At 44.6% G+C, this 63,466-nt stretch overlaps 2 protein-coding genes across 3 annotated transcripts; both read left to right on the top strand.

Annotated features, from left to right (window-relative positions):
• The first annotated feature begins 24,261 nt into the window (after positions 1-24,261).
• On the top strand, positions 24,262-40,391 carry LOC134513150 (transmembrane 4 L6 family member 1-like). 2 transcript variants are annotated; one of them, XM_063329352.1, is made up of 6 exons: positions 24,262-24,447; positions 27,477-27,659; positions 31,140-31,205; positions 36,717-36,862; positions 37,632-37,818; positions 38,335-40,391. In XM_063329352.1, the coding sequence occupies exons 2-6, from the start codon at positions 27,489-27,491 to the stop codon at positions 38,353-38,355; spliced, it is 591 nt and encodes a 196-aa protein (XP_063185422.1). In that variant the 5' UTR covers positions 24,262-24,447; positions 27,477-27,488; the 3' UTR covers positions 38,356-40,391. The 2 variants fall into 2 exon arrangements, with proteins under 2 accessions (XP_063185422.1, XP_063185433.1); XM_063329363.1 differs by having other exon boundaries at positions 24,309-24,447; positions 27,480-27,659.
• Positions 40,392-43,621: 3,230 nt separating this feature from the next.
• Positions 43,622-53,532, top strand: LOC134513139 (high affinity choline transporter 1-like). The gene is made up of 8 exons (XM_063329314.1): positions 43,622-46,057; positions 47,088-47,201; positions 48,734-48,889; positions 49,374-49,522; positions 50,027-50,170; positions 51,171-51,324; positions 52,214-52,431; positions 52,867-53,532. Exons 1-8 carry the CDS (start codon positions 45,880-45,882, stop codon positions 53,386-53,388), a joined length of 1,635 nt encoding a protein of 544 aa, XP_063185384.1. The 5' UTR covers positions 43,622-45,879; the 3' UTR covers positions 53,389-53,532.
• The last annotated feature ends 9,934 nt before the right edge of the window (positions 53,533-63,466 follow it).

The raw sequence follows: 63,466 nt of genomic DNA, 5'->3' as shown, positions 1-63,466 counted from the left end.
CTTCTTCTGGACAAACAAAGTACACTGACATGCTTTATGCCACAAATCTTTCCCAAAGCTCTTTTTCTGAAAGCCTTCCAATATTTCTCTATCTCTTTTGAAGTCTGAACACAAGAACTTCACACAATACGCAAGTAATAGTCCAGCTAAAGCCAGAGGTGCTCCCAGTCAATATTTCTTACACAACTGGGAATTAGTTTTGCCCTAATAACTATAACATCATACTGGAATACCACGTTCAGCACGTCTTGTTATGATATTAAAGTTTTTATTTCTCTCCAGGTTACAGCTGACAAGTGCGATACACATTCCTCATCCCTAAATATCCCACATGGTGTAGAAATGACCCTCCTTTGCCACACAACCAGCAGTGGACTGTATGACCCATTTCACCATAGTTGACTGCTTCAGGAGTTTTTGCATCCCCCTGAAGAGTGTTTGAACTTTCATGCTTCCTAACAAACTCATAAAAAAGCTGAGCTAAGTTTTCCAGAAGCATCACTGGCAGAAATACAGGAACTCCATATTTATAATGAGGTTTTGTGACTGGCCAGTCCACCTGCGAACCCATTTTGTTTCGGTGCCGTTGTGCAGTGCCAGCAACCTCCGTGTTGGACGTCACATGAGTTGAAAGGTATGATTTGCTATGATTTCTTCACCATAAGATCCACTGCTCCCCCTTTTCAAGCCATCTCTGCGTGACACCGCAATTCACAACATCTCCCATCTGTGGCACCTCCGCAGCCACTGTCTAAACCAGATCCCTGAAGTGATCTGGATATAAAAACCTCCAAAAAGAATGCTTTTTCATTTGAAAAATGTGCTTTATAACAAACCAGGAGCTATTTTGGCACAAATGGAAACATAGGCAATGATACTGCTGTGGCAAAAAGTGTTGGCTAGGATGGAGGAGAAAGGACAGAAGCTTCTCAGTCTGCTTCTTCACAGAACGACGTATGTCAGATAAATACAGCCCAAAAGCATGGTTAAGAAACGAGTTGTCAAGAAGTCTGGATTTTCAGTGAATTAGTGGGTCTGTGGTAACTGTCTCTGTGTGCACGGCAAGACCTGGCAAGTCATGCCACGTTCACCAAGGAGAAGATACCTTCCACTGCCTGGGGGGAAGAGCTGCTACAAGAGACCTTACCACAGAGCAGCAGGTGGTGTCGGTAGTAGTGCAGTGTAAATGCACATGCTTCCTTACCTCATGGCAATGTATTCATGTGGCTATGCCCTAATTTGAATTATAACTTGATTTTTCAAATGGTTTTTAAGACATTTTCTCCAGAAAAAATCAAATAGATTTTTTTTTTTCAGAAGTACTTATTTTAAGCAGATTTTTTTCCACTGAATTTTTTCCCACTGAATTTTTTCCAGTTTCATTAGCCACCAAATATTTTAAATGAAGTGCTGCAGTGGCACTGTGCTTTCCCCATGATGACAGTGCCCTTATGCCCCTGGCTTTGTGGCCAGAACACATCACACCCTCTCCCGTAACTTCACTCCCCTGGGATACACTATCTCTCCTGCAGGAGGAGAACTGTGCCCCAGATAAATGCACACTTTTTGACCAGGATTTGTCAAATGCTTCACATCAGTCTAACTCCTGTAAATGTGTAGAACAGGGATCCTAAAACCCAGTTAGGTCTGGAGGTTCAAGAAGTCACCCTGAGAAAACCCTCAGATTAAGGCACCAGAGACTGAGTGCCTAAAGCCATGCTGTGGCATCTCTGTTGGCTAGATCTGTGTCTGACTTCTACTTAAAGCCATTGAGGAGCCAGGAAAAAAAGTCTTTTTGTGCCAGTTTTCTGAAAGGATCCCTATTCAAATCATGCATTCAGAGCTGCAGATCCCACTGCCTGCGCAATGGGTATCATCTGCAGCTAGTCACAACGCAGGTGATGTCCTTCTACGCAGGGCATCAAGCAATGCAAGAGTCATGTATCCAGAAAGGGATCACAGCATGAAAGGAGCAACCTGGCCTCTTGGCACTGATTATTTATGGGGATTTTTAATCATTGTCTGAAAGAAAACAACCAATCAGCTCTGGGAGACAAATTCCTACTCAGCCTACAAGCCTACAACAGCCTTGCTGTTGTGTTACAGACGCAGGCTCTTTCATAGCTTTCTTTCCTTCTAGACCCACACTCTCCAAAGGGCAGAAGAGTTTTCTACCCAAAATGCCCTGATGTTCCTTGGAGTGCAGACACTTCAGCCTCACTCCTTCTGCTGTCTGGGAGCTTTTCTACCTATACAGAGTCATGTATTTTCAGCATGTCCTTTTGGTAACCATCAGCACCCAAGAAAAGAGCACACTGGTTGTTGTGAGTCGCACTCTAGGTGGCGTCCAGGTGTCTAGCTGTCCATTTCATTCAGGAGAATTTTTGTGTGCCCACCTCAGCCTTGCCAGTAGTTGGTAGCTCTGTGCCTCTTTACAAATGTTGCTGTGCTACACATTACAGTGCTTAAAGTCCTTTGCAGAAAGACTGTCCACACTGGAGTCAATGGTATTGGCCATAAGAAGCTCGTAGAAAGGATGCAGGGGTGTGAGTGTCCTCTCCTCTTCACCCCCAGATGCCTGGATCACAGACACGTGGCCACACGCTGAGGCTGGTACCTCTCCACAGTGCCACAGTGCAGCCAGTGGATGTGTCAGAGGAGCTGGCACAGGCTCAGTGCCATGGCCCCTGCTGCTCCATCTGTGGGACACAGAGGTTTCACCCCATCCCTCTTCTGTCTTTCGGTGAGAGCATCTTCTCAGTGCTCCATGAAGTCTCTGCTGCCAGTGACATTCGTACCAGCACATCTCCCACCCCATGGTTCCTCAATACCCATCTCCAGAGTCCCTTTGAGATTTTCTCAGCTTCAGGATACTGTCCTGCTGACCTTTCATCTCCTGTCTTTGACAACAGTTCTCAAATGCCATTCCCTGTCTTCTCTCGATGATGTCTACTTCCTTGGGAAACACTTCACATTTTCAGTCACTGAGTTAAACATCCCCTTCTACTGCAACTCCTGTTTTATTCTTTCCCACACAATGACTTTCCAATATGTTATTGCATCAGTGGCTTCTCCCGTATGGTTAACCATGTCCAATTCTTTGAATCTGCCTTTGCCTCTTTCTTCCAGTGGTCATAATATGCCTGTTTTACTGGGCACTCTCTGCCAAAATGTCTCCTATCTCTCATTCCTGTCTTGTCACAAGAAGACAAACCTTCTCCTTGCTACTGCATGCTCCCCTGCTCTCTTCAAACCACTTCATCCTCCTGCTGGCTTTGTGGTATCGCTGCCTGAACCTCTTCCATCCTTCTGGTCTTGTGTGGATGTAAGAGCTGCTCTTCTAAATCTTGGAGATCTCCCTCCAACTCAGTTGTCAGCCTGCAGTTCATGTGCAGAAAGCTGTGATGATCCGCCAGTCCCACTTCTTGTAGGGAATGGAAACTCTCTCTCTTCTGGACCCATGCAAACTTTCTAAATACTCTTGGAAATTCTTCAGCCTCACTAAGTTCTTCCTTCACCTATTCCAGTCGCAACACTCTTGAGGTTACATATAGAAGTAAGCAGGCTTGTGAATTAGGGCATAAAAAGTCTTGTTCATACTAGGAAAACCTTGCAAATCCTTCCTTTATTGCTGTGTCTGATTTCAGTTTGCTAGTTGACCTTTCCCAGCAGTTCTTAAGCTCAAAGAAATGTTGGTGATGCACATGAGTGGGACAGGGAGTTATTAATAGGGAATGAACTCTAATTCCTTAAAATTAGTATTAACATAATTACAGTCATCCATCCCTCTGCAAGGATGAGCACTACAACTCTTCCAAATGAGAGAAAGAGTAAAACAAGAGTGTCATGTAGACTCTACTTCAAATCAAGACTAGACATGCAGATAATCTGCCATCTGAGGGTAGGACCATGAGTTCGGGTAGGACCATGAGTTAAGTGTAATTTCTACACCTATTTCTTTTATCACACAGAACAAGTATTTTGACAAGATTTTTACTGTGTTTATGTTACCTTTGATCATGAGAAAGAGAGCTAAACCTAACAGAGGTCAGGTTTTTTAAAGTGGTGCTTACACGAGTACTGTGTTACAGTGCGAAGTAAGAAATGGAGAGTGAGCTACATGTTGTGCATGGCCAAAATGCTCCCCAGTAGACTGGAGCCAGATCCCTCGCTCATACAGTTTTGAAACCTGCTGAGCTTCTTTGCCACTGTAACCATCAATGAAAAACTAGCACTTCAAATAACCACCAGATGTGGAGTCCCAGCTTTTCTCCAGAGGTTAACATGCTCAATAGCCACTGTACACTCCTGACTGCAACTGTAGGTAGACGCAAACTTTCTTTTATTACTATTGTTCCACTAAAATCCCATAGATTTTACACTGACAACCATTTTAACAACTATCTTTATGGGCTTGTTCCCCAAAATCTGTTGATGGTGAAACCTTCCTTATTTTCTACCCTTTTTCCATACTCTATGCCTCGGTTTATAATGTTTTCTTTTCCCCCACATTCCCCATTGTTCCTGTGGCTGGAGTAAGCCAGGACAGTGCCCACAGCTCCAGGATGCCCCTGGGTCATGTAACCTGTTCAAGGTAACCCTCTGCCAAACCATGTCTGCTGTGTTAAGGCCAGTGCAAGGTCTGTGCTAGAGGGATGTCCAGGAGAGGGGCACCAGTAGTGCCAACTCACATTTGTAGATGGTACCCTGACCACACAGCATCAAACAACAAGGTGAATTGTGTGTCCTCAAAAGAGAGACACATAATGTCCTCAAAGGATGTTTTAGGCCTCTCATGACCCACACAGGCAACTGAAGAGGTCAGTCAAACCCATACAGTCTTAGACAAAGCTCTGAAGTGTGGCAATAATGGCTCCTCTCCTAGGATAAACTTCTGCTTCCTCTGAAGTCAATAACAAAATTCTTCTCAGGCTCCATTAGAGCCAGGATTTCACCTCAAATGCCCTTTTGATGTTGCCCCTTCCCACAATGAGCATCTCCACTGATGCAATTGGGTCATTTGGCCACATGATGACTCAGCCATTAGTTTAGCATCTGTGACGACAGTTTTGCTGTCATTTATCTGGGTGGGATCTCCTCATTGCACAAGTTGTGTTTGATGCTGTGGTAACAAAAAACACCCGTTAGTGTTGGTGGGTGCAAGACTTGGCCCAGATATATGTAGGATTGGTGGCCCAAAGAGAAGGGAAGAGCTATTACATCAGGCAAAACTTAATAACATCTACCACCAGAACAGCAAGATTTAAGTGTCCATCACATAAACCAGCACCAAATTAATTTAAAGGGATTATCAACCAAACTATAATCCTGAGGGCTGAGCCACAGCAGGGAGGGAAAGATGGGTGTATGTCAAGCCACAACACCTAGGTGTATTTTTCTTTTGAAAGGCCATTGCCTATGTGGCCGTTAAAGGGACCAGGCAATGCCTGAGCTCACCCTCCTACTGCAGCAATATTCATGCCCTAACCCACAAAATCTCCCTGGGATCTGCAGCACGTCCAGCAGCACTGACAGCACCTTGCACCCTGTGTGTCCAGTCCACCACGGTTTAATGATGTCAGCTCTTTCACCAGTTATATCAGGTGGGAGGGGATGCTGAACACCTTCTCAGCTCACCTATACTCAGTGGCCATAATTTGTGTCTGCAATTTCCAAAGTCCTGCGTGCTTCAGAAAATGTCAGCTTAATTTTTGAAGCGAGAACCGAGAGTGAAATGTCTTGGTTTCATTCATAACACTCCAAATTATGAGAATTAGTGGAACCGCTTGCGGCTTCCAGTAGACAAGACAAATGGCAGAAGTGAACAGCCTCGTTACTCTCTTTACATAAGAAACACTGATGCACAGCAAGATACTCGCACTGCTCAAGCGGCAGGCTGGCCCTTGAGCACTGCAGCAACACAAGGCGTAATAAAAATCAGCATCCAAGCAGAATAGTTATGCCAACACAGGGCTGCGTTTGGGTTAATCAGCTGTGAGGAGAGGCAGCCTTTTCAGCTCACACCCAGGGAGGTGCTGATGCAGCTCCAGGGCTCCTGGCCGGGGAAGCAGCTCACTCAGCACCAGCACAGCCGGAGCTGAGCCGGAGCTGAGCCGTGCCTGCTGCCAGAACCAGCTCACCTGACTTCCAGACCCATGTCTTGGCTACCAAAGTCTCCTTTCTCCTCGTTACTGCTAAAAACTAAAGGCTGAGGAAGGTATTATTGACTTTGGCACAGCAACATTGAAAATCATCCCTTAAATCTCACTATCTGATCCAGCTAATGTAACACTTTCCATTACACGCTTGCTAATTCAGCATTTTTATTAAGTAGTGAAGAATAAGTGGTTTTGATCATATCTCTGTGGGCTAGCTGGAATCAAAGGGAGCATTCCTTTATGTGTATGCACCAACTCTTTTAAAGATAATCAGTTTGTCTGCAACTTCTTTATCTTCACTTCCCTATCAATAAAACTGGGATAGTGCCCCATCAGATGGGTGCTGTGAGGATGCATCACAAGGTGAGAAGTGCTTGGCTCAGCGAGCCCCAGCGTTCCTGCTTGCAGAACACAGCTGGCTCAAAACGCATTCCTGTCCCTACCTAGGAATTGATCTTTAAATTTTGTTGGCGGAACTATGTTTTTGACAATATCCAAAGGAACCGATTAATTAGCTGAAAAGCAAACCATTAGTTTACTGGTTTAAATTTACATATTTACATTTACATGTAAATTTACATTTAAATTTAGTTCCTATAGAACTAAATAGTCAAAATAGCTATTACTGGTTCACTATTTAGTCCACATGGTTATGCAGACACATTATTATTCCAGAATATAGCACTTTATTCTGGCTCAACTCAATAGTTTGGAAATAGAGTCAACTTATTACACGAATCGCTCTATTCTGCACGTAGAGAGGTCATCACAAACAGCTCCCCAGCTTTGAATGCATAGTATACCTTAAAATCCTCTGTGGTAAACCCTTTGGAATTAATATTCTGTAATTATTACATTACAGCGATGACTGAAGACAGAAGCTATCATTCCTCCCTGTCGTGCCATGTTAAAGGCATCACTTTTATGTCACAGACTTTAAAGTAAACGTGCCACTTGATGTTCAGGGAACACAAAGTGCAGACAGCCTTAAAAGTAAAATTTACAGAACAGATTCCAAATCTCTCTATGGCATTGGGGTGGATTTACAGGTGGTTGCCCTTCACTTAAAGCTGAACTATTTTTAGTGAGAGGTTTTCCAGTTTAGAGAGTGGAGGAAGTTATCCTCTGCTAAAAAGAATAGTGAAATTAGAAATTCAGGTGTTTAACACAACTGAAGAATAACCTTCCCAGCAAAGCTTGTTTTCATGGGCTGGGACAAACTATTATCCTGAATTCTAGCTATGAAGGTAACACCTAGTGTCATCTCCAGTTGTTAAGAGCGTAAGCATAAGTTTGTGTTGAAAAATGAAACTCTTTCTTGCCTCCTCCTTGTGGCAAAATAATTTCATTTATGAAATACAGCTGAGAGTGATTTCAAAATTATCAGCCGCTAGAGAAAAGTCCAGAATTGCTTGGGATTTCCTGAAAAATTGGAAAGGACTTTTCCATTTCTGACTCTTCAGACACAACATCAAGCTCCCAGTATGCCTCCAGAGCTGGTATGGTCACCGGGACCTCCTCGCTCACTCACAGCTCCCATCCCAACCCCAAGCCTAGACTCAGAGGAAGGACCTCCAAACTATCTCTAGAGTTTCAACAATACCAATGAAATCTTAAAAATATTCCCACATGTGTTTGAAGCCCACACTGTAGAGAGGCACCAAGGGTCTGTGCCATCCCCGTCTGATGTCCAGCAGACAACCACAGCAGTGTGGGCATGAGAATGGATGCCTGTTTCACTCTGTCCAAGACACAATTCATCACAGTGCTTACCTACATGCTCCAGTTTCATCACAGGTGGTCTCCGGGACTTCAGTGTGACCATTCACTGTTGTATGCTTAAGCACCTATCTAAATAGATTTCTCAAATGGAGCTCTCCACAGCTGCCTACATTGCAGGGTTACATGCACCATCTACTCATATCTCGTTTGTAGGTACTATACACATCGGAATTTTACGATGTCACACCGAGCCCCCACACAGGGAGAACTCACAAGCTTTTGCCAGTTAAAGAGACTTCTGTGTCTTATCACAGAATCATAGGGTTGGAAGGGACCTCCTGAGATCATCTAGTCCAACCCCCCTGCCAGAGCAGGGTCACCCAGAGCAGGTTTCACAGGAACACGTCCAGGTGGGTTTGGAATGTCTCCAGAGAAGGAGATTCCACCATCTCTCTGGGCAGCCTGTTCCAGTGCTCTGCCACCCTCAAAGGAAGAGATGTGCTGGATTATGGCAAAGTTGCAATTTGCCTTTGAACAACAAGTCCCAGAAATACCTGCATCTCCATGAAACATACATGGGGGATTCTGAGCCCACTATATGACATTTTTTTGACAAATATCAGATCCTTAATGTCACCTTCAAATACACACTGACTATCGCCTTGCTTAACAAACCACGATGGAAGAGAAGTCAACCAAAGTCCACTCTTGCCTTGAAGCTGAAATCCTGCCTATGACAACATCATCAGAAGAAAAACAAGAAAAAGGTCATCTTAAGACATTTACAGACACATTCACCACGTTAGTCGATTTTCTTTGGAGCTGTCGATACGTCTCCCGTTTATCAGAGACCCCAGTTACTTACTTGTCCTCTAGCAGATTTTGTCCTGTGATCAGATTTTTCCCAGACGGTGCATAGTCCCAGTTCTCTTCCACAATCCCAAGGTAATAGGTTCTGGTCTTTGCTTCCACCGCCGCCAACAGCCAGAGGAACCCAAGAGCGTGAAGGCAGCCACCACGCTGCGTGGGAGGCATTTGTAGTTGTGCTTGCGAGGCTGGCAGCGGGCAGGCAGCGGCAGGATGCACCACAGAGAGCTCACCCCTCCCTCCCAGCTCTCAACAAGTTATAAATAAGGAATGGACAGAGCAAAGCTCCTCCTTTTCCGCAGGTAGGACTGGGATAGGTAGAGAGCCCGGCTATGCAGAGCAGGGCTAGGGAGGAGGCTGCTGCCATGGCAGGACCTTTGCCAATCCTTTGGTGAATACATAAATTGCTCATTTACCTGCCCAGGCTAGAGACAGTTGGTGTTTTCTGGAATTTTGGATGCTTTTTTGTCCTCTTTTTTTCCAGGCTAGGTGGTACGGCATATTGGAGCATCTTTTTGTTGGTCTTTTTGCCATCCCTATAAAACCTTTTATTCTTAGTTTTAATTTAACTCCTTTAGCATGTCTGAGATTCCTAAAACTAGCATCTTGCTGCCTGTGTTGGGTTTTTTCAGTGGCATAACACTAGTTTACAATCCAGCATTATTAAAGAGAGAGAGAATTCTCCAGTAGCTCTCCAATTTTAGGATTTTCTAACCCATTTATTAGGATGGCAAGTGATCTGAGTGCATTCAGTTTCAGAGTGCCCAAAATGAGGCCCCTTTTTACAAACATTTCTGGAAATTAGAGCCCTTGTGAAGTCTTTCCATTTGGACACCTAAGAATTGCAGCAAACAAAGATCACCCTTTTATTAAACTTGGTAATTAACATGCCCACATAGCTCTCTAGAAAATCAGCCCCTCCCTTTATAGCTTAACTTCCTCTAAGGGTACATCTCTATTACCATCTCGGCAAAGCAAAGTGTAAACCTATATAAATATGAATTCATAGAGTGTTCTAAACCATGTAGGCAACATCCCCTAGGCGGCAAGACACTCTGCAAAATCATACTGCTCTCTTACTCATTTTTTAACTGACTGAAGGTGTTGAAAAGCTGCAATTCTGGAAAATAGCATTACACTTGAGACTCACTGCCAGGTTTAACAGTTGTGAAACTCCCCTTTCAGCTCCAGAACCATCTGACCTCTTCCCGTAAGAAGCTAATGGTTACTCATGGCTAGGGGTGTAAGAGGCTTCTCGAATGAATTTGCTAGCCACAGGTTTAACTTCATCAGTCAAAACCTAGCTCAGTGATGTGAATGGTTTTATGCGGCAGTCGCGTGAGGTTCCCCCTCTGGCATGCAGCAGCGACAGCTACACGTACGGTCAGCTGTGCCGAGCACCTCTCTCCATCACTGGTGTGCAGGTGGCTCTGAAGTCACACACAGAATTCAAAAAGCAGGTGGGGTTCACACCACCCCAGCCTCCGGCCACCTGGACCACGGTGAGTCTCATCTAAATTCAGCCACAAGGCACACAGACACACCGAGTATCTTATTAAAGAAGCTTTCGGTTTCTTTAGGCTCTGCATTGCATCTCTTTAGCTGCGAGGACTGAAAGCGCTGTATACGTGGGTACGGATGCAGTCAGACAATTGCAATATAGCCGTATAAGCAAGAGTCCCTCAGCTGTAAGCTGCTCTGATGCTTGCTGATGTTCATTTTCCCAAGTCAGTTAGTTGACGAACAATGAGAAGGAGGAGAAGTGACAGGACAATGCAGATGTTGTACACAGATCCCGATGCTCAGAAGCAGCACCCACAGACTTCCTGATAACTTTGGAGACCTTGCTCATCTCTCCATCCTTCTGCTGCAAACCACATGCTGGCCAGCCTCTCGGCATCTCACGTCAATCTACGTCTTCTCTTCCAAAATACCAAGAGTTAAAAATCATCTTCCTTTTACACTGCTTTGTTGTGTCACTCAGTTACTCAAACAATGCCAACTAATGGTACTGTGATTCTAAAAGGCATAATTAGAAAGCAAAAGAAATGACAATGACTGCAGGACAGGCAGAGGCTTTGCCAGCCAGTGGCACAGCTATCAAACATGCAACTGTGGTGAGACCGATGGGCCAGCTGGTGGGCTATGAAGCTGTGAAAAGGCCAAGGTGGTTATTTAACAGGTTAGCAAGATTTGCACTGTGATCTTTGCACAGGGCCTGGGACCCTGCAGCCCCCCGTAGCGGATACTTCCCTCGCCCAGAGTCGCTGCCCTGAGCCAAGGCAAACTAGAGCTTCACCTCCTGTCACTCAAGCACCTGAGTTTACAGAACTGGGTGCCTGTTGTGCAAATGTTCATTGTTATAACATATGCACATTTGCATTTGAATAGGAAATATGTTTATTTAGAGGGTAACGTGCACTTTGAATGAGATTGTGTAGAGCTCAATTGCTCAAATCAGGCATTTGCATGGTATTAGAGATATTTAAAGACCAGGTATGGGGCCAGTTTCATCCAGACAGTTTTGCTATGGCCTGTTTGTTTGCTTTTTTGCAACTGAAGAATTCTGTTATGTGTTTAGCATAAATCTCTATATATGTGGACTCATATAACTCAAGTGCATCGAGCTAATAGGGAATAGGAAGGGGCAGTGTCCAATTTGGAGATGGCACCCAACTGCACTGGAGGCATTTAAATAATAATAGTGCTATGTCCTAGTTTTTCTATTGCTTCTCATGTGCCCAGGACTAGGTCCTGCTTGCTTTCTTGATAGAACAACTATTCAAAATTCAAATACAAAGTTAATTTCTTTGTCTATTACCGTAAAAATTATTTGTGTAACAGGAAAAATGTGTGGGCATTAGCACCCTATATCAGCAATGTGTTGTAAATCTGGTAAACGCCTTGGCTTGGCTTAAGCATTTACTAGATCTGGCAACTTGTATACCCTTTGCATCCACACATTAACACTTAATTACCTTGTCACATCATTAAACCCAGGCACATTTACATGTGCTGGGAAGGTGCTGCGAGCATGACTCAGAAAAAGATGAAAGAACAGCTGTTTTGCCCTTGCATCAGGAAAATCTCTGGGATGCTGCCCTCCGGCAGTGGGGTAATGGGATTAAGTTTGTCCCTTTGTTCAGGATCCTTTCAGCAAAAGGGTTGGATTCTGGTGCTTCTGAGATTTTCTGTCCCTCTGAAGGCTGAAATTAGTGCATGGCTGGGTTTCAAAGTTTTATAACAAGGAGCAATGTTCATAGGTCTGAAGGGTGAATATCTTGAGTACCAGATTGTGAATGAGCCCTGAAACATCACCAGTGGAGCTTTCTTTATAAATACACCAGGAGTGATTGCAATAATTAGCTTAAGTTAATTCACTAAAGACCAGACATATGCCAACTAATGTTAGTGAATTAACTAGAATGCCTAAATTAACCTGGTGATGGCCATAAGGTCAGTGAAGAGAGATGTTGGATGTGCTGATCTTCTGCATTGACTATACCTCAGTTCCTTGAAATTAGGCAACATGAGTTCAGAGATGAGCACTTTATTCAGACTGCCTCCTACTGAAACCCAGCTTGCATTCTCCGTTGAGCAGATGATGGGCTGATGTTCAAGCAGATTGACTACCTTGCTCCCTCTGCTTCTTCTTGACAGCAGCAGAGTTCCCATTCATACACACTTGTTCCCAGTCCCTCTTCTATGTTGGTTTGTTTCTGCATGGCAGTCCAGGTTGTTTCCAGCATAGGACTACCCTCAGCTGGTATTGCCACCAAACCTGGAGCTGTGCCAACAGTGACCATCCCAAGGTGACAAAGAGTGTCTGTGGTAAAGCTGGGAACTGAGTTACACCCTCACAAGTTTCACAGCACTCTTTTAATCAAACCACCCTTCCCCTTCCTCGTTTTTCCCCACACTCTCCAGTCACAAACACATATTAAATACAAAAGCCTCATAGTACACCTGTGAAAACCAATTTCATTTGCACTTTCTAATAATTTCCTGTGTTGCAGCAGTAGTGAACAGAAGATAAACCTCGTGTTATGGTCTTAGGTAGTCACACCAGGTGTATCTGAATTAGTGGGATCTTTTGAGTTGACACTGGTAAGTTGGAAATCTCAAAAACTGTCTGCCCTGAAGGCTCCCACCACTTCCATTTGCCATTCTGGGTAGGACCTTGGTGAGAAAGGATTCCTTGTCGTGTACAGCACTTCCCAGGAGCACTACAAGTCTGAGCACTGAAACAGTTGGAGACAGAAGGACAAAAGAAGCTGCTGAAACTCCAAGAGTAGTTACAAGGATCTGTGATCAGTGAGAATATTAGAAAGGCAGCTGCAGCCCGTATTACAGGTGGCCCAGTGTGGACCTGACTCGTGTCTGCCCAGAAGTCATTGTGTCAGGACGGAGACTGAACCCAGCCCTGCAGATTCCCACGTCAGAGTCCGCACAGCTCCCCAGCATTACCCTCCGGTCATTTGGGCTCAGTCCATGCACCCAGCTCAGGGTCACACTTGGCATTTACCGCAATGGTTGTCTGGACATCGTTAGAGCAGAATAATTTTCTCTGTACATCTCTGTGCGGGCGTTCTTCTTGCAGAACAGATGCTTTGGTACATTACCAGCTGTGGACAAATCTTGGCCCAAGGTGTGAAATGGAAAAGAGGGCTCCTGTTATAGCAGAACCAGCCCATAGAACCTTTCTTTTCCAGCATGGGATTGACCCAAATCCTTTATCTGCCACATGGATGACAAAGGATGATACCTTAGTTGAATTTAGACTTTAGAGAAATTAACTATACATCAGAATAAAAGATACTTAAATTCAAAGATTGTAAAGGGATGCAACAATAAGAAAGAAGGGTTTAACAGTGTACTGAAAAGAGCTGCAAGTTTGAAGAGATTATAATAAATTGCCAAAGAGTCTGGGCAAGTGTAATATGTTCAACCTCAAAAGCCATTACAGCAAGGCTAAAAAAAGGAAGTTTTGATCCTAATTAAGAGAAGCTTCTTGTGTGTGGTAACTCATGTAATATCTGCACTGTTAAAACAAGGCTAATACCTCGACAGAACTTCAAGGTACATTATTTATGGGTTTCTATAGTGCTGCCCATTGTAGTACCTAACAAACATGAAAGAGCTTAACTTTACGTCATCACTGTGGGGCAGAGCGTGTTTATTAACCCTATTATACAAATGAGGAAAGAGGAAGGCTAGGTAACTTCCAGGCAGGAAGGCAGCCAGGTCCCTGGGCTTCCCATTCAGTGGTGGTGGCAAGGTGACAGCCCTCCTGTTGCACCACCTTCGCTCTGTGTGTGAGGGCGGTGGAGACTGGGGTCTCCTTGGACTTTCGGCCTTTATGGGAGTGATGCTGTGACCTGGTTGCATGGTGAAACCTTTTCCAACCCACCTTTGCTGCCTTCTAGCAGGAGTGCCAGTGCCAACTGCCACCTCTGCTCTCCCCTAAGCAGCTCCACTGCCTGCCCAGCCTCCTCCAGCCATCCCATGGGCATTGTGGGATCCTCTTCCATTGTGTCTGGCAGCATTGACCTACTTACTTACTCTAGAGGAAATGTGGCCCTTTTGTTTTCCTCCTATGAGATCATTGCCCCATTTTCTCTCTGGGTAAATACGGGTGTTGTGGTAAGAAACCCCAGCACTGTAAAACTAACCAGGGCTATTTAAAGGAGGTAGCAGAAAGGAAGATACCGAGCATTGCGGGAAGAAGAGAAAGAAGTGATGTGATTGCACCTGCAGAAGTGGCTTCCAAGCTGTTGCAAACTCACCTCTGCCAGGCAAGCCATCCCCAAGAGTGCTATAAAACTGCAAATTCCCAGCAGGCTTTGCTTGGTGTCTGCTGACTAAATGGGAGGGTGTTGTGCGCGGTGAAGTTACCTGCTGTCCAGACAACCTCTTCTGTCCAGCTTCTCTGCCTGAAAAGGAGAAAGTAGGGAAAATGCCATGACCTTGTGGAAGACGGGATGATTGCCCACGGTGAAATGATGCGATTTATGGGATCTGCAGATGGCTGCCATCACTTTTAGTGTCTTTCATCTGTATCTGTGAAGCTTTGCAATAAAGATCAGCCCTACCACTCTTCAGTGATTCTGTTGCTTCCTATTTGAAGAAGCCTATGTTACAGCCCAAGTGCCATTCCTGGAATGGAAGCCTTTCAGGCCTGGTATTAAAAAGGACAATCTTGCTGTGGTCTTCCAAAACGTCATTTGCCTTTGTTCTATCATTCCAAGTTAGTACTGAATCTTATATAGTCCCTACTGAGGATTTCTTTCCTCCTCTGCCTAGCTCTTGACAAGTCCCTCCTTTCCCCTACTGGGTACAATCCTGGGAGGTGCAGAACACCTTGATTTAACAGAGACATGCAGGAGACAAGATAAGTGTGGTTTCAGACACTAGAGTTGGGCTCTTGGCATCTTTCTTTGCAAGTAAGAGCTTGTGAACACGACAGCAGGGATGCAGCCTGGTAAGCCCAGACCATGTATACAAGACTGAGCAAATTGGCCAAGTCGGATGCAGATCCCTCTTCAAAAGGGTTAAGAAGTGAAAGGCAGCATGATGCAAATGTGGCTGCACCACCCCTGGGTCCGAGCTGGAGTCTTTCTGTGCCGGAGTCCACTTACATTTCCGAAAACAGGACTAACTCAGAGTCACCCTGGCTTTGCCTGCTCACAGTGATGCCAACATGGTACCAGCAGAGCTTCCTCCTTTCCCAGGCCAGGCTAGTAGTTCGAATGAGAAATTTAATGAATCACAATGCCTGAAATGCTTCCTCCAGCTCCCGCAGGTGTTGGGGCAGATCACACAGGTCCACAGTCTGTAAGTCTTGGAATTAGAAAGTAGACATCAAAACCCACCTTTGGGCACCTGAGAAAAAAGCCTGAGCCTCAAGAAGTGCTGAGCAACCTCCCCCAATGCAGGAAACATGGCATCAGCTGACTAACTGTAAGCACTCAGTTAGCCTTCGCTTCTCCTCATGTGTGCTCATCTGCAAAGTGGGGATCATTATATCTGACTCCCTCTTCAGGTATTTGGAAGCTAATTTAGTTAATGCTTGTCAAGCACTTTAAGGTCTTCAGATGAAAGGAGCCGCAGATAGGCAAAGCATTGCTATTACTATTAATTATTTCTATTGTGCAAGTAGACATGAAAGCAGCAAGGGTGATGATTACTTGCTTCCTTCACAAGTGGCAAGACACAGTGCAAATACACAGACAGGGACCCTCCCTGCCCTGCGGTGCTCCTAATCTTACCAGCCAGATAAACCAGACAAAGAGTGAGGAAAGGAGCACAAACCCAGAGAAAAGCAATGCATGTAGTGACTTACCACACACAGGGGTTTTTTTGCAACAGCTGTTCTTTAAAAGTGCCTTCTTGGCCAAAAAAAAAGCACAATATCACTATTTTGGGGTATTTAAAAATCACAAGTCAGGCTTTCAAAAAGGAAACATTTTTACAAAAGACAGTAAATGCTAATTCTCCTTATTTGGACTCTGATTTTTGAGCAGTTTTGAAGTTTTTCTCTGAAGCCATGAGGACAAAAAATATCACACTCACTTAAAAAAAAAAAAAAGGTCAAAATTGTTAAAAAACAAGTTGAAGTATTTGGATATGTAAGACAAATACCTGGCAGTAACAGGTTGCTGTCAATCAGCTGCTCAGCAGGAAGGAGATGAGCATGGGCCTGGTGGCAGCTCATCCCTCTTCCCTCCCAGGCGCCTGGTGAGTCTCTCACAATTAGTTTTCATTCTCCCCAAAGTGCCAGGGGCTGGGTGCACACCACGGAGGAGTTTACATGCAGTGATGAGATGCTCCGCAGTAATTTGTTCCTTTATCTAATGCCTGACTAGACAGGCAGACGGATAGAGGAGTAAAAAAACCAAGTGGCTCCCAGCCAGATGCCAAAACCTCTCACGCGTGGCTGCAGAAGGGCTGGCGCTGGCTCAGAGGAGGGGGTGGGAAGCATAACCAAGGCCAGCAGTGTAGCAAGACTGGGATGCTCTGGGGCGAGATGTGCCAATCTGAGCCATTTCACCTTTCCTTCAGAGCATGAAGGGTCATGGAGGCAGACCCTGGCCATGGAATACCAGGTTAGCCCAGCAGTTGGACATCTGCATCCCTCACCTCCTCCAGGGACTGTTTCAGCACATCTGTGGAAGGAGGTTGTGGCTGTGTCCCAGGTGAATCCAGCAGCCACTGAACCTTCCTCTGACTGCTGTATGAATCCAAATGGTTTTCTTGTTTGCTTTTTCTCGAGTAAAAGCATCCAGTTCATTGAATATCCGCTGGTGAACAGACTTAGGACAACATCAACTGTGTTTTTGTTGAGCTTATGGTGAGATGAGGATGCCAAGTGCAAGCTGTTATAAAACTACTAAACTACTCTTAAAAAAATCCCAGCCCTCTTTCAAAAAGCAATTCTTGCACAGAAGAGGCAGCAGTGTTTCTGGCAGGCCATAGGGAAGTGCATCCTTATCTCATAATAGCCATATACAATATTACAAGTACGGTAAGGATGTCAAAAATAGGTATAAAATGCTGAACCAGGTGTCCTCCATGCACTGCTTCAGCTTTCCAGGTCTGCATGTCATCCTTGGGCTCTCACCAAGCTCCCTCTAATGGCCACAGACAGCGTGTTTCATTGCCTCCCTGTGCCGCTGGCTGGGCAAGACACAGGCAGGATGCCCCGGCGTTGCACAGGGTGAGATGTGCCTACCGGAGGAAGCCCTCCAGGTTTTTATTTTTTTAATGTGTGTGGGTTCATCTCTCACCTAGTTCTTTTACGATCCTGTCTCCACCCGGTATCTTCCCTCTTAACACTTCCCTGGATTCTTGCCTTTCTCCCCAGCCTCTGGAGACCTGCCATCATCGCAGAGTTAATGCACGTCCTGCCCTTAGCTCAATTTAGGCCCACACCCTAATATAAAGAATGGATTACACCACCGAGGAATGACAACAGCACATGCCAGATGGTTTGTTCGTCTTTTTAAGTCCAGCTTTTTGATGTGTTCTACATGCCGGCTGCAGAGGAGCTGCGGACCCAAGCTAGCTCTGCTACAGGGACCAGGGACCAAACCCCGTGGCAGCACAATGCCACTGCTGCCAACACGGCCATGGTGCTCGGCAAAGGGCAGTGCAGCTGCCCCCGCGACACACCAGCCCAGTGCTGTTATCCCTCTCTGATATATCACAGTCCTTCATAGAGCCACACTATCACAGAGCAGCTGAGGTTGGAAGGGACCTCTGGAGGTCATCTGGTCCAACCCCAATCCTCAAGCAAGGCTGCCTGGAGAAGGCTGCCCAGGACCACAGCCAGAAGGCTTTTGAATATTTCCAAGGATGGAAATGATGTATCTCCAAGGATGGAGAGGAGGATGAGGAGAGACAGATAGGTCACACGTTTTCAGAGAGGATCTTTAATTATGACTCCTTTTGGTATGTAATTTTAGACAACAAACAAAGATGTCTACTGTCCACCTTCCTCAACGTCCCCTCACATTCAAAAAAAGCCTTGAAGCTGCCTTTCAGTGAACACAGGGGCAGAAAAGTATAAATAGTTTGAAGATGGAGATTGCTTCATTTCTGGGAAAATTCTGTGATGCGGTTACCTGTGCAAGCAGAGAATCACCTTCAGAAACCCAGGCAGTGTTAAGAAATGTTCAAAGGCACTTCCCGTTTTGGGAAATATTGCCCTAATTGCCTTGGGCTTTGCTGCTGTGTAAGATATGTGGAGATCTAAAATACTACCCCGTCCCACAGTGGGCCCAAACTGACCACTTCAGGGTCAGCAAGGGAACAGATTGTCCTTTCTTCAACCTGCCAGCCCCAGCTGGAAAAAAACAGACAGCCCTCAGGATCTGAATACCAGTTGTATTTCCAAAGGCTTGTCCAATTTTTCAACATGTATCAGTTTCTCCGATACAGGCAAAGTAAGTAGTAAGTAATTTTACCAACAAGCAGGAATTCTGGCTACAAACGTGTCCATGTTTGAAACATGACAGCTTCACACACACAACTAGAGTATTGATTTTCTAACGAGAGGACGGTCCCGCTTGCAATAACAAAACACTTACCGATCGCTCCTAACCTCCCAGCTGTTGCCCTCCGCTTTCATGCTGGTCAGAGCCGCTGCTCCAGGTGCCTCAGCCTCGCGTGGGAGTTTTCAGTCTCTCACAGGTTACCCGGCCAAGCCACAAGTCTTTCAGTCTGACCAGAAACACCACCCTGGACTGCACAAACCTTCCTTCCTGACAATGTCAAACAGCTCAAAAAAATTCAGTGAGTGCTTTTAACAAAACCCACATTTCTTCAGTGTATTCCAAATATTTACTCTTCGTTACTGAAGGCTTCCTGGGGGAAACAGGGCAGTTCAGAGCAAGTTAGGAAGGGAGGAGAAGGATCAACAGAAGGGGTAACATTTCTCCCATTTGGTCAGGTAAACAGGGGCATTTTCCAGTGGGAACTGCTTTTAGTTCCGAATTCACCTGCACATACTTGGACAAACCCCAGTGGCAAAACACAGGGATGAGAAATGCCTTTCAGCCAAAACCAGAAAGAAGTGTTGCACAAAACCAGCAAAATGAAAGCACAAACATCTAATTATTTTAATATTGGATAGTGACAGTGTTGTTCTGCGTTAGGAGCACAAACAACCCTTGGCCACAGGTCACGGTTCATTACCATTTTAGAAAACAGTGGAGCTGGCACAGTGCTGTCCATGGACAAAACACTCATGCAATTAAATAAAACGAGGCTTTCGATAAATCAGATGAACATGCACACACACAAGCAAGCAGCGGGTAATGCTTTGCTGGATGGGCAGAGCTTGCTGGGTGTTGTTTCGGCACCGTTCCCCCTCATCCCAGAAGGTGCTTCTGCAGAGCGTTGGCTGTGCAAACCTGGGGTGCCCCAGGCTCACAGAGTCTCTGATAACCACAGGGTTTACCCCTAAAGGACTGTCTCTTTCTGGTGGCACTAGTGTCCCCAGAGACAATGAAGTGCGTGCCATCATCACAGGGGGATAACTGCTCAGCGAAGACTCTGGATGTCATCTCAGGGGGAGCAGAGAGCCTAAGTATGTAGGAGAGGGAGTAGTGCATATAAACGAGATACAAGGGAAGAGAAAGAAGGGAAAAAATATCAGAAAAATAAGTAAAATAGAAGAGAAGATCCATCTGTGTGATGCTTAAGCTGTTGTCCCCGCAAAGTGTACATCCAGAACAAGCTGTGTTAGGACCACGCATGTGTGGTGGTACTGTGCAGTGAACATACTCCCAAAGAGTGGGGAGAGCCTATTGCAAACTTGTAACAGAACAACTTCCATTTCACCTCTTCAGACTCATTTATATTAATGTAAGCACCGTCACGTGCACCACTCAATTACTCGGTGTTATTTGTTGCCGCAACCTCTGAGCTCATTCAAGACTTCAGCCTTTTTACATTGAGCCGCCCCTCATCTTGCTCCGTGCTCTCGCCACGCGATCAGCTCTGTATTAGCTGGGTTTATGTGGGTCTGACATATTCTGGATAAAGGAAAACCTGAATAATATTGCTTCTGCCATTTCCACCTTGCTGTTTCTACCTTAACAGGGCGTCCGCAGGCTCCTGGATGCAGGCAGGCACGTTAACTTGGGTACCTGCTGCAAGAGCAGGGAGAGCCCAGCTGGGGCTGCGGGGCAGCTTGTCTGCAATGCCCAAGCTCACGGACCTTCTCAGAGACAGCTTATCTCAGAAAAAGCCTCTTAACAGCAGCTTTCTTCCTGATGCTTCTTTGGGAAAGTCAACCTCCTTTTCCCTCAGTTGAAGAGAATATTAACAACGAAGTGTCACGGGAAACAGCAGCAAGAGATAATTTGTGTCATGGTGCCGAAGTGGAATAAATTAAATTGAGTGGAGTATCGCTGTGTACCTGGAGTAAAGCTTTGATTTTAGAGGAACCACTTAAGATTTGTACTAGAATAAATGAGAGCGGAGCCGCCTGGCTCCTTTTTACATAGAGCATCTACAGCAAAAAGGGCATTTTCTCGTTAGCACACTGCAGCTGCCCGCCTAATGGGATAGATCTATTAATAGAGTAAGTGGGCAGTCAGATATGCCCTTCAAAAACCTGCACGGGGCTGTAATTCTTCAGTTTCTAGCTCAGACGTTGCACCACCCAGGGAAATTGTAGGGCTGGAATGGTTTTCCTTTCTAGCGTGATGAACAGGATTTTTCGTGTATTTACATTTCCTCTCTCGGTACCCGTGCTACTACACATAACTGGAAAATTAATAAAGAGTTTACAGCTAAAAGGACAGAAATAAAAGGAGGACCAGAGCTGATGTACAGGAAGTCAATATAATCAGGAGGAATTGATCGGTGGAACACAAAATGCTTTCATTGCCTTCAAAGTCAATATTGCAGAGGGGAAAATAGATGTACACAATTGTATACGCTCAGCTTAGCCACTAAACGCTTCACGGGCAAAACTCAGTTTTTCTAAGTGTTTTAGAGCATTTCTTTGGGATGAGTCTGTCACTTCAGAAAAACAGGCAGGGGTCAGACTCTCTGGTGTTAATACAGACATTTATTGTGCTCTTCTGTTTGGCATGCCTTCGGTACCTGACAATAAGCAGTATTTCATTCAGATCTCACCAAAGACTGAATATAAATCCTACACAGTAATGAATAAATCTAAGGATATTCTTGAAGCAGTAAGAGAATTGTGTTCAATATTCAGTATTTTGGTTTTTCTGTAATGGCTAGAAGTGCTAGTCTTAGGTTAAGCCCTGGAGTGAAAAGTGTTGAGCAAACAGAGGTGAAAACATTGAACCTGTCCCAAGCAGTTTAAAATGTCTGGAGGGGTCTGGAGCACAAGTCTTATGAGGAGGGGTCTGGAGCACAAGTCTTATGAGGGAGCTGGGGCTGTTCAGCCTGGAGAAAAGGAGGCTGAGGGGAGACCTTATCACTCTCTACAACTGCCTGAAAGGAGGGTGTAGAGAGGAGGGGGTCAGGCTCTTCTCCCAAGTGACAGGCCATGGGACAAGAGGAAACGGCCTCAAGTTGTGCCAGGGGAGGTTTAGATTAGATATTAGGAAAAAATTCTTTGCCAAAAGGGTTGTCAAGCATTGGAACAGGCTGCCCATGGAAGTGGTTGAGTCACCATCCCTGGAGGTATTTAAAAGATGGGTAGATGTGTAGATGTGGTGCTGAGGGACATGGTTTAGTGGTAACTTGGCAGTGCTAGGTTAACAGTTGGACTTGACGATCTTAAAGGTCTCTTCCAGCCAAAATGATTCTATGATTCTGTGAAAATCTGTGTAATAGAACAAAAGACAAGAGATTGAAGTAGGCAAATGGAAAAGCACGAAAATAATACAATATCGGTTCTGTTCATCGTGCACTTGCTTGGAAAACTATTAAGCCTTCAGTAGACAATGGCACAGAGAAGTATTTGGAATTAAGAAACATGATCAAGTCTAGCTATCAAGTCTAGACACTAAATGATAAATGGTAGATGAAGTATGGTAGGATGGGATAAACTTTGAAAGGTGAAGAGGTGAAGGTCAGTAAAGGGTTGTATAGTGCTGGGGACACAGTACAGATGAGAAACTACAGAGGTGAGCCTTGCACATCACCCTGGAGGGCTATGAGCCAGGCAAAATCAGAGAAAACCAGGCAAAATCAAGAATGCTGATTCCATATGTGAGGATGGGAAAGGTCGTATTTTATAGATATTATGTAGTAAGAGTCTATAAAAACTCCAAGAAACCAGGGTATGAGATTTAGGGTTCATCTTAAATATCATTATGAAGTTTCCTTATTCGCTTCTTAACTTTCTAAATAAGCTGGCAGCTCCCCCCCAGGTGCCCCAGGTGTCAATGCAAATTGCTGATGGTCTTCAAGTTGTTCTAAATTTAATTTTTTAAATGCTTTAAATGCCATTAGACCTTGTGCTTTTGCTCTGCCTGAAGATTGTTGGAGACTTATTTTGTTCCTTTTCCTTGGAGTTGAAGCGCCACCACATAAAACATGGTGAAATGATGTTACCACTGATGTCAGTTGAAGTGTGGGGCATTGGGTTCAGTGGGTTCCGCTCAGTTTCCCTTCTTTTTTGCCATTTGTACTGTAATTAAGTTTATTTGCCTGACTCACTTTATGGGCTTTTTTAAGATTTTCACTAGCTGTGAATCGTTGATGAAGACAACCTCCCCTGCATCCTCTGACGCTGGTGGTATTAAATATGCAACCTGGGGACTGAAGTCACAGGCTTTGCCCCTGTGCTTTTGCAGCCAACCTGATAGTCCTCATGTGTGGTGTTCATCTGACCACAAATGCCAACGTTTAAGTCCCCACAGGTGTTGAGATCTTTCACTATTAATGGCTTATTGTAACCCTACAGTAGCTCCTAAACTAAATCGGTGATTTTTTCCTTAAAAGTGTCTGTTCCTCTCACTAGGAATAAAGTCAGTCTAGGGTGACACCTACCTCATGGACATCTAAAGTCATGTGAGATGAATTCCACTCTACATAACCAGTCTTTCATAGTGAGAAATTTTCTCCAAAGATGAGAGTGAAGATGAGAGGCAGCAAGGTGGAGGGTGAAATATTTTGCATCTTTGCTTTCACTCACATGCCCCTTTCATTGATGTTTTTGTGATCAAGTCACCCTTCTATCTGCATGTTAAGAGCAAGGCGACGGCAGGTGCCTGCCGGGGGGACATGTTTTCAGTTGAAGAGAGAGCTGAGCATATTCCCAGCATGATTGGGACCAAACCTGACCTACTGAGTAACATATATATTTATATGTTTTAGTGTTTGGACATATTTTAAAAGTTATTACTACCACATTTTCTACAAAAGAAAATATCTACATCCCTCTTTCCTCAGTATGAGTCTTCTCCTAGTTTAGTTTTAACATTTCTAGATACCATTTGCTGTGTTTTTTATTTCTTTGCCCAACCCTAGTGTCTCTTCTGCCTTTCTTTTCTCCTTTGCCAAAGTGAATCTTCAGTTTCCCTTCCACATTCCCACTCTCTGCTCCTTGGAACTGTGGTTTTATTTCCTTGCTTCCTCACTTGATCACACCTCTCCCTTCTCTCCACCCTTCTCCCTCTTCCTTTCCCCATCTTATTGAGAATTTTCTTTCCTTCCCTTCCCATCCCCACTCTCCCAACAGCAGGCTTTGGAGCAAAGCTGGTGCCAAACTTTAACAACCGCAAGCCCATTGTGCAGAAGATGACTTTAGACCAACGGCCAGACTTTGCTGGGCCACCACCTTGTGCTTTAACCACATTTTCTGCCACTCACCCCTTGTTCCTCTTGGCGCACTTGCACCCCTGCCATCTCCTGCCTTTCCTTTTGTGCCAAACTGCGCAGGGCTGAAACAGTTGCAGCAGTAAAAAGGTCTCTGCTGTTCCAATCTGCGTGTCCCGGAGGGCCAAGGCATTGACCACTGGAACACTGCCTTAAAATAATCAATAACTCTGTGTGACATGCCGACCTCGCACTGGCCAACCAGGGATAACTTGGGGTATTTCCTCATTCTCCAAAGAGAAACAGCTATTTGTTTAATAGAGGCTGTTGCCCAAAAAACGTCGCTGTGCTTCCCTCAGATCGCCACGCTCCAGGAGAGAGGAGCTGGAAAGCCAGAAGCTGGCTGTGGGGAGCTCTGGAGCCTGGAGGCCATCTTAGGCCCGTGTAGAAGGTAAGCAAAGGTATTTCCATGCTTCCCTCAGCATTAAAAAGCAAAACTTTCTAAAACCCTAGTTAAAAATTAGAAGCTTGCTCTAGCCACCTTGCTTAACGAAGCTGTAGAAAGTGCTTTTGTTTGCTGAATTAATAAAGTGTTTTGAGTGCTTCTGGCAATCCAGAGTGTTTTCCTAAGCTGTAATAACAGACGTCAGATCCTCTGATGTACACAGGTAGCAAAGCGGCATTGATTTTGGCGGTAGAGACTCTCACTAGGTCTGGTGATGGATGTTTAGGTAAGTTCTCCTTGCAGTTTGAAGTGGTATTAAGATAGGTCAGAGAGAATGGGCTGCCAACCCCTGTTCTTCCAGCCAAAGCAGCGTCGTGTTGCTTCGCACCAGGCGAGAATTGGGCCCTCCGGCTATGTACGGAAGATGCAGAAGGGAATTTATAACTCGCCTACAAGACTTAGCTTTTACAGAAGGAGGCCAAGCTGTGCCTGTGCTTGTTTGCTTCTCTCTGGGGAGGGGAAGTAAGTGAGGCTGGGCAGACACATGGAAAAGCAAAAGCTGGAATGAGACAGGAAAGCAGACAGGCAAAAGTCAGTGTAAAAAGAAATAGCAAATGCATTGGGTGTTTGAGAGAAAGACGGGTGAAATATCCAATATTCTTTCCGTTTCCCTCCGCTCCCTCTCTGCTTCATTTTTCATTTGCAAATCTTCCTTCTGCTTAGATTTTTATCTCTTTGAGCTGGGGCTTTTTTTCAAGAGGCTTGCAAAATGCCCTGCCCAATTTTGAGCACTATATAAACAATAGGTAATGACAGTAAACCAAGAAGTATCTTTGTTAAAAACATTCCCTTCTGGAATAGTTTAATGCCCGTCAACTTGTTTTAAAGCTGGATTAAAAGGCATAAAGTGATTATAAAGTGCTCAGAAGAAAAAGCATATAAGCACAGTGCTCTTGTTAAACGTGTAGCAGCAGAGAACAATGCAAATTTTTTGCTATAGAAATGCAAACTCAGAAGAAGTCTCAGCCACCTCACAGCAATATACAGCATCCCATAAAGTCTTTCTGTTTTCCCTCTCAGTTACAGAGGTTTGAGGACGCTAGTCTGTCTTCATGGCTTACCTCATCTCTCCGCTGTCTTTGTTCTGCCAATGAAGCCAATTTCAGCCCGTCTCTGGTTTTCTCAAATATCTTCATACTGTCTTTCACCTGGGCTTTTTTGCTTGGGAACCCAACCTTGATTGATTCCGGTACTTCCAGCCTGCTTAATACCTTCTCAATACCAACTTCTGTCACAAAACTTCCAGGATTAGCCAACGCACATGACTAAATTGAGGGACATTTCACTGTTTATTGCCTCGGTTATTACAAAAGCTATTTGCACGTAGCAAGCGTAGGCATGCACGCGTGCATGGCTGTGTGTGTGCGTGTGTAGGACAGGGGGTGTATTGAAATGGTGTGTGTCCAGATCATCTTCCTCCTCTTACATTTTGTAACTTTCTCATGGCACATCTTTGTCATAAACTGTCTGTCAGCTTTCTCTGAGGACAGAAATACACAGATTGATATTTTGTACTTTTATGTGTTTGAAAGCCTTGAGCTGGAGTGAAGCTATGATAAAACATCATGAAGAAGGTGGGATCAGTTTGTGCCATAAAGTTAATGGCAGTGTGATGGTTCAGTCTCTGACCCAGTAGTCTGAGATTTCCAACCTGACATGGAGAAATAACTGTGGGTCCACGTTTGTACTGATCAGCCTTTTCTCTTCGGCTACAGATCACAGCGTGGATGCAGTACGAGCTGAGGTGGTTCACTTTGGTGAAGAGGGATCTAATAGCAGCTTACAACAAAGTGGGAAGGGAGCGGCAGAGGTGATGGAGTGGTGGGAGAGGATATAATGGGGAGTAACAGGCATGTTTGCAGCTTGGGAGATTCAGGTTGGACATGAGGAAAGACTTTTTCACCAAGAGGCTGGGGCAGCCCTGCAAGAGGTCACCCAGAGAGTTGGTGGTAGCTCCATCCTTGGGGGTTTTCAAAGCTCAGCTACACAGAGCCGTGGCTGACACAACAACCTAGTGTTGGTGGTAGTCCTGCTTCCAGTAGGATGTCGGACTGGAGACCTGCAGAGATCCCTTTCAAACATTGTGCTTCATTTGTGTTGATTCTTTGATTTTTAAAAGATGATTCTTTGATTTTAAAAGAACCTGACCACTGTGAAATATTAAGCTGCTGGTTTACACATTATGGCAGACCTCTGAAAGTGAGGTGGGATGGTTTTGTGACCTGCCCTTAGAAAATAGCCACAAGATTAGACATGCTTCCAGTTTCTTGGATATTTTAGGGTGGGTGCCAAACAGCCCCGTAACCCACGGTCTTATCTGCCCTTATCTGCAGGATAAGCAGGTCACAGGAAACATTAACCAAAGCTTCTCCATTTCTTGCTGGCAATGTTTTTTTGACCAAAATAGAGAAGATGCAGCTGGTAGGGGCCCTGGTGAGGCTCCCCCAGCTGCCCCAGCACCAAGGCAAGGATGAACATTTCTATGGCATTCCTGGCAGTTATTTCATGCTCTTCTAGACCTTTAGTGCATGGAATTTCAAATCAGCTTCCCAAGACAGTGGTCCCAGACAACCCAGTAAATCCACCTCCCCTTCCACGCAAGGCCTTAGCCCCACCATGAAGTCTGACAACCCAGGTATCAGTTTGTGCAGCCACGGTTGTGTTACTGATGTTCCCAATGGACAGACCATGGTCCATTAACAACTAAAATTAAACTCTCGGTTCATTTCATACCAACACATGTTCAGTCCTGGCAATTTTAAATAAATTCAATTAAACATTCCAGTTTTTAATAATTCCATTTTAAATAGAGCCTCTGAAGGGAACAGTCTCTGTAGAACAGGATTATCCGTGTAAGCCTTAACTGGAACATTTCTTGCTTCGAAACTGATTCTTCTGTCATTAAACAAAAGAACTGCTGACATCCCGTGCTCCCTTCACTGCAATAACCACAACCTCTCCATGTCTTTCCTCAGCAGAGAGCTACCATGTGCACAGGGAAGTGTTCAAAGTGCATTGGGATCACCCTGTTCCCACTGGCAGCATGTGCCATAGTCTCCAACATCCTCCTGTACTTCCCCAACGGACGAGTTCTGCAGCTCAGCGAGATAACCGATCTGGTCTGGTTTTTCCACGGCATTCTAGGAGCTGGGATACTGGTAAGAGAAAAGTGTTACTACTGTTTCCTATGGGTTTTGTTTTGTTATAAGTTCGGGGCTAAGAAAATCTCTGGTAACAAAAAAAAGTCATAGAAAAGTGCTTTGCATAAATATGTGAGCAGCTTAACTGGGAAGCTGGGTATGGGGCGGAGAAAGTGCATTCAAGTCTGAAAAAAGTCCCTAATCACAGGAATACAAGGTATTCCTGAGACAAATATCAGTTCTGCAAGTCAAGAGGAAGCAATAGGACTGACTTCTCACTGTGGAGAAGGGTGTCGTGGGTGTTCATCCGCTATGAGTCAAAGCAAAGCTGAGGTCCTAAACTCAGCTGGAGGTGGTGAGTTTTCAGTATTGTCTACACCCCCTCGCTACTCCTCTCACTGATTTTATGCTCACATAATTCACAAAAGACATTGAGGGCAAAACTGAAACATGTTTCAGTAGGTGTTCGTTAGAGACCCAGCCATCACTCAACGAATGTGGAGCTGCAAATGGCTGAAATCCCAAACTCCCCCTACGTTCCCACACAACCACCCAACACCCTTTGGGTTTGACCTGGTTGGCATGTGCTCTTCTATAACCAGTTCTCTATTCCAACACTCAGGAAATATCGCTTTTATGTGAATATCCATAACCAGAAGGGAGCAGGTTTGGGGATACTGATCTTTCCAGTTCATTAGAAAGCCTGATCCCTTTACGTCTTCCAATTACCCACCCAAGTGCAGATAAAAAGCCAAGCAAGTAACATGCATATGACAAGTACTGGCTATTAGGCAGCCTAGGGAGATGGTAAACTGGCACAGAGCTGGCTACCTGAGCATCAAAAAAATGAATGTTCAAGAATAATTAACTTAGAAAAAAGCAAATCTCATTCACAGTCAGGCTATGATGCAGCTACCACTTAAGTCTATGGGAAAGCTACAATGGATGTGGTTCAGATTCATACTTCCTAAAGCAGAAACATGGTATAAGATCATTCAATAAATTGTTCTCCACCAGCAGCTTGCCTGCTTCTTCTTCCAGCTACCACTTGGGTTTATTACTCATGCTGAACTTGAACGTAAGCATGAGTTTGTGGAAGGAAGCCTAAAGGAAGAAGTGGAACTACATGAGAGACCTGTGGAAAATTCGTATCACTACAAGCCCAGGAGTCATTGGCGTCCAATGAAAGGAAAGGCAGATGTTAGGCATGAGAGCATCACAGGCTCATTGAAAACGTGCCTTCTTTTAAGGCTTCCACACAGACTTGCCTGTGGCCAGCACTACGTACATCAAAAATGAGAACAGCAAGTGAGAGGGAAGGAAAAATTTGCATTGACCTTCAAAACACAGCATTAGGAGTAATTATTGATCCACAAACAATGCTGTTGAGTGTACGTGTTTTCCAGAAAACGGCATGAAAAATGCCCACAGGTGAAGGGAAGGGGAAAGAAAGCATTATCATCAGCTCCATTTTCCAGGTGCTGGAAGCATGGAAAAATGAAGACTGGCTTCTAGTCCTCTCAGGGAGCTAAGCAAGGGGCAGAATGCTCCACCACTGGAGCCTGGTCTGTATCCTGACTCCACGGTGACCAGGCTGCAATGCAATTCCCCACGTACCCAGCTTCTTCCCAAAGGAAACTCAGGAAAGTCATGCCAACAGGTTGCCCGATCTTGGAGAATCTCCCTGTAACTAGGGCACAGTCTCCAGAGCCAGGACTGTGGGGGAAACTTCATAAAAGCCTGGCCTGGCTGTGTGAGCCAGAAAACCTACCTCCACCTGGGAACTTCATCTGTAGACTGTATCTGTATCTGTATCTGTAGATACCTAGACCATCAGTGCACTCTTTGGCTGAGCAACCAGCCCCACCCTTTCCTCCTCCTCTGCTGCTTCTCTAATGGAAATTTATATGACGTGAAAACCACTCCATTTCCTTATTTCAAAAGTTTAGGGTGTAAAGAGAGGAGGACTAGCTCCATGTGTCATAATAACGTCTTTCCTGATGGAAAGCTTGTGTGCAACACCTGGAAATGCCTGGCTGAGCCACGGTTCACACACAGCCCTCATTTTACTGACAACAGCCAAATCTAGCAAATTCTCATTTCCCTGTCAAAAGGCAGGTGCTTACAATCAGGCACTTCAAAAAAAGACAGCTGCCAAGTGAACCCTTCATCCTGAGCCAGGCTAATAAATGACACAAAGGTGTTTGCAGCTTAGATGGGAAACCTCCAAAGAAGAAAGATAGCCCTGGAGGAAAGGGAGTGTTGGTTTGATGGGCAGAGGTGTTAGCTCTCTTTCCAAGTGCCAGACAGTGGCACGCTGGGGCTGGGGCTGCCTTGGGGACCACCTGTGGTTACTTAAGAGCTGACTTCTTTCCAGGAAGAGGAATGTCTTTTTAACCTCAATGGTCTACCCCTGCAGGCCTCCAGCTGTGGTCCAGCGACCACTGCAGGTGCTGGAGGCTGCCTCTGGGGTGTGCATAAAACGCAGCGGAGAGCAAATCCTTTGAAAAATGTTTAGGGGCCTGCAAATCTAAGTGGGTTTCATAACCCTGTCCTACATAGTCTAACAGAGATATTCACACTACACATGTAAATTCCCTGGGCTTCATTCACCATGGATACGTGCTCTTCCTGCCCTACATGGCCAAATATCTCTCCAGCATGTAGTCATGCTGTTTTTACAGCTTTTACCTTTTTTGTTTGTTTGGTGGGTTCTCCTTCTCTCATTAACTTTATAGGGACCGTTTCCTACTTTCTCAAATACTCATTTTCTTGTCTTGCTCTGAGATGCCTACACAAGCAGTAGTGGGCAGAGGCAAGGCATCAGGAGCGCTCTGGATGCACAGCTAGACCCACAAAAGCTTTCTTGCCCTCTAGCTATCAAACTAAATGCAGCTTTTTCTATCTCCAAAGTGCCTCTGTAAGGTGGCATTATATCCTGAGACACGGGTGCTTACTGACTTCATTGTAATCATCCAGCTCCACCTGATAATTACCATGGAGAAGCTGATGTGAACTGGGAGTTCCCTGTTGAGTGAAGTCCATTCTACAGGTTTTCCGGAAGCTCAGCACAACCAACCAAAGTCAGATGTGTTTCAGGAAATTTAAGACTAATTTCCCAAATATAATCTAGAGCAGGATGCTCACGAGATTTAAACTGACATGATTCTTACCCCAGTGACGCATCTTTTCCGAGCAGAAATTCCATTTTCTCAAAACGGACATGTTTGTTCCTGAAAAAAAACCAAAACCCTGCTGAAAAGAAGCAGTATAGCTTCAGCAATTGGAATTACTGTAACAGAAATTTGCCAGCCAGCTCTAGCTGTAGTCCCACACTTCCTCCTGAGTTACTCTTCAGCAAGCACCAAGCAGGTGTAACTCACAGAGAAGAGGCAGAAGGTGGTTTGCATTTGAGGAACAAGATGCCCCGCTGGTAGTCTTTACAAACCATCTCAGCAGAAGTACTGCACACCAATTCAGCTTGTGCTTTTCTCACAGGTTATTTTGCCAGCATTCATGATGCTGGGAGCAGGCGGAGCAGGATGTTGCGCTAACAGATGTGGGGTAAGTGGATATTTGTGTGTTGAAATGGCACTATATGATTTGCCCAATAGCTCTTAAATGGCTGCTCAGCAGGTGGAAACGTACAATGACAAACCACCACACCACCATCAACAGCCATGTCAGGGAAATGCAGAAGAGGAGCTTGATCTACAGCGTCCCTGGGCTGGCGCTGAGAGCTCAGTTAGCCAACAAGAATGTTATGATATTGCAGCCACTGATATGAGGGAAATCATAGTCAGCCAGGGCAGGTGCTGGAGCATTGAGCCACATTGCTGATGGCAGAGAAGGACAAAGCTGCTTACTTCAACGCACATGAAGTAAAGCGTGGCTCCAGCTTCCCCCCGCTCAAGGCAATCCTAGAGATTGAGATGGCTGGCTGTGCCTTCTGCTTTCACCAGGTCCTGTTTCCTCCATACCCTTCCATGGCAATTTGCTTTTCCACAGGTTCAGCCCTGCTCACCTCCATATGGGCAGATAGGTCTTCTACTTTGCAGGTCCATACTAAAAGTCTGAGCTGCTGCTGCTGGCACTAAGGAGCCAGCGCTGCTTCCTGGAGGCTGGTCCACATGGAAAGCTTTGAACTGTAGCATGCGTTTGCCCAAGTGTTAGGCACATGAAAGGTGCAAAGGCAATTTGGTCTCTCTGTCATCCAGAGAAAGACCAGAGAGACTTTTTCTCTTGAGAATTAAGAATATTATAAAACACCATGTTATACAGGCATCTCCATTAATCCTCAAGCCCTGGGCAGAGACTTCTATGTGGCTATCATTATTAGCAAGAATAAACTGACTTAGAAATGTTATTTTAGACTACATGCTTCCCAGAAGAAGCCTGGAATGAGAGATTCCATACAATAAAGGATGTCTCTTCTGTACTCTTCCATTAACTTTTAGTTTGATCCATGAGAAGACCTTTACCTCTTCAAGATGTTTTACTTAAGTTAATTCATTACTGAAAATATCAAAATAGCATTCTCCATTAGGATGTCAGCAAGTACATCCCAAGGGACATGTCATTACATTGATTTTACCAAATGTCACATGGACAGCAAGGAGGATTTGCTAATGATGGCCATGTAAACCAGTTGCAGCACTGGGATGTGAGCCTAGGCACCCCGAACCCAGTGCCTGACCCAGCTGCTTCTCCGGGTTTTGAGCGATGTAGAAAGCAGTGGTGAAAAACAGCCGTACTGTGGGTGTTCCCACGCTCTGCTGAACACGGTAAGTCACGAGGGGAAATCCAGATGAACTGGGACCAGTTCACATAGCATCTCAGGTCTCCCTTCTCCATCTGTCATTCCAGCACTAAATATTACAGGGCCAAGAGTCAAACTTCCCCAGGCTGGCTGGGTTCACGCCCCCAGCCTCCCGATGCAGGTGCTAGCACAGTGCCATCTGGCAGCCACCATGCTCCACCCTTTCACGGTCTGAACCGTTCCTACCAGCACCACATGGATGCCAGGTATCCTGTCTGCACCTTCCCATCACTGATCGATTACCTACGAAGTGTTCCTCCTCTTCCTCTTTTGCTGTTACAGAGGAATACAGTAGACATTGTAGAGAAAGTAGTTTGATTATGTGCTATTGATTATGAGCTGATGGCCAGGTGATGAAGCTGCTCAAACCAAACTAGACAAGAGGCTCAGTGAAGACAGTATATCTTAGAAAATGCTGTCTTCTGGGACTGTGGGAATTGCCCACCTCTTTGAGGTGGAAAAGAGTGCAGTTCTACAAGTTATCCTATGTGACAGAACGTGGCTCTTTGTAGAGATGGGATGGGGACATGAGTAAAGAGCAAATGGCTATGAATGGCATTAAAAACAACCGTTTCTCCCAGAACAGTTCCTGGGGAAGAGTGATTCGCAAGTATGCAAAAAGAGGTGAGTACTGCGGGGAGAGCTGAAGGCCAATGATGTGCTTCTTCGGGTGAAGAAACATCAGGGAAACTTTACTTTGGGGACAACATGAGGAAACACACAGGCATCCGCAGCAGGGTTGCTCAGACACCCTGAGCATATGGGCTGTATACCCAAGGCAGGGTATGGTGTGAATCAGCAGGTACTGGAGAGCAGAAGAACCCTGGGACTGGTTCAAACATGCATGATGGCCGCAGCTTACCAAGGTGCCAGAGCTCCTTGTGAGGTGGGTCTGGGTGGACCTGATACAGGCCCTCCAGCTCTTGGTGGCCTGTCCACCAACTTCCACCTATTGGCAGAGAAATAGCCCACACTGGAGATATTCAGGAGCCTGTGTAATCCAAAGGCTAGTTTGGCCACCTTTCTGCTTTGGGGGCTTTAGGTATAAAATTATAATTTACACTTAATGTTCAGCATTGCTTCATAGGGGAAAAAAAGGGTAAAAGAACTAATACTGATCAGAATTATTATTCAATCAGACCATAACTATTTTCCTCAGGGTAGGGACTCTGCCCTATTATATTTTGTGCAATCCCTGGTTTAATAGTTTCAGACTTCTTCACAGCCTTTGCGCTCTGCTGAAGTATCAACAGCAGTAATAATAATTACTAACTTTCTCATCCTTTTATCCACCTTATTGAGTTCTCCACTTCACAGTGATTATGTGCTGCATTGAGCAAGTTTATTCATTAATCCATTTACAATTGTTGCCTGCAAATGTACCTAGATGGCTTCATATCCTTGCATTATACAGTAATGATTTTGGAAAGTAACAGATTTAGAAAGCTTCCACGTCTTGCACCTTAGTGTGTCCACAACTGAAAGCATCCACTGGACTGGCACAATGAGGAAAAAAGGCTCCCCAAAATACGGCAAACACATACTCCAATATTTCTCTCTAAGCCTTCCTTAAGAGTTACTAGTAGAACAAGAATAGCCATAGCAGCTTTCCAGACAAACAAACCTAGATAAGCAAAGATACCTGGATAAACAGACAGGATATTAATTCCACAACAAAACACCTCCAGAGAAAGAAACAGAGAAGAAAAGAAATGTGCGTGAAACAAGAATCAGGGCAATAAAGAACAGCACAAGCTGAGACAGGAGGAACTTGGTAACTTCACTAAAGCAGCTGATGCAAATGCTCAGAGAATGAATGCTAAAAGTTTTCATCAGCTCAGCAGAGACAAACCACTTGTATGGAAGACAAAGCAGGGAGAACATTAAAAAAAATCAGCAAAAACGATCAGCAAAACCTTTGCAAGAGGTAGATAACAAGCCAAAACCATGGGAAACTAATTTCAACAAACTCAAGCATCCCAGCTTAGTCCTCATGTTGCAACCAAAGGCACAAATGAGGAAATAAAAAAATTGCAAAAAAAAAAGTGATAAACGAAGATGGTACAGGTAGGGAAAATGCTGAAAGGTTGAGATAATGCAATAGTTAATAAAATTGTCAGATTTCCGTAGAACATGGGACAATCCTCAAAAAAAGATTACAGAAGAGTAGATATAAGGGAGAAATGCCACTGTGTGTCTGTAAAATGGCCAAGAGAGACAATCTAACAGCTGCAGCAACTTCAGACTCCGCTTTCAGTGACAAACAGTCTTCGTCTATCATGTGCACAGTGAAGGAAACAGGTGAGATAAAGTTATCCAAGATTTCAAATGACAAAATCATGTGTCAAAGAATAGCCATCAAAGGTAGCACCAATGAGTAGTACCAGTACTACTACTAACCACTATCATAAAACGTAGAAGTAGCAAAAGACCGTTTGACTCTTTCTACCATAATTGTCTTTGGGATGTCCCATACTGCTATGCTGTGCCAAAACTAATCGTTTGCGTAATTAAGATCCTTCAGCCAAGATGCAGAATGCATTGTTGAAGTAAATGAGAAAGCAGATGGGGAGAAGTGGTTCAGCGCAGGCAGGAGTTTCAGACAGAATATCAGTCGCTCGCCATCACCGCGAGGCATGGCTGGTGATCTTATTGTGAGAGACAGTGCATCAGCTACAACCCAGCTTTGGTCTGGACAATATACTAAATTACCTGCGTTTTGCTGATGATGAAGGTCTACTAAGAGGGAACTCAGCCAACATGTAGATAAAGACAAAAAGAGTGTCCAGCTTTGCAAAAAAAGACAAGAGTCATTAATCAGTTATGATGAAATAAACCTCATGAGAAATCCCAGCAACTTCTAACCCAAGGATTGCTTTAGAGGCAAAAGGACACACAAAATGAGTCAATTCACACACTGGCAGCATGCAAGGTTGTACAGAAAGCAGTAATGTCATCAGCTGGCAAGTTGGAAACTGCATTCACCAGCTTGAACACGTTTAAATAGTGAATAGTTTTCAAGATAATGTCACGAATCTGCAATGTGGGTGGTGAGTGTTTCCATTTGACTCTGTAGTGCAGCGCTCTGTGGAGCAGCTGGTATCAGGAGAAGGTTTCTGCCTTCCTTGTGGGCTATTAGAGTTCACTGGTATTTGCTGGCAATGGTGAAACGTGAGGCCTGAGGTATTAGGCTTCAAACCCAAGTCATGGACAGGAGTGTTTCCCATGTTCTTCCTCAGCCGTGCCTCTGCCCTGACTCCAAGGCAGTTTTGCTGCCTTGCCCCTGGTCCAGGTCTTCCCCTGGATCTGGCAGTCTGCTCCGGAGTTTATTCTCTCTTCTCTTGGCAGAGTTATGAACAACCACAGGCAAGGACTCTTAACCAGACTAGTGGGAAGCCTGTCCCAGATACAACACCAGTAGCACCCTCCTGAGATTGTTGTTTCTATATAGAAACAGCAACCAGATACATCCCGCCCATTAATAGAAAACTACCCCAAAACATAGTAAAGGTAACGTTTCTGTGGGAGTGGCCGATGTAAAAGGCACAGGTGCACCACATATAATTCAAAGTCACCACTGGTTCGTTGCCACATGCAGCACAATTAGATTTCTCAACACAAGCAGTGGTAACCACATGTCAAACCTGTTGCAAAATTAAGGAAAGCAGCAATAAGAAAGGCTCTTTGGCATTCCTCATCAATTAGCAAAAACAATTAATGCATCTTCTGTTGCCTTCATACCTGGTTCAGTAGTTGCTTGCTAGTTTCTCTTGGTATAAGGGCTGAGAAAGGTGCTCTTGGTGAAGAGTTGGGAATGCTGAGGCACATGATATGGACCACATCAAGCCAGTACTGGCTCCATATTGGCTTTTTGAAAGAAGACCCACCAGACTTTTCATAATTGATGGGATGAGTATAAAACCCTGAATAAGTAAAGCTCTGGGTTTAACCACTTTTAAAAGCAAAACAAATACAGTCTGAAATCCTTTAACATCTAGGATAGCCACAACAGTCAGAAAAAGTCATTTTTTGTTCCCACAAAAATCATACTATCATGATTTACTGGTGGTTTTGGTCAGTGTTAGGTTGATGGTTGGACTCGATGATCTGAAAGGTCCCTTCCAACTTAGGCAATTCTATGATTCTATGGTTCTATAGTAAGAAACAGATGAAGATCATTCCTTCCCACTCAGTGTAAGCTTTCCATGCTGCTCAAGCCTCTGTGCATGTGATATTGAAGGTCTCTTCCCTTTCAGATGCTGCTGTCAGTGGTCCTGTCCATGATGGGATTCGCGGGAGGAGCGTATTGTGCGGTCATCTCCTCGCTGGGGCTGATTGGGGGCCCTCTGTGCAACACAGGTGATGGAGAATACCTCTACCCTTTCAGGAATGACACTCTGGAGTGAGTATGACTTACAGGCTCCTCTAACTTTGCTTTCCCTAATCCCCATCCCCATCTTTTTGTAGAAAATTTGGATTTTTCCAAAGTGAATTGGTGGTCCACCCTGTCTACACCTAAATTCACGTTTCTCTGTGTAGCATGTTCCAGCTAGTCATCTCGTTGACCAAGGAGTCATCTTCGGGTAAACTGCCTGAGCTGCTTCTGCCATGCTTGTCAGCAGCCCATTGTGCAAGTTGCACCAAGCTTTCAAAAGGCTGCTGAGCTGTGACTCCTACTGGAGTCAAAAGGAAGTGTTTGATAACTATGCCACATCAATCTGTTAAATCATCATGAAATGAGTCTACTCTACCTACTTCTGAAAAGCAAAGCAAATATTCTTTAAAGTTAACTGTGGCAACCACGCTTTTCAAGCCAGCGCTAGAGACGAGGGATGGACTGGACTGAGATACCACAGCAGGAATGGAGAATACGGAGACACATTTTTAAAACATTAGGGACTTTTCCCGTTAGTTATTAGCATGGCCATAAAACAAAAGGGAGATTCTTGTGCATGCAACGACGTACAGATGCCGCTCTCTTCCCTAGTCATCAATTACACCTCTGCAATTACACCTCTGGAGTTCCAAAGAGAATTGCCCGTTTTTACCAATTATAGTAGAATATGAGACTCACTTTACATTGTGCAAACAAGTTCAGAAAAAGCTAACGCAGAAAGCATTCTCCAATTTTTACTTTCTAATACATTGCCAATTATTTTTCTGTATCACAGAGACAATTATTTGTTCAACAAGACAACATGGAGCATTTGCAAAGAACCTGAAAACATTGTCCTTTGGAATATTATCCTTTTCTCTATTCTCCTGGCCATCGGTGTGATTGAAGCTGCTCTTTGTTTCATTCAAGTTGTCAACGGACTTACTGGCTTCATATGTGGCACATGTATGAGGAAAAGAAAGGTTGGTATGCCGTAAAAGATATCGGAGTGTTTTACATTCTTACCACTTTTACTTCTTTTCAGGCTCTGGTAATAGTAGATGATCAGAGAGATCCGCACAGCGCCTGACCGAGCTCCTCTGAGGAGCCTGAGGCCGTACAGAGGCATTTGCACACTGTTCCTCTCTCCTCACATTGTAGTCAGGGATAACTCCACCCTCATATATTTCAAAACAGTGGAGTAATGTGATGTATCGATGTACTCAGTTACGTGCCTTTGTTCCCATTCAAGACACCTTTTTGATAAAGTGTAATGACCCCCACCATCTGTAAGTGAGAGAGATAAGAAGCAGAGGTGTTTTCAATTGGTCAACAGTGGTAAAAATATCATTTTACAAAATGGAAGAAAGCCTCTTTCAAGTTTCTTTTGTCACTACTGCTTCTTTTTTACTGTTTATTTTCATTTTACGAGATGTTTGCAGTAAGTCTGATATCCTCCTGGAATATTAATTAATCATCTTTCATTCATTGCCTTTCAGACAAATATTTCTGGAATGTGAATGACCTACAGAGAATGCCAGGACAAGCCCCGAGCTGCCGATTCACATACAATAAGGATAGCGCGTTGTGCTGTATTTACGGGGGGACGACAAAGAAAACCCAAAATGTTCAGGAGTTTCATGGGGCAAAATGAATTTTTGATAAAGAAGTCAGGGTGGAAAAGGGCTAGATCATTTAGACTGAGACTCCAAATTTTCGTCTCTCTGAATATACCTGCTAAATCGCAGGTACTGGCAAAAACACTGATCTGCCTGGTCCTGACTGCCAAACTGCTGCATAAAACACAACAGTCCCCAGATAAAAGCTCGCCACTTGCCCTCTTGTGCATATGGGAAACTGAACCATTGTTAATTTATACATTTATCAGCTGCACGAAGCAGGCGCTTTCTGGCTGGATGTAAATAACCTCCCGTCCCCAACAAATGCCGCTGTGAGCTCACCTGTCTGTTCCTATTAACCTGCTAACCAGGCGCTTCCGGATTTAAATGAGGTTGTGCAGAGAATACATCGAGTGGCATTCGCAGCACCACGGAGGCAACTGAAACATACAGTTTTCAGCCTCCTTCAGCCACCCTGGAGCCAAATCCCCTTGTGCCCATTCGGTGCTTGCTGTCTTGTTTGACAAAGTCCAGTGCACTTCTAAATAAGTTCTTCGGGAGCATTTGAGAGATGTGGTAGCCCTGGAGGGGCATTTGGGTCAATATGGACAGTAGGGTTTGGAGCAAGAGTTTGGAATTGTCCAGTTTAACAAAACGGTGGAGAACCTCACCACGAATTTTGCCCTCACGAGACTGCATGGGAATTTCACTAATTTCCACACAAGTCTGTAGGGCTGTTCTTGAATAGATCACATGGGCAAAGTAATTAACTGGTAAAGATAAACATTAAATTGGTAAAGGTAGTAATTATGCGCAGTTTAGTAACAAATAAGAGATATAATCTGAAAGGCAACAAATTGCATCAGTCCTCATGTTACGGCAACCGTAATCCCAACCGGGAACTGCGTAATTCCCCATCCTCGCTCAAGATCAAGCCCTTGATGCTAAAGTCCATGACTGGCGAATTTCAGAAACCCCATCATTTCAGTGACTCCCTCAAAGGTTAATTCTTGGACATACCACTGACTTCCCTGAGTCAGCCAAACTGTAAGATGATCTTTATCCATCCTGAAAGGGTGTTTGCAGTTATGAAAAGCTGAATATATCTAAAGCACTTGGAGTCTATTTTTCAAAGAGAGACGTTTGTGTTTTCTCAGTCAGAAGTTGTTCATATTTCTGCATTGTAGCACGAGGGCAAGATATATGAACACAGTTATTGCAGACACATATGGCTGTTTGTGCTGTTCTCTAATGCAGCACACAAACCTCTTTATACAAAATGGGGAAGAAAATGTCAGTTGTGCCAAGAAGGAGAGCACGTGTACACTTCCTTGGAGAGCAGCTTCACCCTTAGAAGCAGGAAATTTGCCCCATAAAACTTAAAAGTACCTTCCGTAAAAAAAACATAAGGCACGTTGAAGTTTGCAATCAGGACCAGGTGCATCCAAACCTGCCAGTTGGCTTAGAAACTCGTGTTCATTGTCAGCGATAAAGGCTGGACAGTGCTACCATATAAAACAGACATCAAAGTAAAGCCAACAGATTCAAAAAGGGTCAAGGAGGCAGCTAGAAGTAAGGATATTTGGCATGTAGTCAGGAGGAGAGAGACTCCATCAGCAGAGGGGCTCTATGAGCTCTTCATGGTCCCTAAATTATCAGTCCTGCCCTCATCCTGTAGTTTGCTCTCCCTGACTCTCGCATCTGTGATAAAGGCAGTTTGGGCTGTGCCACCACCGGGCGAGGGAGAGGTCCCCACTGGCACACACCACCTCCAGCACGGGAAAGTAAATAAATGCACGTTACTGCTGCCATCTGCTTGTTCCAAACTGTCCTGCCCTGGGGAAGTTTAGTGTCTGTGTGCTTACGGGGACACCCTCTGATCTGCCAACTGTGCAATCACTGGCCTCACTGATATATGTAAATATTAAATATTGTTATTCTGAACTTATTTTCTGGCTTGATTTGTGTGACCTGAAGGACTTGTGACTTCAAACTAGCTCCAGTAGGAAGAGACAAGGAATAACACAGAAAGTAGAGTTAAATTCATCTTGTCTAACTTAAACCACTGAAAAGGAGTCTTTTCTGGGGTAGGCATCAAGCTACATAGTCCATGGAGAGAGGCAGCCCAAAGTGAAAGAGGTGTCCAGGGCAGGGGGGAGGCGTTGCCTCTTTGGGTAAGATTCAGTTGTCCACCCCAGACAGGAGCATGTAGTGCCATTTGAAGTGCAGCAAAGCATCCTGCTCGGTCTCCAGATACCGCTCCAGGCAGCAAGGGTCTTCCGCATGTCCTCTGTCACACCTGAGAGCCACTCGCAGATGTCTAGAGACCCAAGTATCTAGCCGGAGCCAGCAACATGGACGTGTGGGTGACCAATGCAAACGCTTGTCTCTTGCAAACACAAGGATGCTAAAAATTCAGTTGTGTATCAGCTAGATACATAAAGGTGGCTAAAATTAGGTGAAATCATTTCAGATCATGGCTTTTCGGATCTCCCAAATCACATTTTAAGTGTGTCAAAGCCTGACCTCTCTGAGGTGTCTCCAGAGCCGTCTCCGGGAGCCAGCCAGCACATTGCAAGAGGGGCAGCCCCTCACACCGAGCACTGCGGGGAGACCTGCAAACCCAGGCTTTTTTGGGTGGGCTTCAAGAGAAAATGACTACATAATACTACTAATAATAATTTTTATTTGGACAGAGAATCGGCTTGACTAAGGTAAAATACCACCTTTCAGAACTGGGATTACTACAGATTTTAAGTGGGTTTTGTTTTGGTTTTGGTTTGTTTTTTCAAAATGGAAAGAATTATTTCAGGGAAATCTAACAAAAGAAAAGAGGCATTTTGTCTCTGAAATGTTTTCGGTATTCTAGACATGAAGAATTCAGTAAAACTAAGGAACTCATAATATTCTTCTATATATTCCTTATATATATATAGATCTTCTATATATTCTTAATCTTTTATCTCTATTAATCTTCTTTCTTTCTTTCTTTCTTTCTTTCTATCTATCTATCTATCTATCTATCTATCTACCTACCTACCTACCTACCTACCTACCTACCTACCTATTTGTCAGTCTGTCTTTTCTATATCTATCAATCTTAAATAACTAATGGTCAAAAACTCTACACAGGCATAATGACAAAATATTGGTTTAATTTTTATATTTATTACTCACTGTGCAGTCTCGCTACACAGGCTCTCATACAAGGAGTACAAATGTGTTACTTTCTAATCAAATTATCCCTCTCTCTTCTGCATGTGAAACTCATGCAGGAGATCAGCCACATGCAAATCTATGTTGGTTGGAAGAGAAAAAAGTGTTCCTGGGATTGACTTGGGATAGGAACAAAACTTTAGACCCAGGACACCATCTGAAAAATTGTAAATGTTTAGAGACTAAGAGACCCATGTTTCAGCTGCCAGGATCAAGGACATGATTCAAATACCTGAGCTGGAAACCACAGACTAGTTCAGACCATCTCATTTCAAGAGGAACCGTCAGATCATTTTGATGCAAATAGCTCAGACGCCTCAGGCCTCAGAGCTGGGTTTTTCTTGGCAGGAAGAGCAAAGCAAACCAGTGAAAGGTTGGTCCCCGCAGACATCCCTGTGCCACGGTCTCTGCTCTTCTGCCCCGTCCCCAGCCCTGCGTCTCTCCTCCCAGGCAGCGACTCTCAGGCAACCACTTCTTTGCAAACAAACTTCAAAAAAGTCGCAAAGGAAATTAAAAAAAAAAAACCAACCCAAACCAAAAAAACCCTTTCAAAATTCTCACAGTACTTTATTTCATTTTCTGTGGAGCACCAGCTCTTTGTGCTTGTCCCTTTCCAGAGGAGTGGCAGGGGACAGCTACTGTTCAGAAACACCCTTCCCTGCAGGTCCGCTAATATTCCACAGCATCCCTTTCCTCCTGAGCCCATGGGCCACAGAGGTACATCTAAAGCTCGCCATTGTAGCACATTTAACCCAGAAAAGCAGGGCAAAGGCTTTATCTTAGGGACAGAGGCCACTGTTTTGTCCATGTTTATTTCTTCCTGTCGGTTTGGTTCAAAGCTGAGTAGCTGTAAGTGCTCACTGAGGTGCAGAAGATTTCCACCATAGATCGAAAACTTCCCTGGTACGCAGCACTCCTCGCTTCCTTCCAGGCACTCCTCTGTTTTTCTCAAACAGCTGTGTCAGAGTTGTTCCATCAAGGTCAAGTGATAAAGACAGAGTAAGAGCTCACCTGAGTATCTCCTAAGTAGATACTCAGAACCATTGGAGATACATCAGAATACCCTGTCTGCTGCTCCAGAAGGGCATGTGTCTCCCACAGGGGCTCTGTAACATCCACTTGCCCATGTGGACATCTCACAGGCTTTAGAGCATCTCAGGTGGCACCAGCCATCTCGACATGAGCAGCCAAATCAAGTCCTGAAGCATCTACTGGGTACAGCAACACCGCACCTAAAAACAGCCCTGAGCAGGCTGAGATCTGCCCTCACCCTGTCCTGCCCCACAGGACCTAAAATAGGTCAGTGAATCACATCCTAAAATTGCAGGGAGCCTGGGGTGAGCGGTGCAGCAGGTGATGTCCAAAGCTGCAGCCCCCCATCGGGAGCGGGAAGCACACCTCAGCCATCTCTCCCTTAATGAGATTTCTCTTTTAGGGGTGAAATAGATGCATTTGCTGAGAGTCACCTAGTGGCAAAAGAGCACAACGACAGATTCAGTGAGGAATCCGTCTTCTCATGCTTTTACAATCCTTCTTCCATGCACTGTATATCAGCAAAAACGCTACAGCTTCAGATGAACTACCTAACATACTTTTTCTCTAAGTCTCCCTCATCCCACCGTGTAAAGATTTCACTTATGTTTTGTCCTACCACATCTGCCCTCCACTCTTCTGGGTCTTTAAATAAAATTTCCCTGGAGATTTTTATGCCTGTCACTCTCTTTCACTTTTCTCTTTTCTTTTCTTTTCTTTTCTTTTCTTTTCTTTTCTTTTCTTTTCTTTTCTTTTCTTTTCTTTTCTTTTCTTTTCTTTTCTTTTCTTTTCTTTCCTTTCCTTTCCTTTCCTTTCCTTTCCTTTCCTTTCCTTTCCTTTCCTTTCCTTTCCTTTCCTTTCCTTTCCTTTCCTTTCCTTTTTCTTCTTTTTTTTTTTTAAAGAGATAATAAAAAGCAGAGTCACTCCAGACGTTCTGTGCGGACGTCAAAGAACAAATTCAAATCTTGCTTTGGATGTGCTGATATTTAGCTGACCCCCACATGAAGGATGCAATGCCAGATATTTCTTCCCAGGAATTCCTGGCTGCACAGTGGGCTGAGACCTGGCCATGTGCACCTTCAGCCACATGCACCTTCAACCCTGCTCTGTCCTTGCTTAGGAAATTTGCCGCAAAACTTTTGTGCATAGAAAAAAAAAAGCTTAGTGTGTGCCTGTATGTAAAAAGCATTTTAAAGGCTATTGAAACATCCTGTTCTGAGCAAGGAAGGCAGCCCAGAGAAACCAGCGGCTCCATTGCCACCGACAGCTGCAGTTTCGACAACCTTGTGCAATTAAGGTGGAAGGGAGTGTTTCTAATTACCACCCAGAAAATGCACCTTAAAATTGCACGGTGTCTCTTTTGTACATAAATATTGGGTCAAAGTTAAAACCCCTCACTCAGTCAAAATAATATTTGAATATAAATATAAAGGAATATTTCTCCTAAGGCAGAATAAATAGTCATGTGGTTGTCAGGCTTTTTCATCTTTTTTAATTTTCACTTTTTTCTAAATACTCCTTAGAGAGACTTCCTACCAGATCACTGCAAAAGTTCGCAAAAACCTTATTTTCCCTTGTACAGAGAGGTGTCACAGAAAACAGGGGATTCCTACACTTCTCCGCCTTCTTCCCGCAGCCATCACCCGTGTGCACGTGTGTTCCTACCGTGTCCTGCCGATGGGACATGCTCAGCCTGTGTCACTGCCATTTCCATGCGCAGCTACTCCTGGCGGCCTGCCTGCAGGAGATGGCACACTGCAGAAAACCTTCCTGAACATTTGAACTTTCAAACTCCTGCTCAGAGTGCATCTGTGATGAAGAAATCTGTGATTTCCACCTGGAAAGGAGCTACTCACTCCACAGATGAACGCGAGCAAGCAGGCCGGAGGAGGTCATCCTCCCCCTCTACTCTGCCCTGGGGAGGCCGCATCTGGAGCACTGTGTCCAGTTCTGGGCTCCCTGGTTCAAGAAGGACAGGGAACTGCTGGAGAGGGGACGCAAAGGGCTACCAAGATGATGAGGGGACTGGAACAGCTCTCTTATGAAGAAAGGCTGAGGGACTTGGGTCTCTTCAGTCTGGAAAAAAGATGACCGAGGGGGGATCTTACCAATGCTTATAAATACTTAAAGGGTGGAGGTCAAGAGGATGGGGCCAGGCTCTTTTCAGTGGTGCCCAGTGACAGGACAAGAGGCAATGGGCACAAACTTGAACATAGGAAGTTCCACCTAAACATGAGGAGGAACTTCTTTACTGTGAGGGTGGCAGAGCACTGGAACAGGCTGCCCAGATTCTATAATCATAGAATCATAGAATTGTCTTGGTTGGAAACAACCTTTCAGATCATCGAGTCCAACCATCAACCTAACACTGACAAAGACCACCACTAAACCATGTCCCTCAGCACCACGTCTACCAACTTAATTCTTTAATGCATGTATGAGATTTTCTGAGAATCATGTCTGTTTAACGGGAGCTTCACAAAATAGCTAAAGAAAAGTCTCTGTCTTTCCTCTAGTTTTATTGCAGAGTCTAAGACCAGCCTGCTCTCCTGCCTGCTTCCAGCAGCGAAACGCTAAGGCGCTTGCTTTGAATATCTGTGCAGCTCCTTCGGTAAGTCAGTGATAAATTTTCTTTTGCTGTTTCCTAGGTTTATTTTCATTATTATTGTGGGTTTAATTCAGTCAGCTTTAAACAGACAAATTCTTAGCCCTATCTTCTGCGTTAGCCTTGTGCCTAGAACCCAGAGAAATATGGAGTATTTTCATACCATTGCATGTTAGACAAAATATAACATTTCCCCTCCTTTAAGTCAAGCTAGTGATCCACACATCAGTGCTCCGTTGCTCCTATCAACACTAATTCCTACCCTCTTAATCTCTGCTCCCCAGAAAAATAAGATTGGATATCTTCTGAAGAACGGGAAGTACTGAAGAATTGCCAGTAGTCCTCCAAAGACAGAGGTTCTGCATTCACTTCTCAAGACTTTTAGGTTTATGGCTCTGTTTCATACTGCATCTTTCCTTGCAAAGTACAGTAAACTAATACTTTGCAGTTTCTTTACAAACGGCACTACTTTTTCTAATTTTTTTCTATTTTTTTTCTGATTGTGGACTTGACCAAAGAATATTATCGTCAATCCATTATTCCTCTCTATGACCTAAATTAATTAACAGAAAATGGCTCTAAATATACCAGGTTTAGTATCTTTGAGTGTGTTTTTTATGTTAACTTTAGCTACTGGAATTTGGGCTTCTTGGAAAAGCAAAAAGGACCAGCAGAACAGAAACTCAGCTGAAATGGCCATGGTTGGAGGCAGGAATATAAATGTTTTCATTGGATTGTTCACTGCAACAGGTAAGTTTTCTTAAAGGACTTTTAAAAATTCTTCTTAAAACATATGCATTACATAGATCTGGGGGACTTTTCTATCAAAGCAGGTGAACTCCTTTAATGTCAGGGCAGATTTTACCTAAGTGTGGCTTTAAAGGAGTTTGGTTTCATGAATCATTTTGGGATGGATTCTTCCAAACCTCTTCACACTGAGCAGAACCTAATGTTTATGTAGATTCTTTTAAATTAAAGAGATTAATTTAAGAGTTTAGTTAAGCGTTAAAGAGTTTAATTTAAGAGTGACTGGAGAATGTGACACTTTTCATTAAGGAAGACTGGGGTCTTAATCTTGAAACAGTTTCTGTTATCCAGTGTGACAGTAGAATTTCACTCCTGGAACAATCCAGTTCTGTGTGGAATAAATTGGGCTCTCTCCTAAAGAAAAAATGTTTCCCCACTGACTGCTGCCCTCCCCTTCCCTTTTTTCTCCTTGCTGCCTGGCATCATCTGAAATTTGCTTCGCTGCCCAGTTTTTTGTGAAGAGTTCCCCATGTGGTACATGCCTGGCTAAGACACTTAAGCCCATGTTGTAGGTTTGTATTCTGACTGCAATGGCTGCTTGCATTTTTTTTTTGTAATGTCTATTTTCTTAAGTAATTTTCTTAATGTGAAGGTGATGCTTATGCAGGGTGGTCTATCAGTCACTGTAGAAAAACAAAGACAATTCTGTTTGCTCTAGAAAGAGACTTCCATTGAGAAAAACAAAATTAGAAATGAGTATATTCAAATTGCCTCTAAATGTCTAAACATTGAGCTTTTCCATGCGCACACAGATATTCCTTCTTGAACACGGGAAATCATTTAGGGTGAGATTCCAATACTGTTACTTGTACTCAGCAGCACCTCTCACTATGGGAGAAAACTCTAAAAAGAAAATAGAAATGCGCTTAAATATTTGTATGAGGAAAAGGCTTTACAAGCTCTCAGAGTGTTCTGCAAAACTAGCTGAAAGTATGTACTGCGATCCTTACATTTCCATCTGTCATGTTTACAGCCACCTGGGTCGGAGGAGCGTATATCAATGGCACAGCTGAAATTGTCTACCTGCCTTCAAAAGGACTGCTGTGGGTCCAGGCGCCTGTGGGATTTGCTTTGTCCCTTCTTATTGGTAAATAATTCACGTAATCAGGACACATAAGCCTTAAAAAAACAAACAAACAAAATCATATGAATGTATTAAGATGCATAAGAGGATACAGTACATTTTAAAGGAGATTTTGTTTCTCCAGTCTCCAACAGATCGAGAATAAGCATTTATAATGCTATCCTCTAAACTGAAGCATAATAAATTGGGGTAGCTTGGAGCTAGTGTAGAGTTTTGCCTGCTTGGAGCAATTCATAAGACAAAAATCTTATCTGAGAACTTTAGAAGCATGTGGCTATGTGCATATTGCTTTTTTCTCATGATCTTTTATTCACAGACTATTGAGAGTATCAGTACCATTGTAATTTTTTCTTCTAAATTTCTGTGTGATGAAATAATACTATCTTAATTTTTCCACTGAGATCCATTCTTCCAAGTAGTGGGAATTGTCTCATCTCAGGATGAATTTGTGGTGTATCCAGCTTATCCCACTTTACAGCTGGTCGCTGTTTCGTTGAAACTAAGCTAAGTTGGCAGTGTCCTATACCTAACTTGCCATTGGACAAGAATTACTGGACTCACGCTGAAGTTCAGCTGTCTTGCCAAGACCAAATTTTCCTCCAGTCCACACTGAGTTATACCATAACTCTCTGGGGACATGGGATGATTAAAGCAAGGACACCAGTCCAACTGACGTGAATATGAATCAGGCTTGGAACTACATTGCCAGGATTTCTTATGTGAGTAATTCTTACTAATGAAATTGGGGAGTGCAGGTCTGATCCTGCAGTCTTTACTCAGGTCAGCAGTGCCCAGACAAGCAGTCCTTTTGGCTCCCGCATTAGGTACAATACGTATTCTTTGGTTTTAATGAGACGGTTCTACGTCTGAAGTCTAATATTCAGATGAAGCAGGGTCGGACTCAGCTCAATGTGCAGAATAAAACAATATGGTTCTGGGAAGAGACAATGAAGCCACCAAAATGCAAATGTAACCAGAAAAGGAACATATATCAACATGTTGCATCACATGGTCAAGGACAAAAGTTTGTCTCTTTTCTAGCCAAATATGGGTCTTCAATGCCTCACTCTGCCTACTGACCTTTTCCACGGGAAGCACTTCAGAAAACTTTGTGTCTCGGGTTGGTGGGTTATTGGAGATGGAGAGGAGACTATCTGTGGGGTATCCTCTGAGCTAAGTTCCTGTTACAGTCACACAGGTATCTTAAGCCATTTGGGGTGCCCCAGAGCATCCTAGCTGGCATCCAGTAGCCACTCTGGAAAGATGTAGATCTGCCAAAAGTGGAGGGTCATATCTGTTAGCTGTAAGCAGATGTCCTTTATAACCTGGGACATTTCAGATGGATACAACCTCACATTTAGGCAAGTGAATTGAGGCCCCTGTGTGTGGTTGGCTGCATCATTCTCTCGGGTCCATTATGTCCAATTCCATGCTCACTATACAGGTCTGATACACAAATACCATAGTATTCTTACTTTGTTTTCCTGGAACGTAATACATGCAAAATTCTACCAAAATGTCATCACTTCTGATAGGTGGTTTCTTCTTCGTAAATCCAATGAGATCCAAGAATTATGTGACAGTGATGGATCCCCTTCAAGAAATTTATGGGAATGTGATGGGAAGCTTACTCTTCATTCCACCACTGCTAGGAGAGGTGTTCTGGTTTGCAGCTATCCTGGCGTCCCTGGGTAAATACTTACTTTGCTGTTGTATTTGTTAAAGGTCATGTGGCATGACTATCAGAGTTGCCACATTTGGGAATTGTGTTGGACTAAGCTGTGGAAAGTTGTGCTTCATGTCTCCTTTTGTGAGAGGAACACAAGCCTTTCTCATTTCTGGAAAATACTTTTTTAGCTGTAAAACAAATGGCATTAGTATATATTCATGATATTGTAATAGAGACGTCTGGCAACATGAATTAGTACCTTCATCTTGCCTGTGGGAGAGCAAATGTAAAAAGGCAAAGTGCCTTGGCAAAGGCCACACAGCAAGGTAGCAACAGGAGCAGAAAGGGAACATGGTCCCTCCTGAGTCCTCACTCTGCTCGCTCTCTGTAGACCATGTGCTTCTCATACGGTGTGGCATCAAGGGAATAACATATCCTTTTTAACTCTGTATTCTGCACGTACGAAATCTTGTCTTAAAACACTTGACCACTGTCCTTGCCTGCAGGAGCAACAATGAGGGTCATCTTGGATATTGGAGGCTTTTTGGCTATCGTCATCTCAGCATGCACTGTCATACTCTACACTCTACTGGGAGGCCTCTACTCTGTTGCGTACACAGATGTCATCCAGCTGGTTTTCATTACGCTCAGCCTGGCAAGTCCTGTGCACTTCTTTGTTCCCAGATTCCTAAGGGACAAAAGCCTGCTCTTCCTTTCAGTATGTCTCAGACCAAAAATAACTCCACCACTGGCCCTCGCCCTGCAGTTCCTCTTCAGGAGAACAGGTCTCCTGAAACATCTTACAGTCCTTACGCATCTCAGGCAGTGCTCACACAAGGTACTGACCTTGCTGGGTGAACGTGGCTGCTCACAAGTAAGGTCTGCAGAACTTGTCCAGAGCAATCTTGACCGGAAAGGAGAGAGATCTGTCTACTGAAGGCATCAATTGACCCGAATTACAGACTTGTGTTCTTGATGATGCCATGAACCAGAAATACGTAGATTTAGAGTAAGGAAGGGGGAAAAAGGAAGACTCTTAGTCTGGGTTTAATCTTATGTAGCTTTATGTTCTACATCTACCTTAATTTCAATATCTGGATAGATTCTCCAAGAACAAGTACCCTGGGGAAATGATTAACTATTTCTGTTTCTGCTCTAGTGGATCTGCATCCCTTTTGCCCTGATGAACTCTGCAACGGAAAGTATTTATTACACTGCAACTCATGAATCTTACCAAGACCCTTGGATTGGGAAGATAGAAAAACAGTACCTTGGAAGGTGGCTGGATGACTTCTTCTTCCTGGTATGGAGTATTTCTTGGACAGATGATTGGTAGAAGGGATTGTGCAGGGACTTTCTGTCTAGAAAACTTGTGGGTTCTTCCAGCCAGGAGCCCTACATTGCACAGTTGGCAGAGTTAGGATGATGTGTAAAACCTTCTCTCAGCCACTATGCAGTGCATTGAATGGACCAGGGAGATCCAGGGCTCAGCTATGGGAAGGAAAAAAGCAGTAGGGACACTCCATCCTTTACCCACGTGAAGGAATGTACCTTTTGAGTAAGACCATCCAGGTAACTGGTTCGACTCCTGGCACTAAATGAGGCATTTCCTAGCATTTGAGAGGTTGGTCTTGCAACCTCCATAGCGTGCTTTTAACATAATTATGTAAAATTCCTCTATTTGAAAAAAAAAAAAAAATTAAAATGACACAACTGCAGGCCATCAGCAAGCATGGTGCCATTGGCTCCGCTGCACAACTCAACTTTTGAGCTACTGATATAACCAAGGCTACAGGAGGTTGTTATGCTCTTGCCAGGCTGGTAATAGGGACACACAGAAGCTTGAGCCTGTTTGGTGAGGACAGAATCTTCAGATTTTATTTGACGAAATTTGTCTGCTAAGAAAGTGAAAATGGTGATTTTATTTTTAATTTTGGGTTATACTCTAGCTAAGTTTTGGTAGGTTTTTACAAAAGTTCCATTCCTGAAAAGCTTCTCTTTTCCTTCCTCTGTGCCTCTTTTACTATGCCAAACAACTCTTTTTTAACCTGTTCTATTTAGCTTTCTCAGCCTGCCAAACCATTAACCTGTTTTGACCAACATTTCACACCCATCACAATGAAAACAAAGTAAAAAGACACCCTCAACCATGACAAATATCATCCTCGATAGGTAAAACTGGGCAAAGTTTGTGCATTTGAAGCGAGAGGTTTACAACGGTAAAGATCATCATCCCTCTGAAGGGATGGATGATGCCCTACAGCAGCCTGGTGGGTACCACCGGTAACATCTGAATGTTTCAGGTGCTTGGGAGCATCCCGTGGCAAACTTACTTCCAAAGAGTGCTCTCCGCTGCCTCACCAGGACAGGCAAGGCTAATCTCCTACCTCTCCGGACTGGGGTGCTTTTTCATGGCCATCCCCTCTGTGCTCATTGGTGCAGTTGCAGCATCAACAGGTAAAACTAAATCGTTTGTCTCTGAATAATTAACATGTTTTGGTCAAAGCTGATTAAAATGGTACCCAAAGAAGTCCTGATTTATACTTCAAATTACCTCGTCCTGTGTACCTAAAAGCCCTCAATGGGAGACCTGGCCACCAAGCCAGAAGGCTGTACCAGAAACGTGGAGCACTCTGAGGTTCAGTGTATGACTACCTAGAGACATTTAAGCAGCCCCAAGACCTGTTTAAAGCTATTTCATTGTGGTGAAATGGCTCCTTATGGATCTTGTGGCAAGGAAAGATGAAGGCAGACTCTGTAAAATGCTGTATAATCCTATTTTCCAAGAAATCTTATGCCTGCTTCTGTTAATGCCTTCTGTATGTAAGACCCAGTAATATTACTGCAGGTTGTTAATAACACTCAGGAGAAAACCTGCCTGAAGGAATCAAGAAGTTCAGTCCTTGAAACGCACAGCCCCAGCCCAGGAGATCAATCCTGTGTTGGTTTATAGGAAGGGTTAAAGAGCAGCCAGACCACCAAACTTGAACTCATGAATTCATCTGTGACTAGGGGCATCAGAGAAAAACTCCCTTCTCCTCCTGAGCGAGGTCTAGACGGTTGACCTTTAAGTGCACCGTTCCTGGAAACGCACAAAGTACAGCCATTTCTGTAGATGCTACTGGGGAAAAGGAAACTCTTTGATCTAGTGGGAGCTGCAGCATGCTCAGGGGAATCACAAAAGATAAAGAGAATCCAAAAAATGAATCCAAGTCCTACAACACTGAGTGTGCCTGCTGTGACTGGTTAGCCCTGCTGCGACTGGTCCCTGTGGAAAGGCAGCTTCAAAGACAGCAGAAATGTCAGTGAAAGATTTGTAATAACTTTTCCTTGTTCTGTTTTAAAGACTGGAACCAGACAAGCTATGGTCTTCCAAGTCCACTTGAGAGAGGGGAATCGGCAATGATACTGCCACTTGTTCTGCACTATCTCTGCCCAGCATACATCTCCGTTGCTGGTTTGGGAGCCGTCGCTGCTGCCGCAATGTCTTCTGCAGACTCAGCTCTACTCTCCGCCGGGTCCATGTTCGCTCACAATATCTACAGGAAAACCCTGAGGAAAAAGGTACTTGGTTACAACGTTCAGTAGTTTTGGAGTCAGGACAGATGCTTTTGTTTCAAGACTGTTTCAAGTCCAGTCTGTGTGGTCTGCAGGTAGAAGTGTCTGTCCTTCAGCTGCTGAACTGAGCTCTGGAGCCAGAGCTTCAAGCATAGGTCAGGGGTGTTCGTATCCCTGGTAGGGATACAAATACCCACACTGGTGAGCTTTGCTCTTTATAAAATGACTGACACAGAATTTGGTCTAGTATATTAATGGAAACAACATAAAACCATGATCCTTAAAATTACAGAGGGCAGCTCCATCTCCACGGTTGCCTGTCTTGGGTGGCTGTTGGCAGTGGCAGCAAGGGCTTGGTGGGAACCAGCCCAGGGCAGGGCAGTGCTGACCCCCCAGCCAGCAAACACCGTGTCTGTAATGTTGCAATCTCCTGTTTTACAGGCTACGGAGGTGGAAGTCTTATGGGCCATGAGGACCTCCATGCTGGTGTTTGGGGCTGCGGCTGCCGGTCTGGCTTTTTACTCCAGCTCTGTCTATGACCTCTGGTTCCTCAGCGGGGAACTGGTGTACGCTCTGCTCTTCCCCCAGCTCTGCTGCGCCCTCTTCGCTCCCAGCACCAACGCCTATGGCTCGGCTGCCGGCTTCTTGGTTGGGCTCATCCTGAGGCTGCTGGCAGGAGAACCTGCCCTCAGCATCCCCCCTGCCATCTGCTACCCAGCCTGCTCCCTGGTGAACGGGACCTACAGCCAGCTCTTCCCCTTTAAAACATTCACCGTGCTTGTCACCTTGGGGACAATCCTTGCTGTTTCGTATGTGGCTGTGGTTTTGTTTCGAAGGAACATCCTTCCCCGCAGGTGGGATGTCTGCAATATCACGGGAGGGGCCAGCACCCTCATTCCCCTACGGCAGATGAAGAAGCAGATGGGTTCGCCAATGGTTGCACTAGAAGAGAATCGCGATTAAATGTGGGGCCTCTTTGAAAGGTCATGGTGCATTCAACAATTAGAGCCTGGCACAAATAGCATTGCTCTTCCCTTTGCTTTCTCCAGTAATGAATTATTTAAAGTCCTCACAGAGTAATAAAGACGCACTCTGTTCATCCAAGGAGAATGTGTGACCTCCAAGTCTGCAGTGATTAAAGGCGCGTGGTGATGAAGCACAATCTTGTGGTGGTGACCATGGGCCACCACGGGCCCCAGCGGTGTTTGCTTCAGGGTTCTGCTGGTACCCCACCTGAAGGCAAAGCTACAAATCACGCTCCAACATTTATGGCATTCCCAAGTCACATACTTTTCTCACCACAAAGGACACAAATTAATGTTTAATAGATTGGGTATTCTTGATTTAAAAAAAAAGGTGAGCAAACCTGTTTCCATCACAACAGCTAGAATTTTAGCATAATCTCCCCTGGGGAGTTCATCAGACCTACAAAAACACAGATTACTGAGCACAGCGCAACCACCATAGCATTCCAGCAGTAATATCAGTTCAGCGCCACTCTTTGTAAGCTTTACAAAGCTTTCTTTGATACTGCAAGAAGTTTTGCATATGCCTCTCCCCAGCTGTGGTCTCAGGCCAAGCAGACAGTCTGCTGCCACATGGCTGAGGAGAGGACATCCCCTCTCATATGACCTGGTAGGGCAGAAGCAGCAAGATGAAGCAGCAGCCCTTATTTACTGGATAAGAAAGTTTTATGTAGCCACTATTTACAAAAACTCAACCAGCTGGAAAAATGGAGGTGCCTGAGAGACTCTTCAACAAGTCTTCTCTAAAAAACCTGGTCAAATCACTCATGCAAAGGTGTTACTTGCGCAGAGCCGTGGGATGCTGTGGGACACATACACAAACTGGCGTGTGAGACCTCAGAGGACTGTGATGACAGAAAGGTGCTGGGAAGTGATCCTAAACCTGCCTGCAGGGACACGACACCCTAAGGGCAAGATCCCAAAAGATTCAAGCCTCAGGATCTGTACAGAAAAGCCCCCGGTACCTTGTTTGCATAAATTCTCAACGGGTCAGAAGAAAAGCAGCCCAGCTAACTAGTGAGTTCGGACTCTAGCCTGAAGTCTGATGGACCAAGGTCATCCCTCAGTGGGATGGGTCATTAAGACGGGAGCTGAAATAAAGATTCAGAAAGACCCTGCAGTGACAGCTCGTGGATGGCTGTCATTTTGTTCTTCCCTTGGTAGCCGTGCAGTGGCTCACCAAGACCCAGCAGGAACCACGCTCCGGGCAGCCCCTCACCACAAAACCTTTACAAAGTAGTTGTGGGAGCTGCTGTGCGTGGAAATATCTGGCACTGCTGGAGGGAAGATATTTGCTAACATATCCAAAATACCCCACAGCTCAGATACTCTGAGCTGCTGAGGGCGAAAACAACATGCTGCTCGGTGAATTGCTTCCAGCACGTGCTGAACACCATGCACGAGGTGAGAAACTCTGCTGGTGCCACCATGCACAGCTGCAGAAAGCTCAGCGAGGAGCCACGTGTCACTCTGAACTGACCCAAGGCAAGTGCAGTGTCTCGGGAGGAGGACTGGCAGCCCCAAGCTCTAGATATGGCTTTGATGACTATGCTCCCCATGGGGAGCATCCGTCTCCTTTAAAACATCCACCCTCAGCAAGGTGGAGAGCCTGCTCCTCAGACGTATCACACCACTTTATGCTTTGCCCTGGTGTTGGTAAACACCCGCGAGCACACTTAACTTCCTGAGCACAGCAGTGCTGTTGATACGCTTTGTTAAACCAAGACCAGAAATTCTTTCCTGTAGAGATTGTTGTGAAATATTATTATTCTACGTCTAGAAAAGAGGAACAAAAAAAGGCTTTAAAATTGAAAGCATTCGCATTAACTATGGCCCTAGGCGGTCACCCACTGAGGTCTTTCACACCCCAGTGACTTGAGTGGGAGCATGCGAGGTCGTGCTTAGCTAAGGGAGACACTAAGGCTATCATTACCATAGCGCCAGAAGAACTGGGCTCTTGTTAAATCGCAGTTGCCGTATGCTGACTCAAGCATACTCCCCTGCAAGATTTAGGGATGACCTAGTTTGGGGACCTGTATGTCCCTCTGTGTGGAGCAGACCAAAGCTGCCACAGCGCACTCGCACAAGGGCACGGACCTGCTGCATGGCCCAGACGAGAGGGTAACTCCGATGCCTTCATGTCCAGGTCAGCATCCATCCTCATCCCATTGACAGACCATCCCACCTAGTGGCTCTGAAAGACATATGATTAAATCTGGAGATATCTTTTCTCTGCACCACTGTGCCCAACTTCTCCTGCTGTTCCCCTGCAGAGTCTCAAAGTTTGATATTAAAGCTTTTACGTGCTCACATGCTTGGCCTGATGGGCAGTAGATCCACAGCTTCCCGAGACAGCGTCGAAGAAGAGCACTCTGGGGTAGGACCTTGCTGAAGAGCATCACCACCACCATCACGTCACCACCCAGCGTCACCACAGAAAACTCCCAGCAACTTCAAATAGGAAAGTCTTAGGGCTGTAAGGGGTATCTGGCATACTCAGCAGGGTCACTTTGCCCTTACAAAGCTTCTCTGAACTAAAACACGCTCTGCTTCACATGGGGAGACAAAAATGGTAAAGACACAATTACTGTAACTCTCCTGAATGTTTACTGTTTTCCACCCTTATATGACTCCCTCCTCAGAACATACCCCAGCAAGCTTAAAAAGAAAACATTCATCAAGGTTAGGCAAAGTTTTGAAAGCAATTAGCTGCAAGTAAAATAAATATAAAAGCAATTCTAGCCTATACTTAATGACAAAACGCCTGGTTGTTCCAGCCCAGCACACCCAAAGTCCTTGAGGTGTTGCCAGCATGGGGGATAATGACCCAGCTCCTATGAAATCATTCCTCTCGTGGGTTACTGCCTCCAGTTCAGCATTCCTTTCTTTTCTTTGCCCCCCTTTATAAAAAGTTTGCTCAGGCACTGGAGGGCCCCAGTTTACCTCTCCACTTGTGGATTTACCTCCTTTGCCCCTTAGAGGTGTCCATGCCAACGACTCTGTACAGTTCAGTTTTCATTAACTTTTCCGGGACTAGACAACTGCTACCTGTTTCTGGCACTTTCAAAGTTAATAATACCCTATCTGTCATGCCTAATTAAAAAATAAATAAATAAAAAGAAGATCTGCAATTTAGGAAACATTTGGTTTGCAATGAGTTCTCAGCACCTCACCAGTTCCTCACCAGGGATCTTTGTATGTCTAGTTTACGCAGATGAGAGGAATAGGAACATAACACTTCTGAAGGGAAATCTGCATCTCTTCCCCTTCTCACTTATGCTCATTTGTAGGATTTCCTAAATGTGTCCTCACCAGAGTAACAGCTGGTGTCCAGCAAGAAAGCAAAGAAATGCTTGCAGGTTTGCCAGACTCTTCTAGTACTGTCAGGGAGATACTTCCATGTGAGCAATGAGCTGTGTGGGGCCAAGATGGTCCTCTCGTTGTTTCCACACAAATGCCATGCTCTCTGGCTTTACCCCACATGCCATACACCAGTCTTCCAAAGTTCTCAGACTTTACTACAGCCTCTGCTGGAGAATACATCAGCTCAGCCAGCAGAGCTCTTTGGTCTTCTAACAACTTTTCCTGCTCTAGATCACCACTGACTTTCGTGGTCCTACAACAAGGGAAGAATTCAAAGGCAATAACCCCCCATAGCAGGAGATCCGTAAATCCAGAAAAATAGCCAGCTTGCGTTGCTGATCCTTAGCACTTGGAGGGAATAATCAAAAGAAGGAGAATAATGTGAACTGGAGTAAGGTTTCCATTATTAGACACAAAAGCATGAACATCCCAAATGTCACATAGCTAAAGTTTTCCTTAAGTCTACTGGGAAATGTCTTCCTTCAACATTAAACAACCTCAAGAAGAGACAGTATTTTGTTTCAGTTCTTTAGCCAAATGGCCAAGTGGTTGTTTCTTTTTTTTTTTTTTAAATCTTTTGGCAGGTCTCTTGAAGTAATACAGGATCTGCCTTGGCAGAGGTGTCCATTTTCCCCTTCCCCTCCTCAGTTTCCCTCCACCAGCTATCTTATCTGACCCTGGAGGTATTGCTGCCAAGGCAGACTTTGCAAATCTCCCTTAGCCATCTCACTTGCCTCACTCATGCTTTACTTTCCCAGTTCCTTGAAGAGGGACAGCATCTTAATTGACTCCAAGAAGGATTTTGAGATCTTCAGAAGAAATCATAGAATGATAGAAAGGTTAGAGGAGGAAGCTCTGTTATAAATGGTGAATCATAGAATCATAGAATCATTTAGGTTTGAAAAGACCCTTGGGATCATTGAGTCCAACCATCAACTCCACTCTACAAAGTTCTCCCTTACACCATATCCCTTAACACCACATCTAAACGAGTCTTGAACACCTTCAGAGATGGTGACTCCACACTCATTTTGCATGACTTGAGAGGTTCTGTTCTCAGTTGGAGGGCAGTTTTCCTGGTCAGTTTAATTCACAGCCCTGAACAAGTGGAGGCTTTTTTATCTTTACTTTAGCAAGGCTTTTGACACTGCCTCCAACAAAATCCTCACAGGCAAACTGATGAAGTACAGGTTAGATAAGTGGACAGTGAGGTTGACTGAAAAGTAGCTGGACTTCCAGGCTCAGAGGTCTGTGATCCACAGCACAAGGTCCAGCTGGATGTCAATCGCTACTGGTGTGCCCCAGGATCTGATGCTGGGACCACTACTGTTTAGCGTTTTCATGAATGGCCTTAGTGTTGGGGTACAGTGCAGACTCAGCAAGTTTGCAGATGATACATAAACAGGACTCCTCCTGAATAGCAGAGCAGATGGGTGTGCTACCATCCAAAGGGACCTGGACAGGCTGCAGAAAAGGGCTGATAGGAACCCTGTGAAGTTCATCAAAGGGAAGTGCAAATTTCTGCACCTGGGGAGGGATAACCCCAGGTAGCAGGACAGGCTAGAGGTCAACCAGCTCAAGAGCAGTTTTGCAGAAAAGACCCTGGGGGTGCAGGTTGCCAGCAAGCTGACCACAAACCAGCAATGTGTCTTTGTGACAAAAAATGCCAACGGCCTCCTGGGCTACGTTAGGCAGGGCATTGCCAGCAGGTCGAGGGCGGTGACCCTTCCCCTCTGTGCAGCCCTGGTGAGACACATCTGGAGTGCTGTGTCCAGTGATGGGATGCACAGCACAAGAGAGACACAGACTTACTGGAGACAGTCCACTGAAGGAGTATGAAGATGATTAAGGACTTGGAACATCTTTCATATGATGAGAGGCTGAGAGAGCTGGGGCTGTTCAGCCTGGAGAAGAGAAGGCTCAGGGGAATCTTATCAATGTGTATATATAAACCTGCAGGGGCAGGGGAAAGAAGACAGAGACAGACTCTTCTCAGTGAGAAGACTCATTCCTCAGTGAGAGGATGAGAAGCAATGGGCACAAATTGAAACACAGGATAATCCATAAGAAAAGTATTTTTCGCTGTGAGTGTGGTCAGGCACCGGAACAGGTCACTCGGGGATGTTGTGCAGACTCCATCCTTGGAGATATTGAAAGCCAAATGGACACAGGTCTGAGTAACCTGCTCTCACTGACTCTGATCTAGGCAGGAGGTTGGACTACATAATGTCCAGTCTTGCCTTCCCACCTCGGTCACTCTATGATTTTGTGACCCTGGAATAGCGCAATGACAGTCTCATGGAAGGATCAAGAAGCTAAACTGCTTTGGCAGCAGCATCCCTTCGGTGGGCTGGACTGGGGCTCCTTTCAGGTATGTTCCCGCTTTAGCCATCGGTAATAACAAGCAGTTGAATCCTAGAAAAATTTCATTTTAATGCTATCATTTTATTGCTGTACAATGGTCTGGACCCAAAAGTGTCCAAGGTAACAGAAGTCCAGCCTAGCCGGCCACATGCAATTGTTTATGAAAACTAACAAAAGCTGGAACAAAAAGGCCAGAATGGTCTGGATTATTTGTGTGAATGTGGGTGTGATAAGGACTCTTCAAGGCTTATGGCGTCATTGTGGTTTCTGCATGACAATGAGCAGAAAGATTCTAAAAATGGGAAAAAGAGCTTCCAGATTAAAAGAGTGGCTGTACTGGATTTTGGTCAGCTACCTCGAAGGAGATGAAGAGCTTCTTGGAGATCGCTTGTGCTGGGTCACTCCATGGGGCAGGGAGACGACACAGTGGTCTCAAAGATTATGTCTACATGACTAAAAGCTTCTGCACGATGGAACAGTCCTGGGCCCCTAGGCCAAATTGTAGAGTGAATGCAACCAGACTTTGGGGGGTGTTTGAGGGTGCAAAGCTTGCTGGAATAGAAATGACAGACTGCAGAGGTTGGAGGAACTAAATCTGGCTCAATCTCAGTTCTCTGGAGCAATCTGAAGTGAACTTTCTCCAGAATAGCACCTGAGATTTGGTTTTGAAGAAACCATTTGGTTCACTTCAAAAAAGACACAGGGAATGCACTAACACTCACATGAAGTGGATACTCAGTGGCCCAGGACCTGGGACTGAATGGAGACAATAAAATATTTGCAGTAGACGGACTTAAAGCAGCAAATACCAGCATCTGGGCAGCACTCTACTGTCACCTGGGCTGGCAGGATCCACTGAGATACCCTGAGGCTTCCATTGTCTTGGTTTTCCTTGACGTTTTTAGACTTCGTCTCCTGTGGAGCATCTGAGATGGTATCAGACAGAAATTTGATTAAGAAACAACAACAATACAAAATCAATGCCATGTACATTAGGTGGATTAACAACTGGCCAACTGACAGGTCTTGAAATGTAATTACAAGTAGGAAATTATCATCCAGTATCTGAATCTCCAGTGAGGTTGACTCTTGTCATTAGGCTATTGAACTGCTCTTATCAGTGAGTGAGCAGGCAATGAGGAGCAGTACACAAGCTCAGCTGGGCAAACAAACGAGATGCACTTCAGTATGGGCTAATGGACAATCTGATGCAGATATCTATAGACAGATCAGGTGAATCACAGTCTAAAACTGACTATTGCCTCTGTTGTCCTGCAAGGAAGCCCCAAGTGATACTATGCACTATAATATTGAAACTTACACAAGATAAATCATACCCAGAGCATGTTCCTGCCACTTTGATAATGTCTCTTCACTCACAGGCAGGGCTTATGACAAGCTCCAATGTTTGGAAGTTAAAACTAGAAAAATTCAGACTACAAACGAGGATCAGCTTTTAAGGACCTTTTAAGGTCCTGTCAATGTTAACACAGTCTGAGAATTGATATGCAACAGAACTGAAGAGGACAGTTTGAAACGATGCCTAGCAGAGATTAATTCCTCTGCACATCCCTTAATCATACTAAGTTTTCAAGCCTAGCAATGATAATTAGTTGCAAAGATTAACTAACTAATTGGTGATTATAACATCAGATGGAACTAGGAAGGAACAGGTAGGGAGCCCTGACAGTTTGAAAGTGTTCATTGGTTCAGGAAAGGAAACAAGAGGGAACAGCAGGAGAGACACAGATAGGAAAGAGAGAGAAACACGTGGGATAGTCATATATATAGTGCTCAAAGTGAGAACATTCTCTTCTGTGGGGAAATATCCCCTCCTGGAACATGCTTAAAGTGACAATAAGGTATTGAACAATGGTCAGAAGATCAGCAACTAGTAACACATGCCTTCACCCAAACCTGTCTCTGACATCAGAAAAAGGTCTATGTTGGATAAATTTACCCTATTGTCCCGTATAATCATTAATTAAAGGATAACCGAGAGGTAGGAGAGGAAAGTTTATGGGTGGTAAAGGGGAACTTTCAGTTCTACTTTCCCAAGCAGTATTCTTCTAAGTTAGATGTCACACATACTGGACCTTGAATATTAGGAACTATGCAGTTGTCATCATCTCATTGGGTAGTGAAAAAGAGGTAAAGAAAAAGGGGCCCATTTATGTACTGAAAGGGCTTTTTTCATTTTTTTTATTTCTTGGCCTCACTACCCGGTTACTAATTGTCAATTTAAGAAGCACTTTATGGACAGGGAGTTATACGCTGGACATAAACCAGAGACATTTTTTTTCCAGAAATTAGTTATTTTATGCACTGCTGGTGTGTAGCTTCTCCTTGGATGGATGTGGCTGGTTAGAGACAGGCTTTCATACCACTGCTCTGGACCCAGGGACAAGGGGTACAGAAGCAATCGTCAGATCTGTAGTGGAAATGTAGGCAGGTTGTACTAACTGTGCCCCCGCGGAGGTGCTCAGGCACTGAGAATAACACCCTACTCTGGAAATGACGTCTTTAATGGCTATGAGCACTGGTGGCCACCAGAATCACAGAATGGTGGGGGTTGGAAGGGACCTCTGGAGATCACCTAGTCCAACCCCCCCTGCCAGAGCAGGGTCACCCAGAGCAGGTTGCACAGGAATGGCAAAGCATAAATGAAAAGAGAGCCTTCAGCAGCACTGCAGTCACCAAAGGCCGTGCAGAGGTTGTGTTCTGACATCATTCAAGGAAACTGATGTCACCTTAGGATGAATTCATGCTAACTTGCATGCCATCTATGAAAGATTACTGCCCAATCACATCAAGGTAGATCTAGACCAACCTCACTGAAGCAGCTTTGGCTATATAACCCCCTCATCAGGAGGAATAACGCTGGGAATAAGACTGTGAAAAAAGTGGAAATGGGGCTGAAATCAAACGTGAAATCTCTGCCCTGGCGCTCCTTCAGTTCATCCAATTAAAACACAGGTCCTCCACAGGCTTACAAAAGTTTTTTCCCAAAAGCAGGAATCAAACATTTAATGAGGGCCAGAGATGAATACAGATTGAATATCAAACTTTTTTCCCCAGTTGCTGTATTGATGTTTCTACATCAATTCATTAAGAGACCATTTTTCCAAAGCCCTTCCAGGTTCAGCAAATGGTTTAGACATTTGAAATAAAAATCTGGGATACAGAAATATACAGGTGAACTTAAATTTTCAGAAAACACTGAATTCACAGAATTGAAAGGCCTCTTAGAACAGTAAAATCTACAGAAAAAAATAAATGCTGTTTGAAGTAGGTGAAGGCTGGGTAAACCTTTCAAGATCACTAGACGAACTGTCCCTGCTTGCTGTCCTCAGGACCAAGCACTTCTTTTAATTCCATGGGTAACAACTTATGGGAGTACTCCCGTTCATTTCATCGAAGATTCAAATCCTAGATTCAAATCTAGGAAACTCTACACAAACTGATGTTGAGGTCTTGCTGTGGTGTCTGTATGTGAGGGTCAGTGCACACACATGAAGCTCCAGGAATTCCTGGGGCTTTGGAGAAGGCTCTGTGCTGATCAGCTGCACACGCTGTTGTGTAGACCCTTCCTGAAAACTCAAAATGAACCCCACAGGGTGGCAAGACCACAGCTGGGGAAGGGTGTAGAAACGGCAAGGGGCTACAGCTTGCAACTTGTATTATAGGTTTGGCCATGTTAGACCTTGCTTTTAACTTTGCAGTGGAGATCATGTTTGCCAGATTGGCACACTACCATTAAACCCAACAGCAAAACTTCAAACTGGCTAGTTGGATATAAACTCTGGAATTTCCAGCTGTGCTTCCACTGTGGAGTCCAACATTGTCATATGCTGGCCCTGTTGCTATGGTCGACTTGATTCTACGTCCTACACCTTTTTTGAAAAGCAAGCCTCATGTCCAACAGCCCTTATCCAAACGTGGTATGCGCCAGGGCTATAAAACACCCAAGGGGGAAAGGAGCTTACCCCCAAGAGGTGAATGTGATATTAAAACTCACTCAGGCTCCAAATTCCTGCAGGCAGATTCGGTATGGGAGAAGACCCGCCATGTTCTGCCAGACGGACACCACCCTACCCAGTTCTCCTCTCCCCCACACGACTTGAAGGGCAATGGAAACACCTGGGGCCGATCCTGATGTGTGTGGCAAGAAAAGAGAATGGGGTTTCTTGGGAAGTTGGAGGAAACAGGACCAGCAGGAGAGGTAGGATAGAGGCTGCGCTTGCCGCTCTCCCAGCTGTGCTCTTCTGTGCGAGAGCATGCGTAAGTCA

The sequence above is a fragment of the Chroicocephalus ridibundus genome, chromosome 1 (assembly GCF_963924245.1).
Source record: "Chroicocephalus ridibundus chromosome 1, bChrRid1.1, whole genome shotgun sequence".
Classification (NCBI taxonomy): Eukaryota; Metazoa; Chordata; class Aves; order Charadriiformes; family Laridae; genus Chroicocephalus; species Chroicocephalus ridibundus.
This window is presented reverse-complemented; position numbering and strand designations above follow the sequence as displayed.

Bases quoted from the DNA above. Each gene is read 5' to 3' on its own strand.
- LOC134513150 (XM_063329352.1), top strand. From the start codon at position 27,489: ATGTGCACAGGGAAGTGTTCAAAGTGCATTGGGATCACCCTGTTCCCA. The intron at 31,206-36,716 runs GTAAGTGGATAT...CTTCCCTTTCAG, and splicing joins GTTGCGCTAACAGATGTGGG to ATGCTGCTGTCAGTGGTCCT. The intron at 37,819-38,334 runs GTTGGTATGCCG...ATTGCCTTTCAG, and splicing joins CATGTATGAGGAAAAGAAAG to ACAAATATTTCTGGAATGTG.
- LOC134513139 (XM_063329314.1), top strand. From the start codon at position 45,880: ATGGCTCTAAATATACCAGGTTTAGTATCTTTGAGTGTGTTTTTTATG. The intron at 48,890-49,373 runs GTAAATACTTAC...CCTTGCCTGCAG, and splicing joins AGCTATCCTGGCGTCCCTGG to GAGCAACAATGAGGGTCATC. The intron at 51,325-52,213 runs GTAAAACTAAAT...TCTGTTTTAAAG, and splicing joins TGCAGTTGCAGCATCAACAG to ACTGGAACCAGACAAGCTAT.